Here is a 72,089-nt window from a genome sequence, read left to right as displayed (position 1 = left end):
AAAAGGTTTTGATCCTGTAAGATGTATTGTCTGTCGATGCTGGGAATTGCTAGAGTTTTTTTTGCTCATTCGCTAATATAAACAAAGATATGTTAGTTGAACTACAAGAATATAGACAACAAACAGATATATGTCAGAGGCTTTGAACCTAGAATTTGTCAGATCCAAAATATAAGACCAAGTAGTGCCACTCCACAAAACCTAGAATTTGTCAGATCCAAAATATAAGACCAAGTAGTGCCACTCCACAATGTCCAGATCATCTGGTTTATGTCTCATTCTTTGATGATAACTTTTGTATGCCTTGTATGTGGCACTCAAGTCTGCTCGCCACCCTTTGTAGCATCTCTCTGCAATCTTCCATATCCTAGCCTTCTCTTCATCGTTGTCGTCAATGTTCCACCTAATCTGTAGAAAAAGGATACCAACAAATTGTGAAGTAATGTGGTATTACAAAGAAATAATTTATCATATGCGAGAGCAAGACTAAAACATACCAATATTGCGTTTGCTATTTTATCTTTAACAATTTGCTTTACATCTCCCCACTTTTTAACTCCAATAAGTGGAGTCCTAGTTCTTGTAAACCGAACAATTTCATCAACAAACAAGCGATGATTTTCTCCTATAGGACCACCTTTTGTGGATGAGAATTCTATATTAAGTTTCTCAGTGCCAAGTTTACATCTCTTAGCTTTGACTGATAAACCTTTCAAGGTTCCACGTCCAATCTTTCTCTTCTCACCAACCCCTACTGAAAAAATGAATTTACAAAATGTAACGTGTGTTAACATTATAAAACAACATTTTTAAATTTTAGTAATGTATGAACACTCTGAACCAGTGCTTACCTTTCTTAGAGGCCTTTGGCCTACGCGCATGAGATGGAAACTGCATTGGTGTTGCGCTATTGTCACCACTACCGTCTTCTTCAATGGTTTCATCATCTATATATGCATCTGTACATACAAAAATAGTGGAAGTACACAGTTACAATGGAGTTGGAAATATATTAATGCTTACGCTAATGGCAAGATAAATCAAAATCAGATTACATATATCTTGAAGAAGCCCTTCCCTCCTCAACCATTCTTTATATGTTGCAACAGTATTCATCCGGGTGTCATCCTTAAATTCTGTGAGATGCATATGTAGATGTTATATATCTAGAGAGAGAGAGAGTGTGTGTAAGTTTCAGATCAGTATTGTAGTACATTAGTACCTGGGTTTTCTTTATCCTATGGTAGCTTTTCGAGCCACACCTTGTACGCATCAATGTCTTCATCCTCAACTTCCTCAAGCGTACTACGCTGTTTAATCAGTGTGATTGCATATCCTGCATCCTGATCTACCTCAGTTGTTGAAATTGCTAGCCTAATTGTCTTCTCTTCTGTACACTCTTCTATCATTGTCAATGTATCTTCTTCGTAATCTATACGGTGTAGCAAAGCTGTATCATTGTCACATTGCTTCATATAGTACATGAAATCCCTCGCTGAATAACCACACTTAACTTTGTACTTTAATAAGCTGGCAAAGTTAATTCTATGATGGTCAATGTCCACTAAGGCACGTTTCTCATCCATGGGTCCACCGTTGAAATGAATAACTAGTCTTCATTTACCTTCCGTCTTCTCGAGTGTTGTCCTACAAAATATTTTAACTTCATTCAATATAGGTTACATTTTGGAGTCTATACAACACATCTGGTTCTTTTCCAAAAAATTAATGACTATATCTGAATGATATCCAGTCCCCACTAAAGAACTTTGGTTCATGTTATTGATGATAGTAAGAAAGAGTACATGATGAACTTGATATGGTTATTATTGATTGTAATAATCAAGTGATGTGTTTTAGTATAGGTGCTAATCTAGTGGTAGGCTAATGATGATTAATATGATGCTCTCACAACATTGTAGCTATGATCTAAGCTTTTGGCAAATGTTGAGTCAACCAGCTCCACTTGATATTAGCCTTGCATGATCCTTGGTGTCTTTTATGTTTTACTAGACGGGTAAGTCTAGCTGAGTACATTCTCGTACTCAGGGTTTATTCCCACCTGTTGCAGAGGATATATTTTATGATGGCTTCTACAAGACCTGTCTCCATCCCGCTGGGGATGAGGACTAACCGTTGGGCACGGTTCTCTAACTACTTTGTACCTGTTGCTTTTGGATGGATGGCATGAGACTCTGGCTGAACCAGAACTTGTGAAATGAACTTTGGAAAGTGTGTGTAATTGTTTTGCTTCCGCTACTTCAAACATGTGTTGTAATAACTAAGTAACTCCCATGTGGTGTCGCTTCGCCGGCAATGAATGACTATGTAACATTCGCTGTGTTGTGTTGAACTATTACGATCTTGGTTTGTTGCAAGTTGGTTTGAAGTCCTTCGTGATTTCAGTTGACTACCGGGATTATATGGGCTCAAGTTTGGAAACTTGATTGCTTGTCGATCGTTTCTGCACTTGAACTCTTATAATTTGGTCGGTTCTGTGACAGAAAAGCATGGAGGAGGAAAAGTCTAGGCTGGAAGCTCAATTAGCCCAATTAAACGCCAGAATCCAGTCCCATAAAGACAAGATGGCTGATTTACCAAATTCTAAAGCAGTAGCCAAAGCAAAGATAGCATCTGTCATCAAGGAGGATCAGCAGCTCAAATCAAGGCTTGCGAACATCCAAGGTTCTGAAGATGAAGATCAGAAAGTGTTGGACAATGTTAGCCGAATCAGGGCTGAAGCCATAGATGCAATTAATTAGCTTTTGAGCGAGTAAACATTGGATTTGTAATAGACTAGGCATGATACATTCTTGAATCATTGAATTCTTTCACATTTCACTCTTATATACTTCTGTTTGTTTGAAAACATACTTGATCGTTTCCGAGTTCCCGATTAGGATATAGCTGATTCAAGAACTCCCTCATCTGACTCCTCTGACTCCTCTGACTCCTCAGGCTCGTCGGAATCGGATCTCCCGTACATTCACGAGGAGGCGTTGCCTTTCTCAAGGGGAGAGATGAAGCTCGGGAGGAACTGGGCAATATCTCCAAGCAGTTCGGCATCAAGCAAGCCAAATGGGAGGATCAGCGGAAGCAATTCTGCGATGTTATTTCTGGTTAGCACAAGACTCATCTGGTTTTTCTCCTTTCTTGATCTTATCTGTTTACCCGATCTATTTTCTTTGCTCAACGCTTTCTGTAGAAAACGATCACTTGAAGGCTATGGCGATCAAGATTGTCGACAAGGTGAACGCCTAGGGAGAAACCGCCGAGGCGCGCCTTGACGCTGTAGACGGCCGCATAGACCACGCCGTCATCAAGGTGTGCACCATGGCGTGGCCCTGGGATTGGCAGTAATGTCCACCCAGGTCCGCGAGGACTTCTCTATCATGCCGGTCAGCTTCCCCAGCGGGCCCCTAGAAGAAATCAAGGACATCAACGAGCTCCTAAAGAGTTATGACGACCATGCAACCGTCCTGGCTCAATCCACGGATGCTCAGTCTGTCCTCAATAGATTGTTTGGAGTAGCTTGTACCTTGGGATTGAATTGCAAGAATAATTTACCTTTATGAAACATTTGTTTGTGACCTCTGTTCATCTGCTTCTGAGTTTCCATATATTTTTTTCTAAAGGCGACACATACCGTATCGGCTGTTCTCCAAATCCTCGGAGTATTTTTTTTATTTTTTGGCTAAAGACAATGCACTTACATTGGCTATTCACACTCGCATCCTTAAATTCTTTTATGAACCAACTTCAACACTGGGGTAGAATTTCTTAAGAAATCTTCCATTAATAGCCCAAGTGAATTCTTTCCCCAGCAAAGTCTTCAAAATATATGCATTGCCAGGCGCACATCTTACCACCCGAAAAGGCCCTTCCCAATTCAGAGACCATTTACCGAATGCTCTATCTTTCGTCCCAATCAGCAATATAACTTTCCAGACTAAGTCTCCCTCTTCAAATTGCTTCACCTTAACCTTCTTGTTATAATATTTGGCAACGCGCAATTTATTTTTCTCAATATTCTCCAACGCGTTGAGACGAACCAGATGTAAATCTTCTAATTCATCCATCATCAAATCCTTATAACTTTCTTTCTTCAAATCATTCTGCAATGTAACTCATCTCAAATTTGATTGCAACTCCCACGGCAACACGACATGATGCCCATAAACCAACTCATAGAGCGATGTTTGAGTAGACCCATGACACGCCATTTGGTAAGCCCATAAGGTTTCATTAAGAACCGAATGCCACTTTTTCAGCTTCTCATCAATCTTCTTCTGAATAATCTTAATCATAATATTATTTGATGCTTCGGCTTGACCATTGGCTTGTGGATAATAAGGAGAAGAGTTGTACAACTTGATCCCCATCTCTTTGGCAAAATCACAAAATTCAGATGAAGTGAACTGAGTTACTTGATCGGTTGTTATAGTTTGAGGGATCCCAAACCTATAGATTATATGTTCCTTAACAAAATCGATCATGTTTCCCGATGTAACCATTTTTAAAGGGATAGCTTCAACCCACTTAGTAAAATAATTTGTGGCCAACAGCACGAACTTATGTCCTTTGCTAGAAGGAGGATGAATATGACCAATCAAATCTATACCCCATCCTCTAAACGACCAAGATTTGATAATCGGGTTCATGGCAGATGCTGGAGCTCTTTGAATATTGCTGAATCTCTGAAAATTTTGACACCCTTTATAATACTCAAAACAATCTTCCAGCATGGTTGGCCAAAAATAACTAGTTCTCCTAATCATCCACTTCATTCAGTATGCTGACTGATGTGCGCCACACAACCCTTCATGCACCTCACACATCACCTTTCTGGCTTCTTCTTGATTCAAGCATTTAAGCAGCACTCCATCTATGGATTTATAATACAACTAATCATCAAGAACCACAAACTTAAGGGCTTTATACCTGAGCTTTCGGGAAACCTTTTGTGACGGATTTTTAAGATAATTGGCAATTTCATTTCTCCAATCATCAACCACTTGATCCTCACTTAAAGCCAAAATCTCTTGATCTTCTCGACGTCTAGAAGCAATTTGAGCCAACCTATTTGCTTCCTCATTATGCCCCCTAGGGATATGATGCAAGGTTGCTATCCAAAAATTCTTTAAAAGCTCTTGGTATTCTTCATAATATTCTCTTAATACATCATTTTTGCATTCATACGGACAAGTTAACTGATTTATCACCAACTCATAATCTCCAAAAAATCTCAACAACAACGGCTTTTATTTCCACAAGGATCCGAAGCCCCCTAGGTAACGCCTCATACTCTGGTTGATTGTTAGTAACATAAAACTCAATGGGAATAGCATATTTAAAGATTACCTCTCGTGGAGAAACTAAGAGAATACCAGCACCACCACCTTTGCTACAAGATGAACCATCAAAGAACAAAGCCCAAGGTGTAATGCTTATCATTTCAACAAAGAGATCATGATGTTGGGTGATAAAATCGGCAATAATTTGACCATTTATTGCTTTTGCCGATTCGTCCCTCAAATCAAATTCTGACAAAGCAAAGATCCACATGCCAATCCTTCCATTCAAAATTGGCATTGATAACATATGTTTTATTACATCAAACTCAGAAACTACCATACATTCGGCATTCAATAGATAATGCCGAAACTTGGTACACGAGTAGTACACACATAAGCAAGCTTTTCTGTAGCCGAATACCTTGTCTCCGGGTCTAACATCTTTCGGCTATGATATGCTATTACTCTTTCTTTTCCCTCAAACTCCTGCACAAGGGCCGATCCTATCATCAGGCTACCGGCCACCACAAACAACTTAAAAGGCTTATCAAGTCGTGGAGGTACCAACACAGGTGGTGCCTTCATGTATTCTTTGATCTGATCAACAGCCTTTTGTTGTATGTCACCCCATACAAATTCTTGATCCTTTTTAAGCCTCAGTAGTGGAGAAAAAGGCAAAACCTTTTCGATAAGTTGGATATAAACCTTCTTACAAAAATAATTTTGCCAAGCAATGATTCCAATTTTGTCAAGTTGGTTAGAGGAGCAACCTTGTCTATCGCTTCCATGCTCTACTTTCCAACCTCAATTCCTCTTTTATGTACTAAGAACCCCAAAAACTCACCAGCTGAAACCCCAAAAGCACACTTATTCGGTTTCATTTTCAAACCATGTTTCCTAGTGCACTCTAGAGTTTTTCTTAAATCGGCTAAATGCTCTTCATGATTCTAAGATTTAACCACTACATCATCAATATAAATCTCCACAATTTTGCTTATCAATTCGTGGAAAATATAATTCATGGCTCTCTGATAGGTTGCACCGGCATTTTTCAAACCAAATGTCATAACAATCCATTCAAACAAACCGATATGACCAAGGCATGTGAAAGTTGTCTTCGAAATATCTTCTATTGCCATAAAGATTTAGTTATAACCAGCATTACCATCCATAAAACTAATGACTTCACAACCGGCTGCTGCATCAACTAACAAATGGGCAATCGGCATCGGGTATCCATCCATTGGAGTGGCTTTATTAAGATCTCTAAAATCAATACAAACCCTCATCTTTCCATTTTTCTTGTGTATTGGAACTATGCTCGAAATCCACTCTGCATATCTGCATGGCCGAATGAAATTTGCTTCTAATAATCTTTCAACTTCATTTTTCACATCGGCCAGCACCTCCTCTTTAAATATTTTCCGAGGGGGTTGTTTGTAAGGACGGTACCCAAGCTTGATAGGCAACCGATGTTCACCAATAGAACTATCTAATCCAAGCATCTCCGTGTAATCCCAAGCAAAACAATCTTTAAACTCCTTAAGAAGGTCTATCAACTTTGATCTATACTCTTGGTTTAAATTTGCACTGATTTACATTGGCCTTGGCTTAACAGTATCACCAACATTTATTTCTTCTAACTTATCGGTCGACATAAAACCATGCCCAAACTTTCCTTTATTGCCATCAATCGGGTTACCCATCAGAAATTGCTTTGAGAGCCGACTGCTTGGATCGGTTGTTGATCCCTGTTGAAAACATTCATAGGACCTTCTCCCCACACTCTACCAAAGAAACAGTCAATACCATCACACTCCCAATAGGCAGGCTCCATGGACTCAACAATTACTGAATCATCAGCATGAACAACTTCTACATCATCTCCAATCCATTGGATGAGAACTTGGTGCATAGTTGAAGGAATCCAACAATTCGCATGGATCCAATCTCTCCCTAAGAGCAGACTATATGCCCCCTTACCATCAATGACAAAGAAGGTAGTAATCAAAGTTTTTGAACCAATCATCAACTCAGCATGCACAGCTCCTCCAGTGTCAGAAGGATTGCCAGCAAAGTCCCTAAGCACCATGTCAGTCTTTAACAATTCTTCATTTGTTATCCCAAGCTTCCTAAAGGTAGTGTATGGCATGATATTGATATCAGCTCCTCCATCAACAAATATATTGGTTTGAGGCTTGCCATTGACGTATCTCTCATATAGTGGCATCAAATGCTGATGCTTGGCTGGTATATCGAAAATTGCCCTCTGAATCAGGACAAGTTGGGCCATTAAATCCTGGTATTCGCTTTCATCAAAATCTGAGTACATTTCCTTCTGGACATCCTGGTCCTCGGGAGCTATAAACTTTGATGGAAGGAAGAAAGCCATACATGCATCAGCCGAACGGTCATGCTCATCGGATTTCTTCTTGAGACGCCATATTTGTTTCTTTTCGGCAACTTCTTGTTCTAATTCCTTGTTCCTTAAACGTTGCACCCTTCTTTTCTGGTTCCTTGTCAGTCCTGGTGGGCACCACTATCTTCTCTGCCATACGTATTCATGAAGTCCTTTTTCATCTTCGTGCTCCTTGTAATGAACCCAACCCTGATCGGCAAATCTCTTCCCTTGCCGATTCTCAGAGCCTTATTTTTAAATGTCGATCGTCCTTAAGAAATTGTGTCCCAAGTCTCTCATGGACCGGACAGTGGTTGACTCGGGACTGCCAATACCCTAAATATTGATCACTACATTCAGGGCAATTATTCCTAGCAGGTAGTTTCAAGCCTTCATTCCAACAATGTTTGAAAAATGAACACCCCCAATGAGATTGCTCTTGTTCCCTTATGTATTATTGTTCTCTTCGCTACATCTTTTCTTCATACCTCCGGTGTTCCTCCATGAACTTTCACTCTTCATAATATTTCTACCTCTGGTAGCGTTCTCGCTCCCGTTGCCATTTGTTTAACATAATTCGTGTTGTAACTCTGGGCCTGGAAACCTCTTTCTTCTCATTTCAGCCATTCTGGATTTGAAGGCGATGCCGAAGCTCCTCATTTGTAATTTGTCGATCAGGATCAACAGTACTAGCTTTCCTCGCTCTGTCAAAGGTCAATACTTTCATCTTGCTTTTGCCTTTAGAATCATCTACAGCAATCATGTTCATAGAGAAAGACACCATGTTCTGTGCAAAAGGCTGAGCATCGATCCATCTTGCCATCGAATTTCAACTGCCCCTCTTGAATAGCCTTCTAAATTCGTACTTTGAAAACTCGGCAATCATTAATAGAATGGGAATTGGTATTATGGAAGCCACAATATTTCTTGTCTTTTACTCCTTCAGGGCATAGCATGGGATGCCCTTCTGGCAATTTGATATGTCCTTCTCTAACCAGCAATTCAAACAACTTATCTGACTTAGAGACGTCAAAGTCATAAGTTCCTTTTTACTGCCTCAACCAACGTTGACTAACCTGAGTTAGCTCTTTCACCCAGACCAATTTGGCTGCGGCTATTTCATCTTCACCGTTGTATTATATTGCTTCTTCTAGGAAACTTTGATACATTTCGCTAGCCACATCACCCTTCTGGAAACGGTTCTCCCTTCTGAACCACTGAGCTTGATTACTCATCATAGCCAATCGCTGCGAAAGTTGACCGAGATCATCGAAGTCCATACCAAATAGCTTTTCCCTGATATTTGGGATGCATGCCTACTATAGCCATTCCGGTAACTGGTCATTAGGCAAATTCAAAGAGTAGCAAAGGCTCTTGGTTTCTCTAAACCTGCGAGGATACTCATGTGGCGTTTCATTAGTCCTTTGCCTTAAGCTCATAAGATTAACCAGCTTCTTCTCATTAGTACCCATGAAAAAGTATGAATGGAACTTTTGTTCTAATTCCGCCCATGTTTCAATGGATTTTGCTGGTAAGGATGTAAACCATGTGAAAGCTAGCCCTGTTAGGGACAATGGAAAATACCGAATCCTCCAAGCTTCATCTGCAGATGCCTCCCCTAGCTACATCAAATACCAACTAATGTGCTCTATGGTGCTAGTGTCATCTTGGCCAGAAAACTTGGTTAAATCAGTGGGGGGCTTCACCCTTGGAGAAAGCGCCACTCGGTTATACCATTCTGGATAAGGAGACTTGTATGCATAAGACCGGTTCTTTGGTTTCAAGCCAAACTGATTTTGCATCATGTCTGCCATCCTTTGTATGATAAGATCAATATTTGAGTTTGGAACCCCACGTGCTTGCCCTTCAAAAGGCAACCCTGCTGAATTTCTATATCCTGGATTTGGAACAGCATCTACAACACTGTAATCAGTAAATTCCTGATACCCATCTCCATACATATTCTTTTGCAACCTGTTTGCTACTGGAGACACTCTAAAAGCCGATTGTGGGACGTTTCCTGCTGTACCAAGTGCGAGGTGGCCATAAGTTGTGGGAGGTTGATGTTTCTCGTGAAGCTCCAGCCCACCTTTGTTTGCACCAGGTGCGCCACTACCCCCAGCGGTCTTATCCTGATGCTTTAGTACGTGAAACAACGTTGGTCCCTACATTGGGCCAATGGCTTCCTCAAAATATTTGTTGGTCGTTGGACTGAAAGTGTTGACCATGATCGCACGAAAAGTATTCAAGAAAGTCGAATGGTGATTTGTCATAGTGTCTCCCATGGCCTTGTAAAGCAACTTAGCCATCCTTTGGGCATCTTCCTCTTCAGTGTAATCAGTCTAGTGTGGAAGAAGAACCCTTGGTAATGACTGTTTCTGGAAAACTTTGTTGCTCTTATTCTTGGAAAAGGACATCAAGCACTTGTGTTGGAACTGATCATATGCTTGCTGAACCATCTCCTTCATGTTTTCTGGCAGTTCGTCCATCTAGAACTTGAGCGTTGCTGAATTCAGGCATACTGAACTGTGTTGTCCCACCGGGTGTGCCAAAAAGTGTATTGACACAAAATGTGACGCACTGTGCCTTACACACAGCAAGCCGAAAAGCGTGGCTTCAATCGGGTGCCCGGGTGTTTCAAAATCTGGAAACGTGCCAGTCAGTTTGACCTGCAACTAACAAGGGACAAAATTTATTAGATACAAAACTAGAACATGCTGGGTGAGACCAGACAGTTCCATATATACGGCCCTGAAGCCACTTACGACGACATACAACTATAAAAGCTGTCTGCCAACAAGTTTATAGGTCATTCGGCTAAAATGAATGTAAGATATTGATTACCAAATACACGTGTATGAAAGATGAGTTATAATTAATTATGATTTAAAATGTAACCAAGCTCAGCAATCTAGTCGAATTGGGATCCATGAAGAAGGAACATGCAAGCAAATACGATTAAATCGATTAAAAGCTTATATCCGTCGCACGACACTTGCTTTATCTAAATTCAAGCGTATTCGACATACCTAAACCCGCAATATGTGACAACCTAGATTAGTTTAGTTCGGCTATTTGTAAGCATATGATCTGTTCGTAATAATGACATGAAAAATAAACCGTTAGAGCATAAATAGATTTGTTACCAATCTAAATTGGGCAAAAGGGTATTGCAAATATATAAAGTATTTAAAACATGCAACACATGATAACTTGAGGAATCTATTAGATCTTGCGAAGTCTAATATAGCCGATAACTATCTCACTTTGCTAGGTACATCAAGCAAACGCCTGCCGCATGGTATCTCTCGTAATGAACAAAGCATAAGCGAAGATTGCTTGATTATCAAGCAAAGACCTGCCGCACGGTCATTGTGACAAACAAGACTACTTGTATCAACGTCTAAATCCACCGCATGATACTAGACATGATAACAAGGTTGTCGGAACTTACGGAGGTCAACGGGTCGATGGTTCCTCTCGAAGAACTCGACGACACGACAAAGACTCGAAGTTGGCACACGGCCGACTGAATTGATTTGGTTGTGAACAAACTTTACAATAACCAAGGGCTCATATTTATAGCCTGGTCGTAACACGAATCCTACAAGACTACGACTAAACAATAAAGGAAACCTCAAAACGTGACATCTTTAGTTTCAATCCTCCTCGGAACCTTCATTGCCTTAACTATCATGATTTCCCCCTGTCGGATCGGTCTTCACTTGCCATTTTTGTCGCTTCCTACACGAAACTGCCTTTCCAAGGATAACCGATTGTATAGGCACTTGCCGAATCTCTAGCCGACCGCATAGATATTTACCGAAATACTCAAAACACCTGCTTTTCCGCGAAACCACCGTGCACTGGCCCACCTGTCATCTTCTTAAACGTGCCAAAATCCAGTGTTAACACAACCCGTAAAAAACAAGCCTCCAACAATCATGCTATCCGCCTCGCCAGCTAAATAGGCTTGCCATACCATGCTCCTGGCTAGGCAAATATAGAATGTGGCAACACGCTTGCCATCCTCGGTCTATGAGCCTGACTGGAGGACCCAAGTCTTGTTTACCTTATTTTGCTTCAAAAATTTATTGTGATTTGGCTAGTCTGTTGGACCGTACTAAAATATAGAGGAGGAATGTTATGGAAATGGGTAGCCAAATGAAGATATAGAGAGTGAAATTTAGACTATATGTTGGAGATGCTCTTATCTTCTGCTATCCATCTCGCCTCGCATGTGGCTGATTGCGCCCTCAAGCCGTTCGGAGTGCTCCATTTCATGACGTGCCCCTGCTGCCGTGATTCACGCGGACTTGACGAGCGAGCCTCACTCGCTTTTTATGACAAGCGAAAAACATGGAACAGCTCGCGGTTATATTTATATAATGAGATGGAAAGCCTATTGGTGACGTTTTTTTGCTAATAATAGCCATATTTATATTTACAAAATGATTTACCTAGTCTCTTAGAGATGCTCTAAGAAGATAGGGGTTGGTGTCTTTTATGTCCAATGTGAGACCCATAGTGGCTAGTAAGGTGAGTCTTCAATTTTTTTTTTATTTTGCATGAGTTGGGTGCATGATAGAAATTTGGGTTGGTCTGTGCTGGACCGTGAGGAGTCATTAGAGGGTTGCATTGCGGTTAGAGCATCTCCAAGAGTCTTTACAAATCTCACTTTCTAAATCATCATTTAGACAATTGTTTTCATAAAAATCGTTTTCTATACTTTTTCACTTTTCGACAACTTATCTATCTCTTGTGCGCACTCTAGAGAGTCATTCTCGTTGGCTAGCGAAAAATCTGGAATAGAAGATGACTATATTTGCACAACCATTTAGACGAGCTGTTAGAGGGTATTTTTTCACCAAAATCTCTATTCGTAACATTTAGGAAAAATTTAGAGAATCTCTTGAAGTTGCTCTTATGTTTCCTACCACTTCTGACTTTTTTTTGGCTGTCGACAAAATTAGTTTATGTTCATGATGTTTTTAAGAACCGATAAAAGATAATTAAAACCGTCACGAAAAGTTGCAGCTTTGCTAGTGTGAAGTTTGACTGCATAGAAACCTATCCTATCAAATATTTGAACACAAGTAGCTCGATCGCTTAGACAAAATTGTATTTGGGACGATGATCCCCCTAGCTGCATCATTGATGGTTTGGCTAACGATGTATCTATCTTGAATGAATAAAATCAGTCCCATGTTTCAAAAAAAAGTATAGAGTACTAAGTATAAACTATTTGCGAAACTAGAAACGTAGGTAGAGAATAATTTGCGAGACGATTTTTTAAGCTTAATTAGTCTATGATTGAACACTGCTATAGTTACAAATACACTACAGTACCTGTTAAACTTTAGCATCTTCAATCAAACACCCCCTCAGATATGCTAGGTTTTTTTTTCTCTCCTTGTATGATATATTTTGCCAGTGAGAAAGAGTCTTAACAAGCAAATCCAATTGCAAATTATAGGTTGTTTTATTTTTTTTCTTTAGATATGCGTAGCCTTTGTTATACACATATAGAATTTTATAGGCACATCGTAATGTATATCTATATATGTAGTAAACATTATGTATTTAAAAAATAAAACGATAGATAATTCAGATGAAGGGGATATATATAAGATAAAGATTTATTGGAACTCTTTCTCAGAAGAAAAAGTACTACTACGTTCCTGGGGCGAAGGTAGGTAGGTAGCAGCCCAAGAAATATAAAAACAGTGAGATTGACTAAAATTTTACCATATATGCACCACTCAGCAGACATGTTTATGCACCCACAAGGCAAGTGCATCACCCTCAAATTTGCTCTAGCTTCGCCACATATTGCCATGTTGTGACACAATTTTCTCTTTGTATTTTTCTCCTTGTAATAAATAAATGGTCTAAACTTAGAGCAACTCCAATAATTTGACTATTTTTATTTTAAAGGCTATTTTAAAATTTATATATAAAAAAATAGACTCTAACAAATGTCATATCTGGTTTTGTAAAAAATAAAAAATTGGCTATCCCTTAATTTTAAGTGGGCATATAAAGTCAATCATGGACACTAGCTATATGAAGATGAGAAATAATCGTTCCATTCCAAATTATGAGAGATTTTAAGAATCCTATAGAGTCAAAGAATCTCAAGTTTACCAAAATTATAAAGAAAATTCAAAAAGTTTATGACAACAAGTAAGTATACTATGAAAATATAATTAATGAGAAATTTAATGGTAGAGAGAATCAAAGTTAAGGTTTCAATTCTTCATCTAAGTAGAGAAGATCCCTCTAGTTCATCTAGTTCTAGTTCTAGTTATAGTTCTAGTTGTAATCTAGAAAATAGGGAGAGAGAAGTTAGGGTTTCCATTCTTCATCCAAGTAGAGAGGATCCCTCTAGTTTATCTAGTTCTAGCTCTAGTTCATCTAGTTCTAGCTCTAGTTATAGTTCTAGTTGTAATCTAGAAAATAGGGAGAGAGAAGAGGAGAGCGGAGGAGGAGCCGGATCTGTCGGATCTTCCTCAACATTATACTTTTGTAGCAACTGGTTTGTTCTTCATCGTTCTCCAAGTTCTTCAATTCATAATTCCTGAGTTGTTTAATTACTTTATTTTACATTCAAGTTATTTATTGGATTCCCGCTTGCATCAAGTGCTCTAGTCTTTATAACGCTAGAGTAGTAATTAATAGATTAGACGTGGTGTTTAGTCTTGCAATTACCTGGAATTGCACCCAATCCTGCAGATTGTTGTGGTAGCCCTAGGGTAGTGACAGCCCTAACGGTCGACGTATTCCACCTCGTTCGGATCGGTGTTTGTAGGACCGTAGTCAGAGCTTCCTAGCCCCCTTCTCATCTCTTTCTGTGGTTAGTGTTCTGATGTCCCGAAATAAATAATCTTTGAAGTAATTCTTGATTCTTAGATCAACTAGAGAACTCTCAGGAAACTTTCTCTCTTCCCACAAAAAATAATTATATAGTTATCCTTGGGCGATCTTGATTCTTAATTAGTACACTCACGTTTCCTGTCGAAAATCGATACTCTGGAATACTCCCGGATGAAAGCTACATCGGTATCCGTGTGCTTACGGATTTTTCTATTTGCGTTTAAAATACCCAACACCTATCTAGACTCTAGAGCCTAGATCATGTATATATATATATGGTATAATGTGTATTGTACATAGCTACATAATCTATATGCTATATATGAGTCTCCATATGTAGGGGACGACCAGGATGACCAGGAGACTCGTCCAGGGTCGATTAATCGTTCTGGACGACGAATAATCGTCCTAGACGACCTCGACGGTCCCCCAACGTTCAGACACGACCAACCGTCTTGAAAACATTGCGCTACAGTACCTGTTAAACTTTAGCATCTTCAGTCAAACACCCCCTCAGATATGCTAGCTTTTTTTCTCTCCTTGTATGATATATATATTTTGCTACTGAGAAAGAGTCTTAACAAGCAAATCCAATTGCAAATTAGAGGTTGTTATATTTTTTTCTTTAGATATACGTGGTCTTTATTATACACATATAGAATTTTATAGGCACATATGTAATGTATATCTATATATGTAGTAAACATTATGTATTTAAAAAAAATAAAACGATAGATAATTCAGATGAAGGGGATATATATAAGATAAAGATTTATTGGAACTCTTTCTCAGAAGAAAAAGTACTCCTACGTTCCTGGTACATATACTGCCATGTTGTGACACAATTTTCTCCTTGTATTTTTCTCCTTGTAATAAATGAATGGTGTAAACTTAGAGCAACTCCAATAAAGGCTATTTTAAAATTTGTATAGCAAAAGATAGACTCTAACAAATGTCATATCTGGTTTTGTAAAAATATGAAGTTGGCTATCCCTTAATTTTAAGTGGCCATATAAAGTCAATTATGGACACTAGCTATATGTAGACGAGAAATACTCGTTCCATTCCAAATTATGAGACATTTTAAGAATCCTAGAGAGTCAAAGAATCTCAAGTTTACCAAAATTATAAAGAAAATTCTAAAAGTTTATGCCAACAAGTAAGTATACTACGAAAATATAATTAATGAAAAATTTAATGATACTTAGTTAATATCATAAATATTATTATTTTATCATATAAATTTGGTTAAACTTGAGATGCTTTAATTCTTTAAGATTCTTGAAATGATTTATAATTTGAGACGGAGGAAGTAACAAAAATATTGCAAACCTCTTTTTTATTGAAAAGTTTTTTATTTTATAAATCACTAAACTATGAAATTTGGCTAACGGAAAAAAACCCAAAGATAATGCCCCTATCCTAGGGCCGGTGATTTCTTACGGGAAAAAGACGGAAAAAAAAGGAGCCTCGTCCCAGTCCCGACTCCCGACCCCTTCCGCCTCCGGGACTCCTGCCTACGTCAGGGATACCATCGGGCCGCCGAACCCTCAATTGGCCGCCGCCACCACCGCCGCCGTAAGAGAGACCGACGTCCTCCTTTCACCGCCGAGCGACACCTCGAATTTCTCTCTCCTCGTCCTCCCCTCTCCCCTTTATTCGCGTGGCGCAGACGGGAGATCCAACCAGCGTGATTTGTTTCATCGGTAAGGAATTGTTCATGTGTTCATGCAGGAGTTTCGTTCTGGTTTCTCTTAGCTGCGAGTTCATCCAGTCAGATCCGTGTCTCGCTTACTCCCCGTGCAGGTAGCTTTGGATTTGTTTCCGACCCGGCGCTAATCCAACCCGTGCGGGGGTGGATTCAGCTCCTTGGATACCTTGGTGGGGGATGTTCTGCTCGTAGCAGCTTGTTTCCCGGAAATATTTCTGGGGTTAGACGCTGCCCCTGCCATGGAATCAGGTGCTCAATCAATTCCTCCTAGTTTATTGGGATTCCGATGAGTGTACATACATTTTTCATTTGGTTCTTATCATAGCGAATTGCGGTTGTTCTGGTGAACCATGCGTTTCCCCTTGACTTTTCTTTTTTCAGATTATTTACACTGCCAATAAACAGTGATTCCGAAATCAATGAGCTGAGATTTTCCCATGGGGTTTGTTGGCAATGGATATTATGATAATTGGTTGAATAATTTTGTCACAGTGGTCAAAGGTAGCTAATAACACCTGTTGGAATTAGTTCTGGGGTCCACTGTTGCTTTGATTAGCTTTTAGTCTAGCAAGGGAATCAGTAAAAGGTTGTGAATCTTCAATGGTTCTGATGTAGTGTTCTGTTGTGAGCTCATTTTAAGCTGCCTTACTTTGGGAACTCATTTGAAGCTGTTGTACTCTGAAACAATTTTCTTAGTCTGTTATACCTAGTCTTGTTTTTGCTATATTTGCCCAATAGCATCTGATACTGACTGCTAGATTATTGATATCCCTGTACAGGCAATACCAAATTTGATGCATCACAGTATGCTTTCTTCGGCAACAATGCTGTGGAGGAGATTGAGCTAGGTGGATTGGATGATGATGATGGTGGTGATGCTGCATTTATTGAGCCCAAAGATGAAGAAAACCCTCTTTATGGGAGGGATAATATGTTGGAGGTAGTGTAGATGATCGTTTTTTGTGTGCTTGATGTTATCGATTTATTATTATTATTATTTTTTTTTGCTTTGTTGAAAAACAATGATGACGCAGTGAATAAGTTCTATGTTTGTGACATAAGCCAAAGAATTGCTAGATATTATGAAGCTTTGTTTTACATGAGAAGGCAGCATGCTCACTTTTCAGTTTAGAACTTGAGGGATGAATCTTGAAGAAGTTAATTTGACCATTCTTTGCTTGCTCTCTATTATCATTTTGGTTTGTGTCATCTGTAGCCTGGTAGAGGATACCAACAATTTTGTGCTACAAAAGTTCATACATGCTGGCATTGCCATTTTTTGTGATTCTGAAACATTCAATGCTGATAGAGCTGAAAGCCTGGGAAATAATAGTCATATTTTTGGGGTTCTTATGACACTACCAAAAATATATGGCCTTGAAATGTAGGAAGCTGGCATTGTGGCTTTTGCAATAATTATGGTGTTGCTTTTCTTGTACTGGAGCTAGTTCCACTTGCACACTAAGCAACTTTTATGTCACGAAGCGAATATTGCAATTTGTCATTCAGCCTGCGTCCTGTGAACTCTTGTTCTGCTTTTGTTTATTATACCCATGGAACCTCAGTTGCATCCAGTAATGTTTTAGGCATGGTGTACTGCTTTTTTTTTAGATTTCTAGATCCAGGCCTGCAGCATAATTTCTTTATGTCAACACAGGAATGTATCATTACTCATGTTGATGAAACTTTGTTTTTGCAGGAGGGTGTAGGTTCATTTACTGACATTGATGATCTTGCTGGAACTTTCTCGAAGGTGTGCCTTATTTGTTAAATATGTACATGCATAAGTAAATATATGTAGGTCTTGAGATTTATTCCTTAGAATAATGATGCAACTGAGTTCTATTGAAAATATTATAGCACATGGATTTAAGTATTTGTAAGCTGTCACATGAGCTAAAAAAAACTGTTTTTACTTGTACCTCAACAATTGTGTACAGTGTACCAAATTTACATGTTTTCCTTGTTGCATTTACTCTTTTTTATTGTTATAAGATGATTTACTTATTTCATGTTTCTCCATTTTCAGCTGACCAGAATAGTCAATGAACCAAATCAACCTAGACAAAGTAAGTAGCTGTCTGTATAGTTGGATTGCCTTTAAATTCTTAAGTTGTTGCTGATATGGTTCCTCAGTCCTTGTCCTTCAGGCTTCATTTTTCCTGTTCATCATTTGTGGATATGCCTGGTCCATGTATTATGAAATTTAAAATTTGTGTTTCAACAATTAATGTGTAGGTAATTTTTTCAAAAAATAAACCAATACCACGTGCTTGGTTGATTTATGTGAATTCCTTGCAACTTCTACAACACCCACCATCTTGTTTTTTTTTTCAAATTATGAGGCATGCATATAGTTTCAATGTATTTTCCTCTTTAATCTTCTTTCCACTTATAATTAATGCCTACACAACTATATCCTCTCTTGTTCTGAAGATAATAAACCCCTGAATCCTATGGTCATTTCTCTCCACTATTCTCTTGGTTTCATACCTTAATCTTACTGTTGAAACAGAATGTGTTATAAAAAGACTACTCTCTTGGTTTCATACATTAATCCTCCTGCTGAACCAGACTATGTGTTAAAAAGGAATGGATGGACTACTTATATGATTCTAATCTTCTATTGCTAGAATGACATTTTCAGTTAACCAGTGACCATGATAATCTTTATTCTCTTGTCTGTTTTAGGCACTAGGCAATGCTCTGCATCTGCTTCTTTAATTAATATTTGTTCTTATTCTGCAATATATAGGTTCTAATGCAGATTGGGTGCAAGAGTCTGGACCTTCATATTGGCCTACACAGCCTGTATTGGACACTGATCATGGGCTGGATAAGAAGAATTGGTGGTCCCAACAACCCCATTCAGTCAACTTCATTGACTCTAGACTGCAGAGAACATCGTCATCCCCACAGCAAGATGCTCAGTACAATCCTGTTGAACCAATTATTGGAGCAAAGCCATCTCCTTTACATAGAACATCATCGTACCCGCAACAAGAGCCCCAATGCAGTAATACTGAACCAATTCCTGTGCCTAAGTCATCATTCATTTCGTACCCCCCATCTGGTGCAGCATCTCATTCTTCACCTAGTCAGCCACATCATGTGAACATGCCATCTCCTCCCACTGCATTCCATTTGCCTATGTCTTCTGCACAAAATGATCTACCCCTACCCCAGTTCCGTCATGGAGGTACCCCTCCAGGACCTCCATTTGGTAGACAGAATCATGTTTTAAATAGTGGATCAATGCATGGGAATGGTCCCAGGTTTATGCCAGGTTTGATGCCTCATCAATTGCAACGTCCCAATGGACTGATGCCACCTCAAATGCAGCCACCTCGTCAACATGGAATGCTGCCAATACAACAGTCCTCACCACAGTTCTCACAACTACATGCACAGATGATTGGTCCCCATCATTCCCCACCACAAAGCATGCAGATGTTTGGTCCTCAGCATCCTCCTTCACAAGTGATGAGTAGATTTGATGTAAACTTTGCTATGCCTGACTTGAGTGATCCAAGAGCAAGATCAATGTTGCAACATGGAAGGCTGGGACAGCGATATCCTCACCAAGGTTATGAGCTCAATAATATCAGGATGGATAATGGATGGCCACGGTTCAGATCCAAGTACATGTCTACCGAAGAAATTGAGAACATTGCAAGGATGCAGCAGGCTGCCACACAGATCAATGACCCATATATTGATGATTACTACCATCAAGCTTGTTTAGCAAAAAAATCAGCAGGTGCTCAACTAAAGCACCACTTTTGTCCAACCTTGATTAGAGATCCATCTTCGCGTGCACGCAGTAAGGATGAGCCACATGCGTATCTACAGGTTGATGCTCTTGGGAGGCTTCCATTTTCTTCTATCCGTAGGCCTCGTCCGCTGCTTGATGTTGAACAAGCCTCTGCACCAAGTGATAGTGCTGAAAAATCTGTTTCAAAGCCTCTTGACCAAGAACCCATGCTTGCTGCTAGGATCACAATTGAAGACGGACTTTGCCTACTGCTTGATGTTGATGATATTGATCGTCTACTGCAATTTAGCCAGCAGCAAGATGGTGGTTTGCAACTGAGAAACAGAAGACAGGGACTCCTCGAGCAGCTTGCAGAATCACTGCAGTTAGTGGATCCCCTTGCACCAAATAAGAATTCACCTCTGTCTCCATATGATGATTTGGTGTTTCTTCGCATAGTCACTCTGCCAAAGGGCCGGAAACTACTTTCCCGTTACCTTGAACTTGTAACATCAGGCAGTGAGCTTGCAAGGATAGCTTGCATGGCAGTCTTCCGGCATCTGAGATCCATATTTGGAAATATGCCTTCTGATATCAGTGCAGCTGAGACAATGACTAGACTTGCAAGAGCTGTATCCACACTTATTGTTCGGATGGAGTTGAGTGATCTCAGTGCTTGCCTTGCTGCTATTGTGTGTTCATCATTGCAACCACCTCTTCGACCCCTTGGATCCCCAGCAGGTGATTGGGCTTCTGTCATCATAAAGTCTGTACTGGACAGAGCAACAGTTTTACTCACTGATCAGCACGTGGCTTCTAACTACAGTATGCAGAATCGAGCTCTATGGCAGGCATCATTTGACGCCTTTTTCGGGCTGCTTACACAGTACTGCATGAGTAAGTTTGATAGTGTGGTTCATACTGCCCAATTGCAACCTGCCGCTGCAGCAGTTATAACCAGGGAAATGCCAGTAGAGCTTCTGCGTGCCAGCCTCCCCCATACCAATGAGGATCAACGCAAGCAATTGCTCAGTTTTGCTCAACGCACTGTGCCTGTTGGCACCCATAGTTCTCACGGGTCTGGTAGTGGACCCATGACATAAGATTCTCAGAAGAAATGAGTGGAAGCATGAGTTCTTATTAGTACTGAGTACTTGCTAAAAATGGCTCTTTAAGGGGGTCTGTTATGCTTTCCCCTGAAAGAAGAGAAGGTTAAACTTGTCACTAGTACTATGAATATCAAGAAACAAGAGTAAAGATGGCTGGAGCATCAATGGTAATACACAGCTTCAAATTTTGTGTCACTCAAACATGTCTGTAATGATTACTTTTGTAGGGTAGCCAGATGTCGGCATCAATTTTGCCAATACCTGTGTTGGTTATTGCAAAATGATTCCTGTGGGTCTGTTGCTCTTTAGAGGAAACCCCAATTGGTCTGTAGCTGTTACTTGAAGACACTGTTTAATTGCTCTTCAAGGTGGTTCTTTTCAAGGAGTAGTTGCCTTGGCCTCAAGATGTGGAAGTTGGCATAGCCACAACACGTCCGTGAGTCATTTTAGTTCTTCAGGAACAATGCGGTTGCTATGGAAGTTGTAAAATGGTTAGTATTGTTTTGGTACGGCCTTTTGCCTTTTGAGAACCTCATTACAACCGATGTTGCCCGTTTCTCTATGCTTGATGTGCAGAAAGTGGATAAGCTTGCAAGCATCCTTACTGAATTGTGATTTTTTTTTTTGGATAAATAGGTGCCCTCTTCGATTTTTTTTGAAGCACCGATTTTGTATGGAAACTCCGTGTTTGATGAGCATCTTGATTACAGCATGCGTTAGGTATCAATTTAGCTGTTTTGATATCATACCTATGTCATTTTTGTGTCTGGATTGTATTGTACTTGACTCCAATATCTGCGGGCAACAAACTGACAAACAACATCACAACATTTTATTTACTTTATAATGTTACTCTCCATCGCTGGTATGCCGAATCAAGGGGTGCCTGATGGAATGACGGCTAGGGACGATTTGTCTCTGAATTCGTGTATTTTATAATTTAAACCAAAGTCTAGCTTTACTGTAGCAATCGTAAATACCCACTCTAGACGTGAATGAAAGAATTGAACAAACTTACAATAAAATGTTTTCTAAAAGTAGTCTTCAAGATATTTTGATGTTCCAAATGTTAATACTTGAATAGTTGGCGATCGTGAGAGTTGCAAGAATTTAACTAGATTTTTTTTTGAAAGCTAGAAGCTTAATATCTGTGAACAGTGGGGATCCATGAATTCGCTATAGCCCGAAATAGCTTGAAAAAAAAATTGTGCCGCTATTTACGTTCATGCACAATTTTGCCGCTAAAGTACGCTAATTACGGTTTATAAAACGCTAAACACCTTGGCCTTAGCTCGCTATTTAAAACATGGGTGGGGATACATTTGAGTACTCCGTTCACAAAAGGATACAACTATAAAATTTATGTAGGTTAAATTTGCTTAACTTTAATCAAATTTATGGTGAATAGCATATTAGCATTTGGCCTTGATAAGGCAAGAATCATATGGGGTTCAGGAGCCAAACTTATGTCATTTTTGCACAGTAATTTATTTGACGCCTTCAAGATCTGTTACAGTCAAGCTTTACAAACGGGATGGTAACTAATGCTAATTGCGGCAGCTGCAATATATGGTGCACAGGTTCATCTTCACTTATGCAGCACCAACACGGTGTTTGGTTATCACAGCGTTCAGGCGTATCAATTACAGTCACTACTGGTTGAAACATATGGAAATAGGTGTGGCATTTGTGAAGCTGACAGTACAATTAATGATGCAATTTTTATTGGTGCCACTGGATCTTGGATTGCTAAATCATTGTTGTTGGTTGAGAGCAAAAACTTTGCAGTCACATATATTGATATGAAGAATTGGTTGGAACTCAATTTGACATGTCGATGACCAATTCAACCGCTAGCAACTTGAATATTTCTGAGATTGAGGTTATCGCCAAACTGCAACAGCCATGGCCACCTCCTGAAATATTTCATGCTAACATTAACAATTAGTTGGTTGAGACATTTTCAGTTGCCAGCAAGCTGCTTGTTCTTGATCGTGTAGTGGTGGCCAAAGTTCAAGTGGAGATCATGTCTGATGGAGCTAAGCTGCTGCCAACACCGTGGCTCTCTTTCAGTTCCATACATACTTCAAGTTGCAGTGAAGTTCTTCGAACAATTGACATGTGAAGAATTCAATTACAGGAGTATGAATTTTGTTCCAGCCACCATGGCAGTATTAGCATCAGTGGAAGCTAATGTTCGTGGACCATCTTGTTAAACAGGTGTAGGATTCACCATTATTGGATGACCCAATTAAAGAGGGAGGAGATGTTAGTGACTATCTACTAGTGGGCCAACACTACGCCATGGGCTGACATGTACAACCCGCAAGCCCAAAGCGGGAGCAGATAATTGAAGGCTTCGCTGATGCCTCAGCATGCTGACGCGTGTCCAGAGCTTCAGCGAGTCTCTGCCGGAGTGAGGGACGCGGAAGGCGCGTCAGCACACCAAGCAAATTTGAGGATAGGCCCTCCACTTTCCAGGAACAGACCACCATCCGTCCATCCGTCCATCAGATAAATGAGCAATGCGTTAGTTTGAGGCCTTGTTTAGTTGGGAAAAACTAGACTCAAAATTATATTTGACAATTATCGTCTAATTATGGACTAACTAGACTTAAAATATTTATCTCGTAAATTACAGACAAACTGTGTAATTAGTTATTTCTTTTATCTATATTTAATGTTCTATGCATACGTTCAAAGATTTAATATGACGAAGAATTTTAAAAAATTTTAGGAACTAAAGAAGGCCTGAGGTGATGAAGAGGAAAGACCATAGTCTTGCTTTTTTCTCGAAAAGCACCTGGCAAACGATTTTGCGAAGAAGATCCTGCCCTCCAACCGTATCGGCGTAGCTCCTGCGGTCCTGATCTAGTTTCTCTCTTGTGGCACTGTTTCCTCCGACGTGTTGATCAGGCTGACTTAGGCCTTCTGTAGTGTGGTAGTGGTGCCACAAAATAAATGGCCCCTATGTATGGATGCCCACTCAGGTCTTGTTTTCAAGATTCCTCGTCACATCAAATCTTGCGACACATACATAGAGTATTAAATATAGATAAAAATAATAACTAATTACATAGTTTGTCTGTAATTTGTGAGACAAATTTTTTGAGTCTAGTTAGTCCATAATTGGACCATATTTGTCACAAATAAACGAAAATGCTACAGTGTGCCCAGTGTCTATGCGTTTTGAACTTTGCGTGTGTGGACAGTGTGTGGCCAACGGCCTTGTGTGAAGCTCTGTGTGCGTGTATGTGTGGCCAACGGCCTTGTAACCGTTCTGACATGTGCTACAGTAAACAATTATTTTTTATACTTTGGGTATCGGTGAATCTTCATTCACCGCTCTCAATACTTTTGGCCTCAATAAAAACAAGCACCACTTGTTGTAGTGTTGGGAGTGATGCCCAAACACTCTCTCTCCTCTTTTGGGCATCACTCCCTGACCACACTGCAGAAGGCCTTATGGGCCCTGTCTTTGACTGGCCCTACGTACAGTGGACGATGGTGTGGAGGGCAAGGATTCCCCACGCACCAACGAAGCTGTTAGGCAGACTGAGCACTCGATTCGTCTTTTGCCGTATCGTCTGAAATTGTCCTACCCGCCGCGTCGGAACAGTGCCAGGAGGCGCCTTACGCTCGTCGTACGTGCATGCACGACCATCCCCTAGTAGTGATGGTTGTGCCATCTTGTCGGAACAGTGCGCAAACGGCTCTGCTATCCCTTCCTCGAGAGCAAGCGCGGCCATCCCCGCTCGCTAAAAGGCTCGCCCACGCAGAGCCCCTCTCTCGCACCCTGGCATTTGGGACTAAGGTTAGTAGCTCCATGTTCTTTATCTTCTTCTCAAGATTGAGTACGACCTCCCTCACTCTTCCTTTAGAACCCTAGATCTCGAATCTCATACTTCTGTCTCAGGTTCTTGCATTTCTTCTACCCCTGCCTTGCTCTGCAGTCGCTGAGGTTGGAGTCGCGCGCGTGCGCCATCCTCGTCCTCCAAGGAAATCTTGAGTTGGCGATGGTGACGTAGTTCTACTTGTGTCTTTCGTCCCAGCTATGTTTGTGTATGAGAGCTCACCCGCATATTTTGTTCCTATGGCAATATCGTTAATATTAATCAGGTTAGCTTTTATCTATTCAAACTATAGAACAGATTACTGTGGCTTGTATATAGATTGGGATTCTAGGTTCTTCCTGTGGGCTTATGGTACTGTCTGGTGTGGTTTCAGTAGTTAACAAAAAAGTGCTAAGTGTAGTATTGCCACCTCTTGACAGAACTCGATATAGAAGGCGTCATCATTAATGTTACATTTTCATCTGCACAATTGTGAGTCACAGTCTCGGTTCGCTGGGAAGGAAAAAAAATACATCCACCAGTTTTTCCTAGAAAACCTGTGAATATTTAAATATAATTTTAGTAGAGATGTTCATCGTACTAGAAAAGAAATTATAGTTCAGGAATAGGATAAAATAGGTTTCTTTTCTATAACCTGAACTGAGAGTGTGCATATGGGCGTCTCTATTATGAAAGTAGTTCAGGGAAAGATGCCGTTGTAAAACCTGAACTTGTGGGTTTAGATCAGTGAACATTCGCTCAAGAAGGTTTTAGCGATTATTAAGCTTGTGATTCATCTATTCTTGTTGAAAAAACTACGATTCATCTAAACTAAACTTGTGACATTGGTGAAGGGCTTGCAAGGAAGGGAGTGTTCCAGCTCTCTGTTGATCTGGGCCTAACGACTATAATCTCAGCGTAATCAGCTGTTAGTTCAGGGTAAGTCATGAGCCTACAATTGTATTTATCTGAAACAAACTACAAGAGTCAAACTGAATGTTTGAAGATGTGTTGGGGCTAATTTATGTGTCCCTTGATGAATTTCCTTTTCATTTATCTTGAAGTGATCTGTTGTTGCTGCCTGTAGCTACGACCTTACTTCCTCCTTTCGTGCACATCTATGGGCTACTGTGAGGGTAAGACTTTTCCTCTATTTGCTATGGTTCTTGGCCATTCCAAAGATTACGTGCTTCATTATGATTTCTTGTGAGCTCGTGAAAATCTTGTTCAGTCTCTTTTTCCATATGCTTTTACTCGTGCTTGTGGGTTGCTTTTGGCGAAGTAGTTTACTTGTGTAATTGTTTGATTCTGTATTAGTGTGTGTGCTGCTTGATGCTGTGCAGTCTTAGGATCTCACGGGTGGACCTTCATATGAGAGAGTTGTGCGTTGTCGTGAGAAGAGACAGAAAAGACATCTTGCAACTGTACGAGGTTTGCCGTGTAGGCTATCTGAGAGATTTCTATCCTCTGTTGGAAAGGGTTGTTTCTATTTCGGTATACTGAATATGTATATAGTTTGTTTGGCCGCTAAAAGCGTGACTTCATTAGTATTGTAGATATGCTATGGTTGGATGATAACTTTGGATTAGTGTTCAAAATTGCACAAAACCCTATGGGACTGCATATAATATGTCATTAGAATGACTTTATGGTCTGCAAGACTACACTCCTTGCATATCGTACCTATATAAATGGCTTTATATTCTTCAATTAGCTTAGCTCTAATCATTAGTTTAACATGGTTATTGACTTCGTATGTATTTTATATTGTTGCCCTCAGTAGTATGCTTGTAGGGCGCCTGAAAGGGCGCTTCTTTCTAGTTCAGAATAAGACTTCCTGTTCCTCCTCCTATACAATACTATTCCTCTTCCTCCTCTAGATTTCCCTTCCAGCTATCTTCCCTGATGTATCTCAGTCTATTTCTTTGATCCTGTGCTTGCTCTCTTCTCTACTCTGTCTCTCAGATTGTATCAAATCATATTACCAGCATATGTGGGAGGAGTGTACGTGATCTTGATTCTAAAAGCATGACTAGTTCCTAAGGGTCAACAAAGCTCGACTAAACTCAATTGCTCACAAGCAGTAAATAATAGTAAAATTTTTTTCCTAATATACAAGGCATGTATATCTGGCTGTGGTAGGAATTCAAGCTCTCGTCATATAGGAACTCATCATGCAACATTGTTTAAAAGATAAACTCTCTAGAACTCTAGCATCTCTAGGAACATGATTAATAGCAGCTCAAAACCTTTCCATATCATATCAGTCAACTACCTAGACTTAAGCTCAAGCATTGCAACCCACAAGTTTCAGGCTCAGAGTAAATTCTTAATCAAAACAGTTGTGTCTAAAACTTGGGACAGTTCGAGTTTAAAAGCTAGGTACTCAAAAAGTGTGGTAGAGCAACTATTCATCATTTCCATGCGAGTTAAACTTTGGTTTGGTATAAGAAAAATTAATCCTTGTATCTTCTCCTTTTTATTTATTTATTTATTAACAATTCTAAAATCACACAGAAAAATATGTAGGGAAATCTTTATTTGGTTTTTAAATGTTTATTCATCTTTATTTATTAACAATTCTGATGATTGTACGGTGTCTGGGGATGTGCAGGATCTCTGAGTGTACACTTTCGGAAGGTGAACATCTCCTTTCTCCCCTTGATGTTGAAGCTGATCTTTGCATTGTCGGCATAGATGATGGCTTTAGCGGTGCACAAGAATGGGCGCCCCAAGATGATGGGTGCTCTCTCGTCACCTCCGGTCTCTATCACCATGAAGTCTGTAGGGACATATGATTGGCCAACTCAGACGCAAACATCTTCAAAGATTACTTTCGGGTAGCACAGCGTCTGGTCTGCCATCTGCAAGCACATGGTTGTATACAACAATGGATCTCCATGAATTTTCTCGTATAGTACCTTAGGCATGATGTTGACGCTTGCACCAAAGTCACAAAGGACTTCTGGGAAGTGGTTGCCTCCAATGTTGATGGGGATGACCGGCCTTCCTGGATCACCTTTCTTCTCGGGCAAGGACTCATCTTTCCAGCCTCCAATTGATACAGCCCTAAAATACTTTCCTACATTGTATATATCGACAAGATTTGCACATTCTAGTTCTTCCGGTTGCCCCAGAATCTTTCCTCGGTTAGCGGTAGGAACAACAGTTATCAATTGAGATATTTGAGATTCAATCATTTTATTAAAGCTATGTTGATTCTTAATTGCTGTTGCAAAGTTATCCATCCTAGCATTTATGGTTTCTAAAGTTTTATCACTGGATGCAATTTTCTTAGATAGATTATCCATGAGTTTTCCTTGATTCACAACTAACTCTCTCAAAGGTGGTTGATTGAAATTATTGCTGAAGTTGTTACCTTGGTAGTTACCTGAGGAGTAGTTGGTTGAGTAGTTAGGCCTCTGTTGATTCTAGCCTTGATTCTGTTGAGGACGATTATAGTTGTTGTTGTTGAGGTAGCTCACATCCTCCTGGAGTGTTGGGCAATGGTTGCCTGAATGCCTAGTGTCTCCACATTCTTCACAAGTCATACGAGACTCATTAATGGGAATGACCTCGTTCTTCTCACTGGCTCTATCATCGAGCCTCTTCATCAACAAGTCCATCTTGGCGCTCAGCATATCTACTTCCTTAAGCTGGTGCATACCCCCACCTCTCTTGTGGGTCTGCGTACGTTCTTCACTCAAACCTTGATTGGAGGCTATCTTTTCCACAAGAGCAGTGGCTTGAGCAAGAGTCAATGATAAGAATGCTCCTACAGTAGCGGCATCCATGGTCTCACGGGTGCTGTTGGAGAGCCCATGATAGAATGTTTGCATGAGTAGCAAATTCTCCATTCCATGATGAGGACATTCTAGGATGTAATCTTGAAAGTGCTCCCAAGCCTCTAGGACTGTCTCATCATTATGTTGCTAAAAACTTGAAATTTTCCCTCGTAGAGCATTCGTCTTGCCCACGGGGAAGAACTTAGCTAGGAAGTTGGTGGAACAGATTGCCGATCTAGTGTTCTTATCCTTGTTAGCATAGAACCAATGCTTTGCCCTTCCCAAGAGTGAGAATGAGAAGAGACAGAGTAGTATGGCGTCTCTTGTAACTCCTTTGATGGTGAATGTGCTGCATATCTCTAGGAAGTTTTGGAGATGAGCACTTGCATCTTCATGCGTCTTTACACAAAACTGGCTAGCTTGCACCATGTTGATCAGTGCCGTCTTGAGCTCAAATGGTTGATCGCCAACATTGACAATAGGTCCAGTGCAGATGTTGTTAGTGGTGGGAGCAGAGAACTCACAAAGTGATCTTTTAGCCATCGCTTCAAACTCTAGTGTCAAACTTCAAATAACTCTTGAATAATCTTCTGATTCAATTGAAACTTCGAGCTTAGATGAAGATGATGATGATAATGACGGTGATAAGTGTACTTTCTTCAACTTAGCTCTATTTCTCTTGAGTATTGCTTCTAGATTGTCCATGAAATTATCTGCAAGATCAGATCTTTTCATACATCACCCTGCATAAGATACATAAATAGACAAAAGACAAGGGTGAGCCTGCATAAGTTAGAGATAATTATGGTGCCTCGTGTGAGAGTGGTTTGCAAGTGATATCTCTAATTCCTTTTGAATAGCCATAACCTCCACCGACTAAGAGTAGAGTAAAGACCCTATCGTCAGTGGCTAGGTTGTCATCCCTAGCATGAACCCAAGAAATACACTGGTGGTAGTAAATATCCAAATGCTCTCTTAGAATGATGAATATAGAATAAGGTATCCGCAAGCACATAGATAGTATGAATATAGGGACCCCATATTACTTAAGTTTTTGTGGAAAGAGAGATAGTATGAATATGAGAACTTGATTTCTGATGCCTAGTCATTTGGAGAATTTTACTTTTCAAAAATCTTAAAATGATTAGCTATACTTAATTAATGTCCTATTAGAGCCATGAATGATAGATATAAACTAGCTGATAAGCTATTTGCTTTGGATTGTGTTTTGTCAAACCTTATTGACCTATGTCGAGAGGATTATCATGCTCCTAAGGTCAAGATCATGTACAACCACATATATTTGCCATTCCTACACTAGGAATGCGCACAAACATGCCTTTCCATCCACTAAAAAAATGTTCTACTCCTACACTCGGAGGAAACACAAAAAGAGTCTTAGTAGGAATAATTGCTCTAAGTTCTTTAAGAAGTCTTTCCCAATATTTCCTAGTTACAGAAGGAGGTATGTGGCTATGCAAAATAAAAGTATTGAAAAAAGAAGAGAAGAGAAAAAGGGCAAGTGTCCTAGAAAGAAAGAAGAATAAAAGATGGCCCATACCATCCTGTATTAAGACCATCAGTACTTTAGAGAAAGAAAGACATTTTCCAAAAGAGCAATGTAGAATTAGGATTAGCCACTATATATTCCACACACATGCACTTCTTGATCTAAGAGTATGCTATTCCACTCCATGGAATCTAAGTTTTGACTTAGCAGGATATGCAAGGTAAGTATGCTATTTCCTTGAATTACCTTTAACTCCATATAAGCCTGTATAGAGTAGGATACATATCATACATACTTTTGTGAGTTCGACAAATACCACATATAATGAGTGATTTGAGTGTGTTACATGATGGAGAAGGGTAAGCTAAGTTTTTCTTTGCAAAAATATTATAAAACTCCAAGTGACAGGGCTAAAGGAAAAGAGACCTCTATTATGTACTGTTCCATCCTCAACCTCTCAAAGTTTTATGGTAGACACTTCGAATCCTGCAGTACATTATGACTTGGAATAAATTAGGTACTATCTTGGTCTGAGGTTATGATTAAGTCTATCTATCCTTTTTTCCTCGAGAACGAGTAAAAGATAAGTGTGGGGGAGTTTGTTGACGGTAGATAACTCCTAATTTTAACCATCAACTTAACATGAAAAAGGACCCATTTGCAAGCACTCAGTAGAAATAGGGTTATGACTAACAGAATTCCATGAATTTTGGTAATTGTCTATTTCTGCAGGGGGTTACCGGAATAATAACAAAAGAAGGTCCACATGTCAGAATTAATAGAGAGAAGACCGCAACATCAACTCAGGAACAATCTAGAAGACTCTAGGAGCCACCACCTGAATGGTGGGACCCACCTACCATAGGGTATGGGCGGGCGCCCCACCCTGACAGGGTCGGCTACCCAGGGCTCTCCACCAATTAGAGCGAACCTCACGGATCTGCCTCTACCGACTTTGAGGATTAATCTTAAGTGCACGTTTAAATTGGTTTGATCCAAGGGCTGTGGTTATTTCTAGGGGGCTATAAATAAAGACCCTCACCCCCTGAGATGTAACTCTAAAATGCTAATTCATATTTTCCAGAGAGAGAGAGTTAGACAGAGAGGGGTCCCTCAAATGCTTTGATGAATGAGGAACTGAAATGAGTGAGTTGGATGACAAAGAAAAGATTTTAGGAAGCTCCTAATAAAAACTTGAGCTGAGGAATAAGGAATTTGGTTGTAGATAAAGATAAAGATGTACCGACCAAGGAAGATCGTTCTACTTAACGCTATTTTAAAAACTTTGCTTACTCTCAACACACAAAGGAGCAACAATCAAACATTACATCAAATCTTATGCAACAGCATGTATGCACAACAATGTTGCTAAGCCTTATGATAAATTTTAATCCAATGAAAAATATTATTTTCCCTATGTTTCATGAGCACAAAGAAATGTATAATTACTTATTTCTTCTCTATTTCCAAAAAAGCAAAATTTAGGGTGTTACAATTCTACCCCCCTTAAGATGAATCTCGTCCTCGAGATTCGGAAGATGGTTACCAAAAAGATGTGGATACTCTTAACATTGAATATTCTTCTATTTTCCAAATAGTCTCCTCTACGGTGTACCGGTTCCACTGAACTTTGCACATCCTGATAATGCAACTCCCGGTAACCCTTTCTGTTGTTTCCAAAATTCTTACTAGGTACTCATTGTATGTGGGATCCTCTTTAACAGCCAATTCCTCCAATGGGTTCTGCTCCAATGGCACACACAAACACTTCTTGAGTTAAGACACATGGAAAACATCATGTATTCCTCCCAATCTTTCAGACGCTCTAATTAGTAATCCACTTCACCCCATCTTTCTAACACTTTGAAAGGCCCGATATACCTTGGTGCTAACCATTCCTCATATTAAATCTTCTCACACTTCTCATAGGTGTCACCTTCAAATACATATAGTCTTCTACTTCAAAAGCTTATTATTTTCTCTGGTTGTCAGCATATCTCTTCTGTTGAGACTGTGCCACCCTTAAGTTATCCCTGAACACTCTCACTTGTTGTTCTGCATCTCTTAGACATCTGGACCAAACACTTGTGTTTTACCTATTTGATTTCAAAACAATGGGGTTCTACACTTCCGTCCATACAAAGCTTAAAGACATACCATCTGAAGGCTCTTATAATAATCTATTGTCCTGAGAAAACTCCGCATTTGGTAAACTCTTATCCCAACTTGTACCATACTATAATGCACAAGCTCACAACATATCTTCTAAGTAATCTTTTCAGTTCCTGTGGTTCCCAAATGAGTAATTAGTAGAGCTCCTTTGGCAGTACTAGTGACATCACCCAGTTCAACACTCAACCCTTCAAAATTCAGTGTCATTTGAACTCCTCTAGCACACTCTTTATGCTCTGAGCATTCGCAAAGGCTTTTTCTCCTTCAAGTGATAGCATTTTTTTCTAGCCATAACTCTTGATTCACTCAAATCCATCGACAATGTGACCAGCTCAAATCTAACTTCCTAAAGATGCCCTTTAGATTCTTACGTTCTACACAGATATCACTCCTTAGACCCAAGAAGGCAGTATCTCCATGCTCCACTATGGATACCTCCACATCACACGGCAGTTAATCCAACCCACTTAGTTGACTTATGCACAAGCCACTAGTTTTCTTGCATGGAGCACATCTAAGGTCTTGATGGAATAGAAGAACCCTATATGTGGATCTTTATAACACCTTCAGTGAACCACTGATAGAATCTTATCATTCCAAGTCAACCTCTTATTCACTCTTATGTCAAGATCACATTGGCCCCAGCAAACCTATGATAGCCTCTTGCCATAACTATAAAACTCTAAGTCTCATTCACTTTCCTTTGGTGGTTTCCAACTCTTGCATCTTTAACTTTCTTAAGTCCATAATTAAAGATGACATCTCCTAGATGAGAACTTCCATCGACTAGAACATACATTACAAGAGATGTGGCCTTCTGTGACAGCTCATTTTGGTCATAAACAGAGGAATTTACGTCACCATAATATGCTCTGTGACGATGCAGTGACGAAATACCTATCGTCACTGAAGGTGCGTGTTAAAGCCCCTTCCATGACGATTGAGAGTATATCGTCACTGAGTTAGTGGCAACAATATTTTCGTCACCAGCAATAATGACGATCATTATTTGTCATTAAAACTGTCATGAAATCTCAAATAGACAACTACCATGTGTGCCTATATAGTAACAATATTAACCATATAATTGAATTCAACAAATGACAGCCATACATTGATCCATAACAAATTTCATAGTCATCCATTCAACATCTTAGAAGCAACAATCTCAACCATACATCCAGCTCACTCATACATCCATCTAAGTCATACATAACAATTTGAAATAGTTTGCAAGCTAAAGCAATACTAAGTTCATAGTTTGTATTGCAGCACCCACAAGTAGACCAAAATGCTACAGAGTTCACCAAAGACTCTCATCTGCCCAAATTCTAGGGATAGATACAAAAGGCATAATTGAACTAACTCGCCTTGATGCATATCTTGATGATGATGCTCACAAATTTTAGGGAGGAGTGATTTGACCCTGATTGAAGTTAATCAGCTGTCGAAGGAGGGCATGAGTTTCTTGCTGTCCCTTCTTCAAACTGTCAATTTCATATGCTTGGCTAGCCACCTCTTGCTTAAGTTGTGCAGATTCTTGCTTAAGTTGCACAAATTCTTGCTCCTTAGCCTCAAGTTGAGCCTATAGCTCCCGCACCTGTGAACTAACTGCACTTCTACTACTTGGCTTCAAGGTTGGTAGACCCACATTTTGGAGAAATGTGCTTGATTTTGGCAGCACCTTGGAAACAATTTCAGTAGAAGATAGTGACTGCTGGCCTTCTTGCATTGGTGCAGCCTCAATTGCTTCCATAGCAGCCTAGCAATAGAATGATACAAAATTAGTATTGACTTTGATATAGATTTATAGCAATATAGGAAAAACTGCCTACAATAATACTTTACAAAGACCTAAAATATGATCTTACTTTAGCCAAAATAGCCTGAAACATCATTTCAAGCATGGGGATATACACATGTGAATTTAGAAGACTACATACACCTAAATCGGGAAATGAATAATGTAATAAAGTAGTCAAGCAAAAAGTACATCATAACCCTTCCAACATCAATTCTGACAATAGCAAAAATAGCCCAAAATCATTTCCAATCATGAAGTAAAGGCAATAGTAGTTGCAGCTAGTGGTGCGTGCATGGATCAGATTCTATGCATCGGATTTCAGTGGTTGAGATTATAAGTAGCATGCAACAACAACTGCAGCACAAGATGTGCAGCCAATACGGCCAAATATTCAAGTTGACTTTCAAGAATGTCTTGGAGAAGAGGAGTGTTGATGCAAAACTGATCTGCAAACACAAAGGGCTAATACCCGATTCAAACGTTAAGGCGTGCCAGCCGATTTGACCTTGCTATCGGCAAATGTGATAACTCGAATACTTTAGTCCTGACAACAGCGATGCGCCCGGATGTCACGGCTAAGAGGTACTCACGCGGAACTCGAGAACATGCCGAGCTTAAGTCGACGAATTCCTAAGAACTCGTAATAAAAGGGAAAAAGTATGACGAAGTCGTCGAAAAGTAGATGCTGGAATATGAGTAAAAACGTGTGTTTGATTGATTTCTTTTTTTTTTATTACAAGGTCCTAGGGTTTATATTTATACCCTGCTCAAAGAGCTACGACCAGACACGATTAGAATTCGAATTCCAAATTACACGGAATCCGTATACAAAACGATGCAAATAACTAAGGAAATAATAAAACTATCCTTCGTGACAAACCGAAACTCCTCCACATGACAACTGGCAGCTTCCGGACTCCTCCTTCGCGTCATCGGCAATCCCCTTGCCATAGTCATCGGCAGACCTTCTTATCCAGTCATCGGCACCATATTACTGCCTGTGGACTTAGTCACATTCAACCTCTCCCTCATCGGCAACCATCCTCATCAGCAACCCGCATCGTACTGCCACCCTATCCTGCCATCCTGGACACGTGCCCAAAAATGGTGTCAACACATGCCCCCCAGTTTCGGAGTATAAAACTATTAATGCTCCGAAATTCTCTGCAGTAATGATGCCTTCTCCGCAATTAATGCTCCTAATCTGGTAACCGACAACCTCAATCTGGACAACTCTGATCCTAATCCTCCGCAGATTCCTCGAAATCCCCAACTTCCTAAACGGGCATCTTTCTTGGTCGTACATCGGCAACAATACCGTTACAAAGATCTGCCGATGCTCTGACCAGGATATTCGCAAAAACGGTTACCTCCCCTCTATCCGCCCATCGGCAAGATGACCGTTATAGAATATCGCCGATGGACCGACCAGGGGATCTCGCACAGTAAAATATCTTTAGATAATGACCGCTTCCTGTCAAATCACCTGCACAATCCCTGGATTACCGTGCGAACAGTTACCATATCCACCTGAGTACCCTCGGGCTTCTCGGATGCGGCAAAGAGATAAGTCGGATTTGCCCTTGCCCATCTTGTCCTATAAATAGTTCCTTCTTGGGTACTCCTCCCCCATTACACCATTCTACTATCCAACTTTGCTTTTCCAGCGGCGGCGCCATTTACAACCCTCAAGATCTCCGACAAGCACTCCTCTTCATCAACTCCGGTGCCCTCCAACGTCCTCTTCACGACAAGATGGCCATTGGCTTCGTCGTCCCTGAGGTCAGACTTCCATCTCATCTCCTGTACCTCTTCTCGCATTCCTGTTCATCTGCGATTCATCTTACTGAATATCTTCCTTTTCCTTTTTCTTTGTATTTTTATTTCCCAAAACACTAGGAATTGTCCAACAAAATTGTCATCCCTACCGATCAACCACACCTTCAGTGCCTCGGCCCTCTAGGGAATCCAGATCCAACCGACTTTATCAATGCAGAAACCAACAGGATTCCCTTTAGAGCCGAAAACTTTTCTTTAGATCTGTGGAAAGACACCTTTCGCTCTTGGCCCAGCCCTACTGTAGGGTGGAAAGATTGGTTCTTGAGGGTCAGCAATTCTTATGAAGTCCAGTGGGGTGAGAGGAAGCTAGCTCAATGCATTAGGCTATCCATTGCCGATATGCACAGGAACGAGTCGCTGCTGATAGCTGCATCCTACTTTTGGTCAGACACTCTCAATGCTTTTGTTTTTGGCCACGGCCCTGTTTCTCCTACCCTTGCCGATGTAGCCATGCTCACTGGGCTAGATATATCTTCTGCCGATAGCACCCACTTTTTTGATACTGCCCCTAGTGCCAAAGTGGAGACTCGCGCTATCGGCGGTTGGTCAGGGTACATCCAGAAGTACCGCGGGAAAGGGCCTGTCACCATAAAGGAACAAACCACCTTTCTGAACATGTGGCTGGACAAGTTTGTATTCTGTGGTCGATCGGCAGGACCGACTTCTGTCTATCTATCGGCAGCAGAAAGACTGGCTAGCGGTGGCCAATTTCCTCTCGGCCGATATTTGCTCGGCGCTGTTTACCACCTTCTTCATCAGGTAGCCCAGAAATTCCTGCTTGGCCAATCCATCGGCAACTTGGGAGGCCCTTGGTGGTTTATTAATATGTGGCTCAATCTGCACCTGCATAAGCGCCTTGATTTCAACTTGTTCTCACAGCACTTCCCAAGAGATATAGCCGAGAATCATGTGTTGGGTGAAGAGGAATCGGCAACGCGTGCCCCCTTGAACTTTGGCGAAGCCGTTATAGTCTTACCCGGTTCAGGGAACAATCCGGATCAGATCGGCCGATTCTTCGAGACTCTGTATGAGGGTCTGGCCAGAGATGAGCGACCATGGCTGGCTTATGACGACCCAGACAGTATGCTCTCTCTGACCTTCAATCCATTTGATGAAGCTCTCGACAGGGACAATGAGGTGATGATGGCAATTGTGACTCCCAGAGCCATACCAGTGAATTTCTTCGGTAGCACAAAAACCTCTCCCCAATCCTATGAATTTTATAATCCATCGGCATTAGCTCGCCAGCTAGCTTTCGGCCAGTTGCCGATTGCACTTCCTTATGCCGATGTGATAAAGCCCAGAGAACCCATCACCAACCTTCTCGAGTGGACTCGAGTAGCCCAGCTACCACCAAATGCCGATACAGATGTAGATCTGTCAGAATGGGTTCCAGCTGCCTTTATCACTCAGGCATACAAGCTATGGTGGGCAGAATGGAAAGAGAATCTATTCTGCAGATCGGCCCTTTCATACCGCAGCATGATCGACCCCGAATACGAAGTCCCTGATGACACTGTAAGTATTTTAAACCGATGTCTCATTTTCCAATACTATTTCCATCGGTAACTTACCCCTGTATTCCTTTTGCAGGTTGACAACACCCCCCCATCGGTTAGCAGGAGTGGCAAGCCGATCGACTTGTTCCCATCAGGCCCGATCTCCTCAATCGGCCACAATGCTCCCACTCTGGCTTCCATCGTGCATCGGGGTACGCGCCTCAAGAAAGTTACCACCAGGAAAACTCAGACATCGCCAACGGTAGCTGCTTCCACTCTGGCGCAAGCTTTCAGGGCAATTTGTCAAACCCTTTTCATTTATGCTAACTATCTTTGTATCGGCTATCTGTGCTCATAAACTCCTTTTTGTTGTTGCAGCAAACTGGTGCATCGGCAAAAGCCAAACGCCAAGGTACCGATGCCCCCCAGTCTAGCCAGCCCAAGAGGAAGGGCACCCAGGGTGCTAAGGCTGGAACAAAGCGCCAGAAAGTGGCAACTCCTCCTCCTCCTCCGGTGTCTCCAATCCCGGTGGAATCTTCCCCTTCTTCTCTAGAAGTCCAGACACAGCAAGCACCATCTCCCCAACCAATACAGGAAGCACCACAGATGGAAGAACCCCAGCAGGAAGAACCTCAAACGGAAGGTACATCAGCTGACGTAGGTGAACAAACAACTGGCCCGGCAGGTCCAGTTATATCATTGGCGGTTTCCCCGATTCAGACAACTGTTGTTCCTCCTCCGGGTAACATATCTCAACAATACTTCCGCCGATAAACTTATTCTCATTTAGTCTCATAACCCTTCCTGTCTTCTTTCAGGCGATATCGTTCCATCGGCAACATCTGCCGATCAACCTGTAGTTCCATCAGTATCTTTGAGTCAAAGGCAAGAAATTGCCCTGAAACAAGTAAGTCATCCAACTTTTCCACCAGCATCGTCTGCCGAAGCTTTGACCATAAAAATGACTTATTTCATTCTCATTTTCAGGAACAAGATTCTCCCAATAGCTTATTCTCCTTCGCCATTGATATCTTCGAAGAAGAAGGTGAGGAAGCAAGCTCCTCTCGGGCAATTGGGACTGTATCGGTAGAAACCAGGGCTAAGCTGGAGGAGCTATCGGCCATACTTCATCAAGACACTGCTCAACTGGTCAACGATTCTGACCCAGCCAAGGCCTTGTTCAAAACCCTTAGAGGCCAAATTCCTGCCGATGCTGAAGAAACGCTCTTCCATGCTGCATACCTAGAAAGCCGCCAGCTACAGTACCAGAGAGCTACTCGACGCCTTGCCGATAGAGCCGCTCAAATCCAGCTCTCTGAGGAGATGATGAAAGAAAAACTCTTAGCCGACGAGAAACATAAGAACATCGGCACCTTAAAGTCCTCAGGTGATGCACTGAAGCAGAAAGTATTTGATCTATCGGCAAAAAGAGAAGCTCTACTGGCCGAACTCAAGCAAGTAGAGGATGCTCTGTCCCAAGCCCAGCAAGAAGAGAGTCAACTGCCGGAGACCATCAAGCACCTTGAACAAGAACGAAACGTCCACGGCCGCAAAGCGCTGCAGCTGAAGAGGAAACTGAGGCCGATAGAAGGTTCTGCCGATGATGATATCAAAGAGATAGAGACAGCCAATCAGATCCGGCTGCGCGCCATATCGGCAATCCAAGCGCTGCTGAACATCTGAAGCTTTCATCGGCAACACACCTTTGTTTTCCCGCTTTTAGCTTTTAGTCTAGCCGATAAGACTGTTATCGGCATCTTTTGAAACATTAAGTCTGCCCCCAAACATTTAAATCCAGCCGATAAGAGTGTTATCGGCACTTAAACTTTTATGCATCGACCCATATGCTGGGGTAGTACTTCTTTAAATATTTGCCATTTAATGCTCTGGGAAATTCAACTCCTTCGAGAGTTTCTAGAATATAGGCATTACCAGGAGCCGAGTGTCTTATCCGATAAGGACCTTCGCAATTAGGAGACCACTTCCCAAACTTCGAACTTTTAGTCCCGACTGGCAAAATCAACTTCCATACCAAATCCCCATCGGTAAACTCCTTAGCCTTTACTTTCTTATCATACCATCTAGCAATTCTCTTCTTATTTTCTTCTATACTCATTAAAGCCTTTAACCGATGCCCTGCTAAATCATCTAACTCATCGGTCATCAAAGTGGCATAATCATCGGCAGCCAATTGATCTTGAAAAGATAATCGCCTAGATCCAGCCTTAATCTCCCAAGGCAACACTGCATCATGTCCATACACCAATTGATAAGGTGACACCTTGGTTGATCCATGACAAGCCATCCGATAAGACCATAGTGCTTCATTTAGCAATGTATGCCACCGCCTAGGATTTTCTTCAATCTTTCGTTTAATAAGCTTGATAATTCCTTTGTTAGACGCTTCGGCCTGCCCATTGGCTTGAGCATAGTAAGGAGAAGAATTCAACACTTTAATTCCCATACCGATTGCGAATTCATCGAACTCCCCTGACGTGAACATGGTGCCCTGATCGGTGGTAATCGTTTGGGGAATCCCAAATCGGTAAATAATATGCTCCTTCACAAAATCAATCATATTGGCCGATGTGACTTTCTTCAAAGGAATAGCTTCGACCCACTTAGTGAAATAGTCAGTGGCAACTAGAATGAACTTATGCCCTTTGCTAGATGGTGGATAAATCTGGCCGATCAGATCGATGGCCCATCCCCGGAACGGCCAAGGTTTTATTATAGGATTCATAGCCGATGCGGGTGCTCTCTGGATATTACTGAACTTTTGACAACCTTGACATCCCTTGAAATATTTAAAACAATCTTCAAGTATGGTTGGCCAAAAATATCCATTCCTTCGAATCATCCACTTCATCTTAAAAGCTGACTAATGCGCTCCACACACTCCTTCATGGATTTCCCCCATCAAACTTCTGGCTTCATCATCACCCAAGCATCGGAGAAGAATTCCGTCGACAGTTCGATAATACAATTCATTTTCAAGGAGCACATACTTGGTTGCCTGAAATCGAACCCGTCTTTCAACTTTTTTGGATGGATCTTTTAGATAATCAATAATTTCTTTCCTCCAATCACCGGCACTGACTGCCGATGTCGTATTAATCATTGGCTGATATCCCGAGGCATGCTGGGCTAACCGATTAGCGTCTTCATTATGCAATCGGGGAATATGCTCCAATCGAAAGTCCTTGAATTCCTTTAACAGTTGCATACTTCTCTCGAAATAGGTTATGAGAACTTCACTTCGGCATTCATAGCTTCCGGCCAATTGATTTATAACCAACATAGAATCCCCGAATATTTCAACAGCATCAGCATGAACTTCTCTTAACAACTCCAATCCCTTGATCAGAGCTTGATACTCAGCCTGATTATTTGTTGATGTAGCAACAATCGGCAAGGAAAACTCATACTTCCTCCCCTTAGGAGAAACTAATACAATGCCGATTCCTGCTCCCCGGTCACAGGTAGATCCATCAAAGAAGAGCGTCCAGGGTGCAATTTCCAAGGTTTCCACTAGACCGCAATGCTGAGTCACAAAATCGGCCATAATCTGCCCTTTGACTGCCTTAGCCGATTCGTAACGCAAATCGAACTCCGACAGCGCTAAAATCCATTTACCGATCCTACCACTCATAATCGGCATAGATAGCATGTATCGGACCACGTCATCTTTGCAAACAACAGCACATTCGGCCGACAACAGGTAATGTCTCAGCTTGATACATGAAAAATATAAGCATAAGCACAACTTCTCAATGGCCGAATACCTGGTTTCAGCATCAATCAACCTCCTACTCAAATAATAAATTACCCTCTCTTTCCCTTCAAATTCTTGAACTAAAGCTGAACCGATAACCGATCCATCGGTAGATAAATACAATTTGAAGGGCTTCCCTTGTTGAGGTGGAACTAAAACTGGAGGATATACTAGATACTTCTTGATTTCATCCAGAGCCAACTGCTGTTCTTCTCCCCAAACAAACTCTTGATCGGCTTTCAATTTAAGAAGAGGACTGAACGCACGAATCCTCCTAGATAAATTCGATATAAATCTTCTGATAAAATTTACCTTGCCGATCAAGGATTGGAGCTCGGTTTTATTGGTAGGGGCCACTATTTTATTGATGGCATCAATAGATCTTCGACTAATTTCAATACCCCTCTGATGTACCATAAAACCAAGAAACTGCCCTGCCGATACGCCAAATGCACACTTGTTGGGATTCATCTTCAATCCATGCTTCCTTGTGCACTCCAACACTTTTCGTAAATCGGCAAGATGCTTTGAGAAATCTCCAGACTTAACCACCACATCATCAATATAAATCTCTACGAGCTTGCCGATGAACTCATGAAATATAAAATTCATAGCCCTTTGATAAGTAGCACCAGCATTCTTTAACCCAAAAGTCATGACTATCCACTCAAATAGTCCAACATGACCAGGACACCTGAATGCGGTTTTTGGAATATCCTCCTCTGCCATGAATATTTGATTGTAACCTGCATTACCATCCATGAAGCTGATGATCCGATGGCCAGCCGCAGCATCAACCAGTAGATCGGCGACAGGCATTGGGTATCCATCCATCGGCGTAGCTTTATTGAGATTCCTGAAATCAATGCACACCCGAAGCTTCCCGTTCTTCTTGTAAACCGGAACAACATTGGAAATCCATTCGGCATACCGACACTGCCGAATAAACTTAGCTTCAATAAGTTTAGTAATTTCGGCCTTAATATCAGGTAGAATGTTAGGATTACATCGGCGGGCTGGTTGCTGATGTGGCCGAAATCCAGACTTGATAGGTAACCGATGTTCGACAATTGATCGGTCTAAACCAGGCATCTCTGTATAATCCCAAGCAAAGCAATCTTTATATTCCTTTAACAAACTAGTCAATTGTCGCTTACACTCAGGATCTAATTTAGCACTAATAAAAGTAGGCCTAGGCTTATCACCACTACCTATATCTACTTCTACCAAATCATCGGCCGATGTGAACCCCTGGCCTAATTTTCCATCATCGGCGAATCTATCCATTAAAAACCGTCGTCAGAACCGACTGCTTGGATCGGTGGAATCTCATAATCGGCAACTTTGAGAAAATCTTTCTCCCAAACTTCTCCTGAAATGCACCTAGTCTTTTCATAAGTATCCGCTTCTGCCGATGCGATAACATAAGAAGAATCCCCTGGGACGATCTCAATCTTGTCACCTACCCACTGAACCAAGCACTGATGCATTGTAGATGGGACACAACAATTGGCATGAATCCAATCTCTCCCCAATAATAAATTGTAGGCACCTTTTCCGCTGATCACGAAAAAAGTTGTCGGCAAGGTTTTGCTGCCGATGGTCAACTCTGCACATATCGCCCCCTTGACTGGAGACACGTTTCCTTCAAAGTCTTTGAGCATCATATCGGTCTTGGTCAAATCTTGATCCCCTTTCCCAAGCTTCCGATATACTGCATACGGCATAATATTAATAGCAGCTCCACCATCAACTAGGATCTTAGTCATTGGCTGCCCATCAACCCTTCCTTTGAGGAACAAAGCTTTAAGATGCTGCCTCTCGTCATCGGCAGGTTTCTCAAAGATAGCCGTCATCGGATCCAGAGCCAACTGAGCTATCTGATCAGAAAATTCCAGGTCATCGTCACTGGCTGGTGCAAGAAACTCCATCGGCAACATGAAGACCATGTTGACGCCTGCCGATGGACCTTCCCTCTTAGTGTCTGACGGCTGCCGACTTCCAGAGTTCTCTCCTTTATTTAGCTCTTCCTGCCTTTCGCGTTGCAATCTCCTTTTCTGTGTCTTGGTTAATCCTCCAGGGCACCATGGAGGAAGTGGCTTCTGCCTTGCTGCCGGGCGTCGGTTCTCCCTTGACTCCATACGATGTGTGTTAGCATCTCTGCAAAATATGAACTCATCGGGAACCCGCGCATTAGCCATCTCCTCGAGCTCTTCCTGGTTCCTGGGAAAATACTGGACACGGTCACCGAGCCGATCGTGAACGCTAAGCCTGCCCCCCAGCCGATCATGAACTGACGCCCTTCCTCTGATTGGCCCATTAAATCGCCGTTCATCATCATGATAACGCCGATCGGTTCTATCGTACCGATCATAACCGTTGCACTCAGGGCAGTCTCTGACAGTAGGAAGCTTGATATTTTCCTCCCAACAATGGATGAAGAATGGACAATTCCAATGATCCCTGTGCCGATTCCACTCCTGTCGGCGTCTTTCTTCTTCCCGTCGATAATCTTCCTGCTGGCACCGATACCGATCTTCCCGTTGTTGCCAATTTCCTCATGGCCTTCTATGAGTTATGACGATACCAGACCGAGGAGGCCTTCCTGAGCTAGTTCCTTCCTGGACCAAGCCCTTATTTCTTGCATCGGCAGTAGTAACTTGATGCTGAGGATCTACCGATGCACTCTTCTCAGCTGTCTCCGATGTTAAGACCTTAGCCTTCCCCTTAGCATCCAACATGTTTGTCGGGAAAGGATGTTGGTCTATCTTCATCGGCTTCTGGGCTTTGGAACTGTCAAATTTGATTCTCCCTGACTCTATAGCCGATTGCAGCTGCTGTCTGAATACTTTGCACTTGTTGGTGTCATGGGAAGTTGCATTATGCCACTTGCAATATCTCATCCTCTTCAGCTCTTCTGCAGATGGGATCACATGGTTAGGTGACAGTTTGATCTGACCTTCCTGAAGTAGAAAGTCAAATATCCTATCGGCCTTGGCGGTATCAAAGGCGAACTTCTTTGGTTCCTTCTGCCCAAAAGGACAAGACATCGGCTTCTTGTTTTTTACCCACTCTGCCAAGCCGATTACTGGTTCTTCATCAGAATCTGAGCTTGTTGCTTCATCGACAAATGACACTTTCCTATTCCATGCTCTTTTAGGCTCGAAAGGCTTGATGTCTTGATCAGAAATCCTCTGCACCAAATGACTTAAACTTTCGAACTCCTGAGAGGCATACTTATCCCTAATATGTGGCAACAAACCCTGGAACGCCAAATCGGCTAGCTGCCGATCATCCAGAACCAGGCTATAGCATTTATTCTTGACCTCTCGTATCCTCTGCACAAATCCCTCAACCGACTCATCATTACGTTGCCTCAACTTGACCAAGTCGGTGATCTTCTTCTCATGAACCCCCGAGAAGAAGTATTTGTGGAATTGCTTCTCTAGATCGGCCCAAGTAATTACTGAGTTGGGAGGTAATGATATGAACCAAGTAAAGGCCGATCCAGACAATGATGATGAAAATAGACGAACCCTCAATTCGTCCCTGTTACCAGCCTCTCCACATTGAATAATGAACCTGTTGACATGCTCCATGGTTGACGTGTCGTCCTGTCCGGAAAACTTTGTAAAATCCGGTACCTTGTACCGATGTGGAAGCGGGATCAAATCATACGCTGGAGGATACGGTGTCCGATAAGAATAAGTGTTGACTTTGGGTTTTATCCCAAATTGTTCCCTCATTACTTCAGCAATCTTATCGGCCCAATACGCATCGGCATCTTGCCGATGAGGCGGCTGCGGATCTGGCACTTGGTGGCGAACCTCCACGTGTCTGTTCGGGACGTGACCTGCATGGAACATTGTATTGGTCACCTGTCCTCCAATCTGCGGACTACCAAACTGCTGTCCACCGATTGGCTGTCCTCCGAGTTGCTGTCCAAAATTTATTGGCTGGTTGGGAATCCCCTGACCTTGGAACCCGGGATAGACCTGCCCTTGCTGGAACCCTGTAGTCTGATAACCCTGCTGGGGCGATTGTGGAAAGGCTTGCTGTCCAAGCCATCCATTATTAGCGTTCATCGGCATAGGTGCTGCCGATGATTGGTAATTGGGTACCGTCGTCGAATTGACATACCCCGACTGGGCCATAGGCCTCTGTTGCATCAGCATTGACTCTGCCGATGCGTTGGGCATCTGGAATATTGAATCTTGAGGATTTCCAGTGTGAGGCCTTGCAGTAGTAGTTGTGGTATACCGAGGACTCTGGTTCACCGGCACATTGGAAGGTGCCGATGTCATAGGAGTTTTGCCCCTCATGTCAGTTATCTGTGATGTTCCCGGCGTCAACTCTGGAGGCATACCATAACCCCACCAGTTGGGAGGAAGAGTTAACCCTGACATTGCCGATGCCAACATATATGTTGTCAGTTTATGCTGCCCAACTGAAATTTGTGGGTTGGTTGCCATCGGCATAGATAGTGCACCAGTAGTCCCCAATGTACTTGGAGGGACGACAGACTGTGCACTTGCATTCGTCAAGGCAGCCGATGGAGCCGTGACCTCTGGTGCCGTTGGCTGATGATGGGAGGGCCCCACATAATCTGGCGGGATTTGTCCTTCCTTGAAAGTTCTTGCCACGGCGTTGAAAACCGTATTAGACAGTACACCAGCTTGGTTAATCAACGCTCGATTGATGGCATTGTCAACCATATCTTGAAGCTTGCCAGGATTGGCGTCGAAGGTGACCTGCCGTGGTGCCGGCAGTGCATCTTTCTGGACCACTTCGCCGCTCCTGTTTATGCTGAAAGACCTCAGGCATTGCTGCTTGAACTCTTCCATGGCTTGGGCAATAGCTTGCTTTTGCTCATCCTTGAGGTTGGCCTCCGTCACGGGGATGACGTTCTCTTGATCGAGGTCAGAGATCGACATGTTGATCTTGATCTTGAATCGGTCCCACCGGGCGTGCCAAAAGATGTGTTGATGCAAAACTGATCTGCAAACACAAAGGGCTAATACCCGATTCAAACGTTAAGGCGTGCCAGCCGATTTGACCTTGCTATCGGCAAAGGTGATAACTCGAATACTTTAGTCCTGACAACAGCGATGCGCCCGGATGTCACGGCTAAGAGGTACTCACGCGGAACTCGAGAACACGCCGAGCTTAAGTCGACGAATTCCTAAGAACTCGTAATAAAAGGAAAAAAGTATGACGAAGTCGTCGAAAAGTAGATGCTGGAATATGAGTAAAAACGTGTGTTTGATTGATTTCTTTTTTTTTTATTACAAGGTCCTAGGGTTTATATTTATACCCTACTCAAAGAGCTACGACCAGACACGATTAGAATTCGAATTCCAAATTACACGGAATCCGTATACAAAACGATGCAAATAACTAAGGAAATAATAAAACTATCCTTCGTGACAAACCGAAACTCCTCCACATGACAACTGGCAGCTTCCGGACTCCTCCTTCGCGTCATTGGCAATCCCCTTGCCATAGTCATCGGCAGACCTTCTTATCCAGTCATCGGCACCATATTACTGCCTGTGGACTTAGTCACATTCAACCTCTCCCTCATCGGCAACCATCCTCATCAGCAACCCGCATCGTACTGCCACCCTATCCTGCCATCCTGGACACGTGCCCAAAAATGGTGTCAACAAGGAGAAAAGTACTTACAATTGCATTTTTGACAGGCTCACAAAATCCACTCTTCTTGCTGCAATGCATCTCCTTGAACAAATCAATTGCAGTGGGTTCTATGTCTTTATATTTTTCTTGTTTCTAAAATAATGAGAAAACAACTACAATGTTAGCTTGAACCAATTCCATGGCTTCTCATTTCAAATAATGTGCAGCAGACTTTAATGAAACAAAATGTGGCCAAAGTGCTACCAGCAATGCACTCATGCAAACAGTTGCAAACTATAGAACCTAGACTTAGAAATACAAGTTCATTGAACAAGTTTTGCTCATTCAAGTATTTTTCAATAAGTATAACAAGGACAAAAATTCAATTGGAGGCATATTTTTGCATGTAAATTAGAAGCACATGAAGATAAACATATATTCAAGCATGTACAAGGTATATGCAAGATTTTAGAACATGAACCATGAGACAATAACAACTATCTATAGCTCATGGAAATTAGAAGATCAGCAACAAGATCACATAGCATTAAATTTGTCCTACCGTGACATAGGCATGTGCAATGTAACATCGAGAACCTGTACGCTGATGGAACTGGACTTTCGCACGATTAACTTGGTTTTTGACACAAGTGTCCTGCACACCACACAAATTTGTAAGGTAAAGGACATAAAAATAAGTACTAAAAAGGACTACAAATGCCACTTAAATCTGAATTGTCTAGTTATGTACACATTTATCAGCAACATCACTAATATCATACCTTGTGTTTTGGGTTGGACCACATCTCCACTAAAGCTCTCCATTGATCATCAGTCATACACTTCACAGGTGACGTTGTCCTCACAAGATTTGCTGCAACTCCATCAAAATACTTCTTTTTCAACCTATGCCTCATCTGGCGTTGTCCACCCTTTAGCATGTCAACACAAGCAGCTTGTACAACCTCACTTTTAGTGTCCATGTCGAATGGGGTCTAGTAGAAAAATAGAGATTAGATTTGAAAACAAAAAAGGACACAATGAACTATGATTGAACGAGTCAAATAGATATTGACTTACAGCAACTTTGCCAATGTAGGCTTCAACAAGATGTTTATTATGTTCCTTCTTGTACTCCTTCTAGTGTGGGAAGATAGGTGGATGTAGCCTAAGTGAGATCCCAGCCTCTGATGCAAGTTTTGCAGCTTGCATTGGTGCATTTGGCCTTCTATTCCCTTCAACAATGTCAATTTTAATCTTTGTCCCTAGCCCTCTACTCAATGCATCTAGCTCTTTGCCCATATATTTCCCCTGCGGCACATGTTGTGCACTTGCAAATAATGCACCTAACAAGACTCTCTTTCAGGACTACGCTCCACCGACCTAAAGGATGAATCTAAACCATACAATCAATGTCGGTTTGATCCAACGGCCCAAATTCACTTGAAAGGACTATATAACCAAGGCCTCTCCACCCCTGAAAGAGAGAAGAGAAGAGAAGAAATCATTATCAGAGGTAGCCATCAAAGTTAGGGTTTAGAGCTTCTCTCCCACAGAGAATTAGAATTAGCTACTCCCTAATCCTTCAAGTTTAGAGGTTTGAGTAGATAGCAATTAGAGAAGTAGAGCACTACGCTCTGGATTCGGATCTTCGGTAATAAAGATTGGTATTATTCATATCTTTCTCTAATACTTTGTTCTAATTACATTATGTCTCTATTTATTATGCTCTTAGTTTGCTCTAGTTCTATATTTGATATAGTTTTGATTGATAATGAGTTTATGTATAAGTTTGCAAAGCGCTTAGCTCTTGACGCGAGGGAGTTAAGTTGTAGATCACATGTGGGCGTGGTGCTTAGATGTTATTTACCTGCAAATGTATCCTATTGGCCGGGTCATGTGGTAGTTCGCGATAGTGACAACTTCGTTGATTCTTATATAGTCCACCCTCCGTTGATAGGACAGGTAGAATTTGTATTGCGGAGTAAGTCTTGCGATGTTCTGATTTACTTTAGCAATGTTCCTTATACATGAATGAAGAGTCTTTTGTGCTATACATGATTGTGTAGATAACTAGAGTAGATTATGACTTAGTAGATAGTAGATAACTTAGAATCCATTCTCTAGCTAATCCGACGTGACCTACATATATGAGGAGTAGTCTATTTTCTAATCGCTGTGTTATTTACCCTTGAACTTATAATTCATTATCATTATCTTTATGGTTTACCCCCTGCTAAAGTAAGTGACTGTGTGACGAGTTTCTCATTAGTAATCATGTTCTTGCAAGTTTATCTCTAGTCTATGCCTTGATAGATTTAGTCCTTATTTTAATTTCATCCCTTTTGTTCTCTTAAGGAAAATTATAAATAACGATACCTGGAATACTTATCCTGGTGAAATGCTACAATGAGGTGTTTTATGTGTGCGCTTGCGGATAGAATAGATTATTTTCTAGAGAGCCTTTACATTTATAAATACCTTTGTACACTCTGGCACCATGCTGGGGATGACAACCTAGTATCTAAGTGGTGTTAGCTAGTGTCAACAAGCATTTCTAGCACCGTTGCCGGGGAGCAAAAGGGTAATACATAGGAACGGTAAGGAAAGTCAGGAAATCAGTCAAGGTTATTCATATAAAATATTAGACTAGACTATAGAGAAATAATTGCATAAAACAGCTACTATGTGAGAAATCATGACAAGGCACCTCTGCTTTGGCAGGTTCACCCTGTTGTTTTTCTATGTTTATATTTTTATACAGGGTATATCAGGATTGACTTTGGGTACATTCAAATCTTCATCATCAGAACCAAAGCAATCAAGAAGGAAAGAAGAAGCTAGCTACCAATTGCTGAAGCTATGGCACAGAAGACACTACAAGAATTCTCTGCTCCAAGTCTTGAGAACATTCCAACTGGTCCAAGAATTGCAGTAGAAGAAGGAATACCCGAGTTTGAGCTCAAGTCAAGCCTCATCAATTTGGTGCAAGCTACACAATTCAGTGGAAAGGCACATGAAGATGCTAGTGCACACTTGCAGAATTTCTTAGAGATGGGAAGCACAATCCACATCAAAAGAGTTGACAAAGACGTCATACTACTTCTCCTTTTTCCATTCTCACTAGAAGGGAAAGCAAGGAAGTGGTTCTACACTCATCAAGATAACATCAACAACTGGACGAACTTGTCAGATGCCTTTCTATCAAAGTTTTTCCCTATAGGCAAAACAACTGCCTTAAGAGGAAATATTGTCAATTTCCAATAGCAGAAGACAGAAACCATTTCAGAAGCATGGGAGCATTTTCAAGGATACATTTCAGATTGTCCTCACCATGGAATGGTCACATGGTTACTTATGCAGACCTTCTACCATGGATTAACCCAGAAGGCTCGTGAGGGCCTAGATGCATCTGCTAAAGGATCATTCTTGGAGCTTACAATTGGAAAAGCAGAGATACTTTTGGATAAGATAGCAGAAAACCAAAGCTGGTTCCAAGATGAAGCTCAACAATGTCATCAAATTGAAGAAATACCAGAAGAAGTAAGTGCACTATCAACCAAGATGGAAAATTTGCTCCATTGGATTGACCAGAGGGCCAAGTTCAAAGAAGATCAAAGGGCCATTGAGACAACATACAAATATCAACCAACCTCGAGTCAACCCAATAGCAAAGGTATGAATTCAGGTAATACTTTCAAGCAACTTTCATTAAAAGAGATAATTGCTCAAGAAACCAAAACTAATAATGAAGTTGAACAAAGGCTAGATACAAATGAATCATCTCTGAAAGATATACACAATAAAATGGATTTTCTATTAACTGCCTTTGATGAGCAAAACACTCTTAATAAAAGGGTAGAGCTTAAATTAATAAAGCTAGCTGCTGCACTGCCTGTTGCTACTAACATTGAGTAGGTAAAGAACATAACTACTAGAGGAGGCAAAGCCACCAGGGATCCCCCATACCCAAAAGAGAAACAAAGAACATCCGCACCAGTGCAACCAGCAGTGAAGAAGAAAGCCTAGTTGAAGTAGAAGATCTGCTACAACCACCAAGAACTGGAGAAATGAGGAAAGATTTTTACAACACCAACTATTTGCCATTTCCCAGAAGAAACAGAGGACTGCAGTCGGATGAGCAGTTTGGTAAGTTTGTAGAGGTCATTCAAAAATTATATGTCAACATACCTCTACTTGATGCCATACAGGTACCTACATATGCAAAGTACATCAGAGATATTCTTAACAAGAAGAGACCACTACCCACCACTGAGGTTATCAAGCTGATAGAAGAATGTAGTGCGGCCATCCTCAATAGACCACCAAAGAAGAAGAAGGATCCAGGATGTCCCACTATTGATTGCTCGATCGGAAACCAACAGTTCAACAATGCACTTTGTGATCTCGGAGCAAGTGTCAGTGTGATGCCAGCATTAGTCTACAAAAAGCTTGAGCATACAACCCTAGAACCAACATCAATGTGTCTACAACTAGCAGATCAATCGGTTCGACACCCGTTGGGCATCGCCGAAAACATTCCAGTCAAGATCAGAGATTTCCTTGTGCCAGTAGACTTCGTGGTACTGGACATGAGTCCTGACTCAAAAGTGTCCATCATCCTTGGAAGGCCATTTCTGAGCACCGCCAATGCCCACATTGATGTCGGGAAAGGAGAAATCAAGTTCAACATCAACGGAAAAGAAGAACACTTCACATTCAAGCCTAGACCAGAGAGAGACCCTACAGTGAAGGAAGTTCATGAAGAAGAACCACTGGAGTCACCATCTCCGGAGGAAGGAAATTTAGAAGATTAAAAGATTTGGAGGTCCAGCTTGGGGGACCTAAAAATCCCAAACCCTCGTCGGGAGGATGTTCAAGAAGGTGAAGAACGCAGGGAAGGCTCTCAAGAACATCGGTACAAGGAGTTCATCCCGACACTCCTCACACCCATCAGAGATGAGCGTCGACCCAACACCCACACAAGCTTTGTCATCTTCATCTAATCAGCAAGTTAAGGTCCTTCTCAAGATAGGAGACCTTGGACTAAATACCCGAAGGGAGAAGGAAGTCTATCAGCAACTGAAGAACAAAGATTTCATTCACACTCCTACTCTTGATCCAATCTTACTACAAGAAACAGGTATGGATACTGAATTCGACTTAATTTTCCAGATGATAGGTTGGACAAATTTTTGGAATATAACTGAGCTGGGTTCTCGTCTTCTCACCCTTGAATTTCTTTGCACTCTACAATATTATGAGGGGCGAATTGTTTTTCGGATGTTCAAACAGGAGATTATGTTGTCTTTGAGAGAACTGAGCGACCATCTTGGTTTCTCTTCAAGATGCATCCTAAACATTGACTCCGACTTACCCAACTTTGAGAGACACCAGTTTTGGAGAGAAATATCCAGAGATAATTTTTATAGTCAAGCCCGAACCAGTGACATGGAACACCCCACTCTTAGGATGTTCCACAAATGGCTTGGGTACAATCTTTTCTATCATGATGATATTAGGAAAGTAAGAGTAGGAGATTTGCAACTTTTATATGCTGCTATTAATAAAGTACCCACTTCACCTGTTACACTTTTAGTTTCTCATTGGCTTAGTATACCTAGTCTTCAGGGACCAGTAGGATGTACTTCACTTATCACTCATCTAGCCTTTAATCTTCATTTGCTGGAAAACTCGTCATTGGAATTCATTGATGAGTTAAGAATTTATCATGGCTATGACATATTTAGACAAGCTCGGATGTTAAAGAAAGAGGGGAATATAATGTATATGCTCTATGATGATAAAGGCAAGATTCGGTTACCTAACCCGAACCTTGGCCTCTACGTTGTTCAAACTTTTTTGATTGAGATTGCAGCAACACCGGTGAACCGGAGAGCTCCACAACGAGTGGCATCTGAAAGGATGACCACTCATCAAGAACGCACCTGGTATGGAGCTGATCTCGGGCCAGAAGAAGCAGCGCACCTGCATTATTGCGACTACAACCCCCGAGTCCTTCGAGACCCATGGGTTCGACATGCGCAACCACAAGAGCCAACAGAGGAGACATGGCCGGAGAGCCAAGATCACCAGTGGATAAACCCGCCTTTCCATACGGGCAGGTACTCCACTGATCCATATGGAGCTTCAAGATCCAAACCTCCGCCCCAATTTGATGCAGGATGATACTCTGATGCCTCCTACGCCTTCACGAACGACTACTACCAAGAGGCCGGTGCTTTCTTCACTCGTACTGACAACACTCTCCTCGACATCCAGAACACACAAGTAGAACATGGACGACTCCTGGAAGAACAGCAAAAATGGAACCAGGACCACGCCACTGCAGTACAAGAGCCGAGACAAGATACAACAACAATGAACAACAACATCACAACCATGATGCAGTTCTGGAACATCGGGTAAGACCGACATCAACATCCAGCTTGGGGGAGTTCCTCCCAAATTTATCAAGTAAGTTTTTATTTGCTCTTCTTATTTATTCTGTTCTATTTTACTATTTTATTTTAAAGAGAAAAATTTAGAAAACCCAATAAATATTTTCTTGCTTTAATTTACTGCATTTTATAAACATAAAAACAAAATAAAAAGAGTGTGTAGATAAGTGTGCTTTATATTTCCTGCTAAGTGTTAATCTCTAGAAAAATAAAAAGACCAAAAAGATGCATGATGGAAATGATGAACAGTTGCTCTGTTTGCTTACTTTCAAGTACCTAGCTTTTATATTAGAGTTCCTCCAGGAATTACTAAAACTAAACTTACTATCTATGGGAAGCATAAAACTAAAGTCTAGGTAAGAGAAGGGCATGATATAAAGTTTGAGCTGCTGTTTATCTTGTTCCTACTACACTAAGTTCTGGAGATTTATTTTGAAAACTTACAAATCACATGATGAGTTCCTAGCAAAATAAACTACCTACCACAGCCATACTTGTTATAACATCTTTTACTATTTACATTGAGTTTGAACGAGCTGTGTAGACCCTTAGGAGCTTTTCATGTGGTTAAATTAAGATATTCACTTGCACACATCTACTACACCATTCACCACCATGCATTAAAATTGCTAAAAATATTATTACCACTCACTGTCCCAAATATTGTTATTCTCTCTCTCTAAAAAGATTCAATGCAGAAGAGGCATGGGTTATGCAAAAATATGCGAGGAAATAAAAAGGGGCAAGTGCCTGGAACCTCGGAAAAAGAAAGAAAAAGAGTGAGACGAGAAGTAAAAATGGACAAGTGTCCGGAGTAAAATTAGGGGTACAAGGATGCCCACTTGAGTGGAAAAAATGGACAAGTGTCCGACAGTAGAATTAGGGGTATCTACTACCCACCTGAAAAAAAAGAGATAGCCCATGTTCTCCCAAAGCAAAGATCAAAGAAGAGGAGAGATAGCAATATGAGGAGCAATGAGAAGTAAGTTTTATTATCACCATCACTATCATTTACTCCATCACACATGCACATCTTGATTTAATTATATGCTGAGTTCCTTTGGATCCATGGCTCGATTAGACAATATATGTATGAGCTGTTTTTGACTCCTATGAGCTCCACTTAAATATTCCATCAGCTATAGGTAAGTGACATTTTTGGTATGGATCCACAAATACCACATATAGAGAGACTTGAGAGAATCATTGCTGGGAACTCTGAATTTTATTTTGAAAACTTATGAAAAACACTAGAACAAAGGTGAAGTATAGACAGGAGGAATAGTGCTTGACTTAACTATTTTGTCTTTCGATCACTCAAGACTTAAGTGCAGGCACTAAGCTCCATAAACACTTCACTCTAATCTGGAAGAATTTTATATCAAAGCATGTGTGCCTGTCAGGAAAGAAAACATCGAAGCAACTCCTGATCCATCTGAGTTTAGCTGTTTGCTCAAGGACGAGCAAAGGGTAAGCTTGGGGGAGTTTGTTGACGGTCCTTAAGTACTAAAATTAATAATCAAATAAACATGGAAAAGGATCGATATGCACCAAACATCTAGAATTAGGGTTTTATCTGACAGAATTCCACGAGCTTTGGTGTTTGTCTATTTTTGCAGGGGGTTATCAGAGAATATGGAGAGAAGGCCCACATGTCATGTTTACAACAAGATAATTACGTGCCACGCAATTTTCCTCAATCTAGAAGAGTCCAGAAGCCTTGGAACGAACGAGAAGACGATCGGGCTCGGGGGCAGGGCGCCCGCCCACCCCCCTTGGGCGCCCACCCAGGGTTAGAGTCCAATCAGGACTCTCTTTCGGGACTACGCTCCACCGACCTAAAGGATGAATCTAAACCATACAATCAATGTCGGTTTGATCCAACGGCCCAAATTCACTTGAAAGGACTATATAACCATGGCCTCTCCACCCCTAGAAGAGAGAAGAGAAGAGAAGAAATCATTATCAGAGGTAGCCATCAAAGTTAGGGTTTAGAGGTTCTCTCCCACAGATAATTAGAATTAGCTACTCCCTAATCCTTCAAGTTTAGATGTTTGATTAGATAGCAATTAGAGAAGTAGAGCACTACGCTCTGGATTCGGATCTTCGGTAATAAAGATTGGTATTATTCATATCTTTCTCTAATACTTTGTTCTAATTACATTATGTCTATTTATTATGCTCTTAGTTTGCTCTAGTTCTATATTTGTTATAGTTATGATTGATAATGAGTTTATGTATAAGTTTGCAAAGCGCTTAGCTCTTGACGCGAGGGAGTTAAGTGGTAGATCACATGTGGGCGTGGTGCTTAGATGTTATTTACCTACAAATGTATCCTATTGGCCGGGTCATGTGGTAGTTCGCAATAGTGACAGCTTCATTGATTCTTATATAGTCCACCCTCCATTGATAGGACAGGCAGAATTTGTATTGCAGAGTAAGTCTTGCGATGTTCTGATTTACTTTAGCAATGTTCCTTATACATGAATGAAGAGTCTTTTATGCTATACATGATTGTGTAGAAAACTAGAGTAGATTATGACTTAGTAGATAGTAGATAACTTAGAATCCATTCTCTAGCTAATCCGACGTCACCTACATATATGAGGAGTAGTCTATTTTCTAATCGCTGTGTTATTTACCCTTGAACTTATAATTCATTATCATTATCTTTATGGTTTACCCCCTGCTAAAGTAAGTGACTGTGTGACGAGTTTCTCATTAGTAATCATGTTCTTGCAAGTTTATCTCTAGTCCATGCCTTGGTAGATTTAGTCCTTATTTTAATTTCATCCCTTTTGTTCTCTTAAGCAAAATTATAAATAACGATACCTGGAATACTTATCCTGGTGAAATGCTACAATGAGGTGTTTTATCTGTGCACTTGTGGATAGAATATATTATTTTCTAGAGAGCCTTTACATTTATAAATACCTTTGTACACTCTGGCACCATGCTGGGGATGACAACCTAGTATCTAAGTGGTGTTAGCTAGTGTCAACACTAACGACATGACCTCTCTTCCTAGTGTTGTGTCTCATGTTTTGCAGGACTATGGAGATGTCTTTCCAGAAGAAACACCGGTGGGACTACCTCCAATTCATGGCACTGAGCATCAAATTGATCTCATTCCAGGGGCTGCACTACCTAATCGACCACCATACCAAACCAATCTAGAAGAAACAAAGGAGATACAAAGGCAAGCGCAAGAACTTCTTGATAAAGGTTTTGTTCATGAAAGTTTAAGTCCTTGTCGTGTTCCTATAATTTTAGTGCCTAAGAAAGATGGTTCTTGGAGGATGTGTGTTGATTGTAGAGCTATAAATAACATCACTGTTCGCTATCGCCATCCTATTCCACGTTTAGATGACATGCTTGATGAATTAAGTGGTTCCACCATATTCACTAAAATTGATTTGAGAAGTGGATACCATCAGATAAGAATGAAAACAGGGGATGAATGGAAAACTGCATTTAAAACAAAATTTGGGCTATATGAATGGTTAGTTATGCCTTTTGGTTTGACTAATGCTCCTAGTACTTTCATGAGATTAATGAACCATGTCTTGAGAGATTTCATTGGAAAATTTGTTGTTGTCTACTTTGATGATATCTTAATTTACAGCAAGTCTTTTGAGGAACATGTGAATCATATTCGACAAGTCTTGGAAGTGCTTAGAAAGGAGAAATTATTTGCTAATCTTGAGAAGTGCAGTTTTTGCACAGACCATGTTGTGTTTCTTGGCTTTGTTGTTTCAGGAAAAGGCATAGAAGTGGATGAAAGCAAGGTGAAAGCCATCAAGGATTGGCCAACTCCAACGAATGTAAGTCAAGTAAGAAGTTTTCATGGCCTTGCTGGTTTTTATAGGAGGTTAGTGAGAGATTTCAGTACCATCGATGCTCCACTGAATGAATTGACAAAGAAAGGTGTTGACTTTAAATGGGGAAAATCACAACAAAATGCATTTCAAGAATTAAAGAAACATTTGACTGAAGCACCTATACTTGTTCTTCCTGATTTCACTAAAACTTTTGAAATAGAATGTGATGCTAGTGGAATTGGGATAGGAGGAGTTTTAATGCAACAAGGAAAACATGTAGCATATTTTAGTGAAAAACTAGGAGGTGCTCAACTGAATTATTCTGTGTATGATAAAGAATTATATGCTTTGGTGCGTGTACTTGAAACATGGCAGCATTACTTATGGCCAAAAGAGTTTGTTATTCATTCTGATCATGAAGTTTTAAAGTATTTGAAAGGAAAAGCAAAACAGAACCGTCGTCATGCTAAATAGGTTGAGTTCATCAAAACATTTCCATACATTGTAAAATACAAGAAAGGTAAGGACAATGTGGTTGCTGATGTTTTGTCTTGAAAGAGTGTGTTGTTGAACCAACTTGAGGTGAAAGTTTTGGGTCTAGAAAGTCTAAAAGATATGTATAATAATGATGCTGAAATTTTAGAACCATATAAACATTGCCAAGATGGAAAAGGTTGGGAAAAATATCACATACATGATGGTTTTCTGTTTAGAGCTAACAAACCGTGTGTTCCAAATTCTTTGGTTAGATTGCTTTTGTTACAGGAATCACATGGAGGTGGGCTAACAGGTCACTTTGGACAAGAGAAAACATATAAACTGCTAGACAGTTCGGAGTCGAGGACGACTCCTTTTCAAGTGGGGGAGGATGATATGACCATGCCACCAAGAAGGATGTCACAAGCTCCAAGTCAAGCTACATCCACTCAAGTTTCACCTATACCAACACCAGCCCAAGTCATCGATGGACCAATTACACGTAGTCGTGCAAAGAAGCTACAATAAGAGATCCACGCGCTACTTTGTGAGATTCATTTTAACATTAATGAGAATTATATACTACCTAAGTGTTGTACCTTGATTTTACTCAGGTATATAGAAGAAGAGAAGGATGAATCAGACCCTGACGAATGGACCAGTGCAACACTAGCCAAACGGACTAGAAGAGTAAAAAACGGACCAGTGGAAGTCAAGAACGGACCAGTGCAAAGAAATCTTCATAACTTTTTCCTCACAAAGGCTATGAAGGTCCATGAGGACTTGTTGGAAAGCTTGTCGAGTCTACTCTCTAATGACTCTAGTGGTGATCAGTTTGGATACTCCATATTACCTGCAGACCAGAACTAGTACAGACTGCTCAGAAGGTCAAAAATCTGTCATGACAGAATGTTGGTACAACTTGCCAAGTAAAACAGTACCAATCTACAATGTATCATGCTGGTCGGCATATATTTCTGGAAAGCCCTTTGAGTGTAGTTTCACACCCAAGAAACGGTTCATCATTTGGACTTTCCAATAAGAAGTTATGGTAAGTTTATTGGAAACTGCTCTGGAGGCCAACAGTCACGCGTATCCAGTTCGGGAATCTATTCTGTGGGGACCTTTCACGTTGCCTTCACTCAGAAACTCCATTTTGTGTTTCTACCTATCTAGTAGGGCTGTTGCTAGTATAAATACCCCTTAAGACTCTTTGTAATGTAAGACTTTTGATAATCGAAATACAGAACCCCTTTTCTTTAGTTGTGTGCTAGCAAATATTTAGAGAGTGATCTCTACCCCTTGCTATTGTGATTTCCTCGCGGGATTACATAGGCGGCGGCTTCATCCGCCCCTAATTGGTGCTCCTACTCCCTTCAAGGTATTCTTTGATTGATTGTAGGTTGTCTTGGTTGGTTCTTTGAGAGTGTGGTTGGGCGAATCCTTGATTCAGGTTGCCGGTTAAAGACGGTGGTTGGCTTCGAGTTTTATTTGCCAGGTTGCACTAGTTATCGCTGCTTGCAGCAAGTTATCCGGCTGTTCTTCAACTAGTTATCGGTGTTCATCCTACATCATGAAGATCGAGACAACGTGTCGCATCAGGTGAGGTTCGCCAGAGTCGGGGTCGCGACGGCCGTGAACCCGACGACAACAATCCTAGGAAATGTGGCTCACCTCGGAGCTTGAGGCAGACTCGGAGACGCTCAAAGAACAGGCGAGACGCGAAGGTGAGAGCGCGAGGAGCTCGCGAAGCTCTCAGCGGCAATGGCGATGACGCCGCGGCCGTCGGAGTCGCGAGAGAGCGAGGCAGAGAGAATGGACAGGCGCAGGACGAGTGCGGGGTGGCGTGGCGTCCATGACGGCGTTGACGACCTGACGAGTTGGGCCAACGCCGGCGTACGGGCGCCAAATGTCAGCCAGGTGCTGCGCCCGGTCGTCCACGATGACGAGATGGTGTAGTTGACATTCTTGGAGTACTAACTGAGTTCTACAAGAATGTCAACTGGAGCAAAGACCAATTTGGCCTTGATGAAAAGATATGCAGCTTCCAAAATCGATCAGGCAAACTGGTGGCGCCAGGACTTAGCAAAATTTTGCTAAGTGTCAAAACAGCCCCCAAATCTGCCTTGTGAGCACTTTTTGAGCAAGTTGTTCTCATTTTCATGAGATGACCGTAAAAAAACTTTTGTTCCTTATAAAATTTGCTACAACTTTGCTTTAGAAAGTTTTGACATGCAAACATTTTATGAACCACTTTTTTAAAAGTCTAAGCAAAAGAGGTTTATGGGGCCTATGAGTGAAATCATGACTTAGAGACACAATTTGAAGATATAACCAACATGAACATTGTTCCAAAGGTTGAGTTAAGCATAGATGAACTATTTTACCAAGGCCTAGGACACAACAAGAGCATGGCACAAACAAACATAAGCATAGAAGGCATAATTAAACAAGTTAAACCACACTTATGCATAAAATGACATGACCCAAGGTGAATGATGATCATGGTATGCTTATGAAGATGATGATGCTCATGTTATGCATGTGAAAGGATGCAACCATAACACTAGGGTGTTACAGCCCTCCCCCTTACAAAAATCTCGTCCCGAGATTTGAAACCTTACTGATTTTCGAAGAAGGTTTTATAAACATCTTTTAAATAGTCCTTTGTTTCCCAAGTAGCATCTTCCTCCCCGTGGTTACTCCACAACACCTTGTAGAACTTAACCACGTGATTACGAGTCACCCGCTCCTTGCGGTCAATAATCGCTACAGGCTTATCTTCATATACCAAGTCTGATTTCAACTTGATATCCCAAACCTCCACTCTTTCTTCCGAAACATGAAGGCATTTCTTCAACTGTGATATGTGAAAGACAGGAAAAATAGCTCGAAGTTCAACCGGTAGTTGAACCTTGTAAGCCACATTCCCTTTCCACTCCAGAATCCGGTAAGGTCCCACATAACGGGGTGCAAGCTTTCGCTTGACTCCGAACCTTTGTACACCCTTCATCGGAGATACCTTGAGGTACACGTGATCCTCGACCCTGAACTCAATCGGCTTTCTCCTCTTATCAGCATAACTTTTCTAACAAGCTTGAGAAGCTTCCAGATGTTGCTAGATTGTATGGACTTGCTGCTCCGCTTCGTTCACGAAATCGATGCCGTAATACCTTCGTTCCCCGGGCTCTACCCAATTCAACGGGGTTTGATACTTTCGACCATACAGGGCTTCAAACAGAGCCATCTTGATGCTCTCTTGGTAACTGTTGTTATAAGAGAACTTAGCTAACGGTAACCACTTTACCCAAGAACCTTTTGAAGAGAGAGCACATGCCCTCAACATGTCTTCTAGGATTTGGTTAACACGTTCAGTTTGGCCGGCTGTCTGGGGATGATATGCAGAACTGTGAACCAAGTGAGTACCAATTTGCTCGTGAAGACACTCCCAAAAGCAGGCAGTGAACTGCGGTGCACGATCTGATATGATAGTTTGAGGCACACCATACTAACGAACAATGTGCTCAAAGTACAACTCCGCATACTGATGTGGACGATAGTCAGTTTGAACTGGAATAAAGTGAGCGACCTTGGTCAAGCAATCCACAATCACCCAGATAGGGTCATAACACTTAACAGAAGTTGGGAGTCTAGAGATAAAGTCCATACTTACTTCTTCCCATTTCCAACCAGGAATTGGCAAGGGTTGAAGTAAACATGATTTCATGTGAACGGCCTTCACATGGCAACAGTTATCACAACGAGCAACAAAAGTAGCAATCTCCTTTTCATCTTTGTCCACCAAAATAGAGGTTTCAGATCCTGATACATTTTACTACTACTAGGATGGATAGATAGCTTGGACGAATGAGCTTCAGATAAGATCTCATTTCAGAGCTCACGGTTCTTTGGTACAACAAACTGATCTTTGAACCATAGAATTACGTTCTCATCGACCCAGAAATGCTTGGTTTCTTCTTCTTTCATCTTTCTCTTTATATGGTGGATACCTACATCAGTTTGTTGCAATTCGATCACTCGATTGCGAAGAGAACTTTCCAGAGTAATCTGGTGAAGCACTTGTGGGTGCATAAGACGTGACAACGACGAATCTTCAATCTGAATTGAATGGCAGTGCGATTTCCAACTCAAGGCATCTACAACCATGTTTGCCTTGCCCGGATGGTAGTGCACTTGAAGATTATAATCTTTAATCAACTCAAGCCACCTTCACTGCCGCATGTTCAACTCAGGTTGGGTGAAGATGTACTTGAGACTCTTATGGTCAGTGTAGATATTGCATAGATTACCTAGCAAATAGTGCCTCCAAATCTTCAAAGCATGAACAACTGCAGCCAATTCTAAATCATGAGTAGGGTCACACAAACGAGTTAACACTACACGCAGATGCTCTGCATGTTCTCCTTCATTGCGAGAATATACCAAGATATCATCAATGAAGACCACCACAAACTTGTCCAATTCGGGCATGAAGACCGAATTCATGAGATACATGAAGTGAGCTGGTGCATTCGTAAGACCGAAAGACATGACGAGATACCTCGTCGAGAAAGCGGTTTTAGGTACACCTTTAGGATGGATCTTGATCTGATGGTACCCAAACCATAAATCAATCTTGGAGAATACCTTAGCTTTGGACAACTGATCAAACAAGATATCAATGCGAGGAAGATGATACTTATTCTTGATGGTCACCGCATTCAGGGAATGATAGTCCACACACATGCGCAAAGAATAATCTTTCTTCTTCACAAAGATAGTCGGACAACCCCAAGGAGAAGGACTAGGACGAATAAGACCCTTCTTCAACAATTCATTCAACTGGGTCTTAAGCTCAGCTACCTCATTTGGCGGCATTCTATATGGTCTTCTTGTGATAGGAGCAGTACCTGGAAGCAATTCAATTTTGAACTCCACATCCCGGTCTCGAGGAAGCCCGGGCAAATCATCAGGGAATACATCCGGAAACTCACACATCACCGGAATATGCTTGATTGCCCTAGATGTAACTGCATTCATCGTGCTACGGATATGAATATCCCGAGGAAGCTGCACTAAGAACGCCTCCTTAGTACCAGGGTCTCTCAACATCACCACGTGAGTAGTGGTGTCGATAAGAACACCGTTACCACTCATCCACTTCATTCCCAGAATTACATCTATACCCACACCAGGCAAAACAACCAGATCAGCAAGGAACTGACGATCTCCTATTTCTAGAGTTGCCCCCTATTGACGGTCCTTAAGTATCAATTTTAATCATCATATAAACAAGGAAAAGGACCTACATGCAAGCGACACCTAGAATTAGGGTTTGATCTGACAGAATTCCATGAGTTTTGTTGTTTATCTATTTCTACAGGGGGTTATCAGGAAATATGGAGGAAAGGCCCACACGTTGGGTTACATAGAGATATTAATGTGTGCGCCAATTTTCCATCAACTAGAAGAGTCCAGAAGCCACACGAACGAGTGGGAGGCCGAGCGGGCCCAGCCACAGGGCGCCCGCCCTCCTCTGCTGACCAATCAGCATGAATGTCGTGGATTATGCTCCACCGCCTCTAAGGATCAAGGAAAACCATTCAATCAAGGTCTGTTTGATCCGACGGCTCACGTTCATTTGAGAGGGCTATATAAGCAAGGCCTCTGGCCCCTAGATGAGAGCAATCCCATTATTCATTAGCATATTTTCTAGACAGGATTGAGTGAGAGAGAGAGGTTCCTTAGGGTTCCAACCTCCTAGGGCTTAGCATCCAATGTGAGGTTACAATTAGTTCTTCTAGATTGAGAGAGATAGAGTGGAGGTGTAGATCGGAGGAAGCTCGACCTGTCGGTGTCTACTCCGAGGTTGTACCTGCGGGATGAAGTCTCCTAACCTGAGGCTTTCTCCTAGGATTCTTCAGTATTTCAACTACTAAATTCTAGTAAGTTCTTTGTTTTATTGTTCTTTGGTTTATGAGTTTACTTTAATCTCTTCACGTAGAGTTTAGAGTAATCATCACTAGCGTAAACGTGGTGTTTGGGCTAGGATACTCATAGATATCCCCTGTCTAGCGGGACCGTGGTAGTAGCGAGGAACATGACATTTCTGTAGCTACCTTTGTAGCCCATAATCTAGTTAGCAGGATCAGTAGGGTTTATAGGTGCGGGTTGAACATCCTTTGTGGTGTCTAGATTCTGTAAGCCTCTCTAATAGAACAGTAGATCATCCTTACCAAGGTTAGAACGAGGGTGCAATCGTAATCTTCTCTATACATCGCTCACATCAAATCACAGTGGTTGTAGCCTAAAGGTTAGTAGTAATAGATTTGGTTAGTCAGATGCACGCTTTCTCCTAGTGGCAAAATATAAATACGATACTCTGGATAACCTCCCGGGTGAAGTGCTCACCGATATCCGTGCGCTTGCGGATCATTTCCTAATTGCGTTACCAAATATCAATAAGCATTTCTGGCGCCGTTGCTGGGGAGAAAGACGGTTTGCTGAGATAACCTTGAGTCTTGCTACTATCTTGTATCTATACTTTTATTCTTTTGTTATGTTTTTCTTTATTTTCTTTATTCTTACCTTAAGGAAAACCAAGATTCTAAATTGATTTATCAATTTGCAAAACCTTCAGAAACTGACCTTTTACCTTGGGAGTCATCACAACCTATCTAAACATCCCAGTATAGGTTAAGTTCGAGGTTGATTGCCATGATTGAGAACCTATCTTTTTCGGGAAAGGAAGACGAAAACCCTTACCTTCATATTAGAGATTTTGAGCAAACATGCGATTGTCTTCACATTTAAGGCATTTCTGATAAAACTTTATGTTGGAAGCTTTTTCCTTTTTCTTTAAGGGGAGAAACTAGACAATGGTATAGACAGAAGGTAAGTCAACAACGAGGTGAATGGGGAGTTTTATGAGCCAACTTTTGTCTAGATTTTTATTCCCTTGACCGTATCGGCGACCTTAGACTCGAAGTTCTATCTTTTAAACAAAAAGAAAATGAAACTTTGGGAAAATCCTAGAAACGTTTTTCTGATCTTTTAGAATCTGGTCCGAAACTTAATCTTGAAAACCCTATTCTTCTTTTTCATTTCTTTTGAGGTCTTTAGAAAAATCATCAACAAATGCTACATACAATGTCTAGAGGTTCTTTCTTTCGTATCTTAGATAGAATCCTAGAAGCTGAGATGGATAATGTCCTCCATGATGAAATCTACGAAGCCGAAGTAGACACTTTGCCAAATTTTTCACCTACTTCAGCTATCCCAAGTACTGAGCCACAAAAGGAAGAAATTCCACCACCTGATTTCATGTTGGATATAGAATCTAATCTTTTTGCCGATTTTGGAAACATTTCAAACTACCATTCTATAGACAAACCCCAAAGCGGCCTTTCTAGCATTTGTTTACCAAACGAATATCAATTGAGAGAGCTTATTTCAGTCATGAGTAGCGAATGGTTGGAGGAATCAGAACTTTCCTCTGAAGTGATCCATTTGGATACACCTCCTATACCTATACGCTGTGCTTATGTTTCTGATCAATTTGATGCTCTCTATAATCCTGTTGTGGGGATCAACATCATGACTGAAGCTTTTGCACATAAATTATTTGGAAAATTAATTTTAACCTCCACAACAAAGTTCATAAAGGAATCTTCGAGACGATTAGTCCCCAATCTTGGAATTGTGAATGTCCTACCCTTTATGGTAGAAGGCTCCATGGTTCATTTGAACTTTAATATCTTTGATACATGGGACTTCATCCTGTTGATAGGACAACCTTTTAGAAGACTCCTTTATGAAGGTCAAACTGGAAAGCTACATATTCCTTTTGGAAAAGATTTTAAATTTCCTATAACAATTTCTCATTCCTTGAATAATAAGACCGAGGCTCTATGGAAGAGGTAAAAGCAGCGTCTCTAGAGCTTTTAAATGAACCAGACTTAGAAGAAGAAGCCTCGTTCTTTATAGAAGAGGAGGCTGAACCTTCTGAACCTGAACCCTTAGATGAGTTTGTAGAAACACCTAGACCTCCCATAGAGCTTAAACCTTTACCACCCGGTCTTACCTATGCTTTCCTGAATAATAATCCAGAGTTCCCTATAATCATTAGTGATAATCTCACTCAGGAGTAAACTTTGCGATTAATGACCGTTCTAGAAAAACATCACTCAGTCTTTGGCTACTCACTCCAAAATCTTACAAGAATCAGTCCTATGATTTGTACCCATCGCATTCCATCAGATCCTTCTGTTTCACCTTCTCGAGAGCCCCAACGTAGACTTAACAACGTGATGAGAGAGGTAGTTAAAAAGGAAGTTATAAAGTTGCTGCATGCAGGGATTATATATCCTGTGCCGCATAGTGAGCGGGTGAGCCTAGTTCAAGTTGTGCCTAAGAAGGGAGGCATGACTGTTGTTACGAATGAGAAGAACAAGCTAATTCTGCAACGCACTGTCACAGGGTGGCAGATGTGCATAGACTATAGAAAACTAAACAAAGCCACAAAGAAGAATCACTTTCCTTTACCTTTTATAGATGAGATGTTAGAGCGGTTCGCGAACCACTCGTTCTTCTACTTCTTAGATGGATATTCAGGGTACCACCAGATCCCGATCCATCCCGATGATGATCAAAGCAAAACCACTTTTACATGCCCGTATGGAACATATGCTTACCGTAGAATGTCTTTTGGGTTATGTAATGCACCAGCTTCTTTTCAAAGATACATGATGTCTATATTTTCTGATATGATTGAAGAGATTATGGAAGTTTTCATGGATGATTTCTCTATATATGCAAAAACTTTTGATAGTTGTCTTGAAAACTTAGACAAGGTTTTGCAAAGATGTGAAGAAAAGCACTTAGTCCTTAATTGGGAAAAATGTCATTTTATGGTTAGGGAAGGAATAGTGCTGGGACACCTAGTGTCTAAAAGAGGTATTGAGGTAGACAATGCTAAAATTGAAGTAATTGAACAACTACCTCCACCTGTGAATGTAAAAGTAATTCGAAGCTTTCTTGGCCATGCTGGTTTTTATCGCAGATTCATAAAAGATTTTTCATTTATTGCTAGACCACTTACTCTTTTGCTAGCCAAGGATGCTCCTTTTGAATTTGATGATGCATGTTTAACAGATTTTGAATTATTGAAAAATGCACTCATCTCTGCACCAATCATTCAACCCCCTGATTGGTCGTTGCCTTTTGAAATTATGTGTGATGCTCGTGATTATGCTGTGGGGACAGTTTTGGGACAAACTAAAGATAAGAAGCATCATGCAATTGCTTACGCCAGTAAAACTTTGACAGGAGCTCAACTTAAGCATGCAACCACTGAAAAAGAGCTTCTGGCTGTTGTCTTTGCAATTGATAAATTTAGATCTTATTTAGTTGGAGCTAAAATAATTCGTTACATTGATCATGATGCACTAAAATATCTGCTCACTAAAAAAGATGCTAAACCTCGCTTAATTAGATGTATCTTATTACTCTAAGAATTTGACTTAGAAATAAAAGATAAAAAGGGAGTAGAAAATTCTATTGCTGATCACTTGTCTAGAATGCACATTAAGAATCCACAGGAACCACCCATTAATGATTCACTCCAGGACAACATGCTCTACGAAATCAACGGGTCTGACCCCTGCTATGCAAATATTGTTAATTTTATGGTTTCAGGGTATGTACCACTAGGAGCGAACAAGAAGAAGCTTATTCAAGAAAGTCGTTCACACATATGGGATGAGCCATACCTCTTTCGAGTATGCTCTGATGGCTTACTCATGAGATGTGTGACCACTGAGGAAGGATGGAAGATCATCGATAGATGCCATTCATCACCATATGGAGGTCATTATGGAGCATTCCGTACACATTCAAAGATCTAGCAGTGTGGATTCTACTGGCCTACAATGTATGAAGACACGAAGCAATATTTGAGAAGATGTGGGCCATGTCAAAGGCACGGAAACATAAATACAAGAGATGCCATACCACTCACCAACAACCTTTAGATAGAGCTCTTTGATGTCTGGGGAATAGACTACATGGGTCCATTTCCCCCATCAAAGAAGTGTGAGTTCATCTTGGTGGTGGTTGACTACGTCTCCAAGTGGGTAGAGGCACTACCATGCAAGCATGCCGACAACATCAATTCAAAGAGGATGTTTGAAGAAATCATATTTCCAAGATTTGGAGTCCCTGGAGTAGTGATAAGTGATGGAGGAACACATTTCATCGACAAACGCTTCGAGCACTATCTATCAAGACATGGAATCCGTCACAATGTCGCTACCCCCTATCATCCTCAGACAAGAGGCCAAGCAGAGACTTCCAACAAGAAAATCAAGAACATTCTTCAGAAGACAGTAAATGAGATGGGAACGGCATGGAAGGACAAGTTACCCGATGCACTTGGGCATACCGGACAGCATACAAGACCCCAATTGGAATGTCTCCATACCAATTGGTGTATGGGAAGACTTGTCACCTACTTGTTGAACTAGAGTTCAAAGCACACTGGGCCATAAGGAGATGGAATATGGATCTAGATTTTGCTGGAGATCATAGAAGAATGCAATTATTAGAATTGGCAGAATGGCAATAGAAAGCATATCATAATTCAAAGATCTACAAAGATAGAGTCAAAAGGTGGCACGACAAGAGAATCAAGAAGAATGAGTTCTCACCCGAAGACAAGGTATTACTTTTTAACTCCAAGGTGAAGGTTTTCAAGCATAGAAAACTTCGGAGTAAATGGGAAGGACCATACAAGGTAATCAATTCATCATCCCACGGAGCGATCACACTTCAAAACAACGAAGGTACGTTATTCAAGGTAAATGGTCAACATCTTAAATTATTTTTAGAACCCAATAAAGAATTAGAGGAAATAGACGTGATCCATTTTTACCTTCTAATGGAGAATTAAAGCCCTACATTTTTAATCTGATGTTTTTGGTCCACGTATATATTTTTTGGGACAATTATACTTCTAGAAACACGCACGAGTGAGCGGACCCGCAGAGGAGGCAGGTCCAGGGCGGGCGCCCTAGAGATGAGGGCGGGCACTCTGCCCCTAGCTCCCCTCGCCGCCGACTTTTTCCGTTATGATAATCGCCCATGTCTATCCAAAAAAACCCTGCGGATGGATTGTTACGCAAGTATGGCGGCGGGATTAACCCGTGGAAAACCCTAGAAGCACTTGTTGACCCGTATATAGACAGACCCCTGACATCAGCTTTCAACACCAATTCAATCAATCATTCTTTCCTTCCTCAATTAGAGCTTGCTTAGTCCCACGCTGCTCCAATGGCCCGACGAGTTCAACCCCGAATGGGAGATCGTTCCCTACGACCTCAACAAGAAGCCCAAGGAAGATCCCGATGCCTACACTCGTCCCAGCCAACACAGAGCGACAACTAGCAGCCATGCCATCACGCCATCGCAGCTCCACCCAATCCTACTACGCCCAACTAGTTCTCACCATGCCACAGCGGCCCCTCCTTCTCCAGGGGCCACGAGCCAAGCAGGAGGCGATTGTCAAGGTGCCAGCCGACACGAGTGTCCTGCCGCCCAGACCCAATGAGCGGGTTGTATGCGTCAAGATCAACAGGAGTGGCGAGATCAGTAGCGTCCACTACACCACGGAGGAGGAGAGGCCCTACTTCAAAGGGATCAGAGCAGCGAAGGTTCGCTTCATCCCACCGAAGGAAGCCCTGAAGCACGCCCTCAACTCCTTTGAGACACTTCCTAAGCGCCGCAAGACTATAGCTGACTTAGATCAGGAAGTCCATGGGGCAGACAAGCTACTTATGGAGCTCTAGTCCTCGGTCAACTTCCTTAATAGGCAGGTCTCTAACCTGAACACTACTGTACTCGGCCTTAGACGTGACCTTTCCAGCGCTGCTAATAGGATAATGGAGTTAGAGCGCCGCTGAGCTTTTTAGATTAGGTCTTGAGGCAGTGTATCTTAGTTATTCATCATTAGATTCGATTAGATTTGGTTTAGATTCATTATTAGATTCAGTTCGTTATTCATTAGTCGGTTGTAATAAATGCCTCAAGATAAATAAAGATCATTATTATTATGCCTTGTGTGTCTCCACTTTATTTTTATGCAAGAGAACAGGAAACAAGTATGGGGGAGATCCTCCGACATGCCAAATGAACTTCGACCGCACCTCTCCACGAGTCAAGTACATACTCTGCACGCTTTATTTACACACATACACACTTCTTTTGGTTCGTGCAGAATATTGTCTCTAACATGATAAATTAAAAAGATAAAAATATTTCTAATCATGATCAATCTCACTCTATGATATTTTTGGAAAATCTGCAATTATTAAAAAAATGATGATTTTTAAAAACCCTGTGTTACTCAAGTCATTGTGGAATGTGAGGTGGTAGGGTATGAGTACCTTATTCTTAATATCTTTGTCGCTTGGAGAATTTATTTCAAAAATTTTAAAAAAATATAGCTACCATCCTTAGTGTTTTATATGCCTACTAAACCTGAAAATAATTAATTATGATAATCTAAGCTATCTGCTTTGTGTTGAGTTTGTTCAAAATGAGTTAGATCCTTGTTGAGAGATTTATCATACTCCTAAGATCAAGACATTTTCATTCAGAAAGATTCACTCTTCCGAAGTATTATTGCATTAGAGGCATGGGCTATGCAAAAATATGAATTTCGAGGAAATAAAAAGGAGCAAGTGCTCGACAACCTCGCAGAAAAAATGGACAAGTGTTCGGTAGTAGAATTAGGGGTACCTCGGTATCCACCTGAAAAGAAAATATGAGATGATAAAAATATGGTAAAAAGAAAATGATAGCCCATGGTCCCTCTAATAAGCAATATGCCAACAAGAGTTGACAAGTTTTTAATTTTCAAAGTCTTTGATCTAAGAGTATGGCATTCCTCTCCTCAGATCCCATTTTGATCAGGCAATAAATACAAGGTAAGTATGCTTGAGAATTTTTGCAAATTAAAACAACCTCAGTGAAATATACAAAAGATAAATGAGCGATTTGAGAGCACCTATGAGGATAAAGGTATGCTAAGTTTCTTTTTCAAAAACAAATATACAAAAACTCCAAGTGACAGGGTTGAGAAGAAGAAAGGATCTCTACTTCGACCATATAATTCTTTGACTACAGTACACAGTGGACATTTTACTACACCCTGCAGTTACGAAAAGAATGCTTTACAATGTTTTAAACCCCAGATGATTTTCTAAACCATCCTTTTCTTGAGGATGAGTAAAAGCCTAAGTATGGGGGAGTTTGTTGACGGAAAAGGACCTATATGCAAGGAACACCTAGAATTAAGGTTTGATCTGACAGAATTCCACGAGTTTTGTTGTTTATCTATTTTTGTAGGGGGTTATCAGGAAATATGGAGGAAAGGCCCACACGTCGGGTTTACATAGAGATATTAATGTGTGCACCAATTTTCTGTCAACTAGAAGAGTCAAGAAGCCACACGAACGAGCGGGAGGCCGAGCAGGCCCAGCCACAGTGCGCCCACCTTGCCCGCAGGGCGCCCGCCCTCCTCTGCTGATCAATCAGCATGAGTCTCGTGGATTATGCTCCACCGCATCTTAGGATCAAGGAAAACCGTTCAATCAAGGTCGGTTTGATCCGACGACTGTTGGGTATTTTAAACGCAAACAGAAAAATCCGCAAGCGCACGGATACCGATGTAGCCTTCACCCGGGAGTATTCCAGAGTATCGATTTTCCACAGAGAACGTGAGTGTACTAATTAAGACCCAAGATCGCCCAAGGATAACTATATAATTGTTTTTGGTGGGAAGAGAGGAAGTTTCCTGAGAGTTCTCTAGTTGATCTAAGAATCAAGAATTACTTCAAGATTATCTATTTCGGGACATCAGAACACTAACCACAGAAAGAGATGAGAAGGGGGCTAGGAAGCTCCGACTACGGTCCTACAAACACCGATCCGAACGAGGTGGAATACGTCGACCATTAGGGCTGTCACTACCCTAAGGCTACCACAACAATCCGCAGGATTGGGTGCAATTCTAGGTAATTGCAAGACTAAACACCACGTCTAATCTATTAATTACTACTCTAATGTTTCAAAGATTAGAGCACTTGATGCAAGCGAGAATCCAATAAATAACTTGAATGTAAATAAAAGTAATTAGAGAACTCAGGAGTTATGAATTGAAGAACCTGGAGAACGATGAAGAACGAACCAGATGCTGCAAAAGTACAATGTTGAGGAAGATCCGACAGATCCGGCTCCTCCTCCGCTCTCCTCTTCTCTCTCCCTATTTTCTAGATT

General features: G+C 41.3%; 1 protein-coding gene, 1 long non-coding RNA gene and 1 pseudogene across 2 annotated transcripts; 2 read left to right on the top strand and 1 right to left on the bottom strand.

Moving 5' to 3' along the window:
• Positions 16,009-21,869, top strand: LOC8077763 (protein PAT1 homolog 1). The gene is made up of 6 exons (XM_002453690.2): positions 16,009-16,274; positions 16,375-16,528; positions 17,059-17,219; positions 17,979-18,032; positions 18,309-18,348; positions 19,035-21,869. The coding sequence occupies exons 2-6, from the start codon at positions 16,519-16,521 to the stop codon at positions 21,134-21,136; spliced, it is 2,367 nt and encodes a 788-aa protein (XP_002453735.2). The 5' UTR covers positions 16,009-16,274; positions 16,375-16,518; the 3' UTR covers positions 21,137-21,869.
• LOC110434705 lies at positions 24,786-26,500 on the top strand. Its single transcript, XR_002452376.1, has 4 exons — positions 24,786-24,956; positions 25,059-25,161; positions 25,830-25,914; positions 26,040-26,500. It is a non-coding gene; the product is annotated as an uncharacterized LOC110434705 (long non-coding RNA).
• On the bottom strand, positions 33,848-58,910 carry LOC8077762 (annotated as a pseudogene).

This window comes from Sorghum bicolor, chromosome 4 (assembly GCF_000003195.3).
Source record: "Sorghum bicolor cultivar BTx623 chromosome 4, Sorghum_bicolor_NCBIv3, whole genome shotgun sequence".
Taxonomy (NCBI): domain Eukaryota; kingdom Viridiplantae; phylum Streptophyta; class Magnoliopsida; order Poales; family Poaceae; genus Sorghum; species Sorghum bicolor.
This window is presented reverse-complemented; position numbering and strand designations above follow the sequence as displayed.

Bases quoted from the DNA above. Each gene is read 5' to 3' on its own strand.
- LOC8077763 (XM_002453690.2), top strand. The intron at 17,220-17,978 runs GTAGTGTAGATG...TTGTTTTTGCAG, and splicing joins GGAGGGATAATATGTTGGAG to GAGGGTGTAGGTTCATTTAC. The intron at 18,349-19,034 runs GTAAGTAGCTGT...TGCAATATATAG, and splicing joins ACCAAATCAACCTAGACAAA to GTTCTAATGCAGATTGGGTG.